This window comes from Lygodium microphyllum, chromosome 12 (genome assembly GCF_053477565.2).
Source record: "Lygodium microphyllum isolate KBCC chromosome 12, Lygodium_microphyllum_v1.1.10, whole genome shotgun sequence".
NCBI classification, from domain to species: Eukaryota; Viridiplantae; Streptophyta; class Polypodiopsida; order Schizaeales; family Lygodiaceae; genus Lygodium; species Lygodium microphyllum.
The window spans coordinates 61,341,443-61,413,531 of NC_141146.1; the positions used below are offsets into that span (position 1 = coordinate 61,341,443).

The following is a 72,089-nucleotide window of genomic DNA, read 5'->3' on the forward strand; positions in this document are numbered from 1 at the left end:
GCATTGGCTGTATCTCATTTTTCCCTTTAATGAGTAGTTCTCAGCAAATCAACCACTAACACAATTGTGCCTATGACCAAAAACTTGTACCGACTCCATATCAAGCAACTTGCTATATATATACCACATGTAAAGCTACTCTTGATGAAGATGTTGGTACAATCTTCTATCATCTTTGTGAATTCACTAAGAACAAGATTCTTTATGGACATGACTTTGCATTTCTCGGTCTAAACATGCTTGAATGCATTAGGTCATAACCTCCCTTGGAAGCCAAGAGCATCTATTTGAATATGATTTAGGCATATGATATATCACATGTACTAGGACATAACCTCCCTTGAAAGCCAAAAGCATCTACTTGAATATATATTTATAAAACAAAAGTTCTACATGGTATACAAAACAATACATTTTTTGATATATTAACTTACAAAGAAACCATGGATTTAAAAGGCTTCTACCCAATTTACACATCTAGGTAGATTTCTTTAAATGTCACAAAATACTTTATCTACAAAAACTATGTGAAATACTTGTCAATGTTCCTATAGCTTTAAAAGAGAATCGTAAGTGGAATATTTCAGCTATATAGCATGAATGTAGCTCATAGCTAAATAGTGCTTGAAAATAATGCTATATACTTGCAAAGGTTACACAAAAGGTAATAGTTATTCCTATTGTACATTTTAAAGTCTTGCTATGCAATGGCCTATCTATGATATATATAGCACAAACAAGTAGCATTAGCACAATTATTACAAAAGATAGCTATATAGCTTGATATTTGTGCTATATTGCAATGAGCCCCAACCTTGGATGTATTATGACACCATCATGACATGAAATAGCTCATCTATAGCACACTATTAGTGCTATATAAGTATCCATTGCACAAAGATAGGAAAGAAAACTATATAGCTTAATGTATGTGCAACATAGCAATAGAAACTAGTAAACGATAGGAATTGTCCTATCAACACATTCAAGTATATATTGTATGGAAAAGAGCAAAATAATTATAGAATGATGGAACAACATAAGCAAAGTCATTACATAATGATGGAATGACATAATAGCTCATTACTAGATTAAAGAAGAGAGGCAATAGAGTTCAACTTGTACAATGGCCCACAAATGAAGCTAGATAGCAAATCGCTATATATGTTAAAATGGATAAAATAGCTCACTTATATATTTAAGAGAGGACACTGGCACAAAGATTACATGTAAACAATACTAGTTACTAATATCTAGTCTTTGTAGGATGCCTATATATAATAGAAAATGAGCAAATTTTAGAGCAACAATTCGCTTGTTTCATGAGTCAAATATGCACAACCAAATTGTGCAAATGCTATCACATGGCCAAACCCTTAAGCCTCTAGTTTCATCAAACTATGCTACTTATTTCCACTTCCTTCGATTGATAGCTCGAAGGAGACCAACATTACACTAGCAAGGATAGGGCCCAGGCAATCCTAGGACGTGAGAAAGGATCACCCTAACCGTAAGTCAATAAAACGCCTCATCGCGACGAGTTCCTACATAACAAGTGTCATGCCCATCTTGGATGTCAGCACATAGGAGTCCCTCACCATGGGCTACCATTAGACCCATAAACTAGTGGTAACTCCTTTTGATGAAGCTAACCGTGTAGTGGTTTCGCAAGACCTAAGCTCTCCAACACATGGTTGTCATGCCTCCGAGGTATTATCATCTCCCTTGGAACAAAGATAATGAGATATTTCATTGCATGAGATTGATCAAGCCTATTGGATGCTCAATGTATTGCTCTATGCCAATATGTTGTTGGCAAGTGCCTTTCGTTTGGAGACGTCCGAGTTTGCTTTATCCAAAAACCTAACAACTATCTCCTTCACTTTATGATCTAGCTTTCTACTTGTGAACTTGTACACAAATCTAATGGCAACATGCTATAAGCTTGGGCATCACTACCAACTCTATGCATAGCAACTTAAAAACTCAAACGGATATAAAGTAAGCTCAATACCTCAATAAGGCTGATGTCTTTATCTTCATTGCCATTGGCATGCATTAACCCATTGACAATCATGGAGTATTGTGGTGTTTTCAGTGTAGAGGCAGGACTACAGGATTGATCATGTAATTTACCTTGTGTGCATTGCGAACTGTGCTTGTGCTTTAGCAATACATACACTATCTTCTTGTTTTCTTTTCCAAAAAACACTCATCTCGAAGATTAATGTATCCAACCTTTTGCTTAGATGAATAAATTCCTTTAAAGAAAGAAGCTTAAATGAAGCTTTGCTATACTTTGGATGTAAACTATCACAGAGCTCGACTCTGTTGAATTATGTGGTGCCTCGTTTTCCTCTTTTCTTAGCTCTGCTTCAAACAATTTACAATTGCCTCCCCAGCACAACATATTATTGATTACATGGAGGCAAAAGCAGAAGAGCCCTTCACTTGATAAGAGCAGTGTGCCTTTTATTCGAGGCTGACAGTAAGACCAGTGTGCTTCTTTGCCACCAATTAGCCGATGAAGCCCAGGCCCATGCATACCTTATTACCATCTTCCAAGGGTTGATGCCTCCAACACTTCCTCTTGAGAATCCTTCATAATATGACAGAGGTGAAGATAATCTTGAGTAAGCTGCCTACAAAAGAACAGACCCACATCCACTAAATCAATCACATAAGTATGACCACCAACAAGCATCGGTGGGACAATGGCTTTGTGACAAGAGTGGAAGATGAAGGAAAAAGAACCTGATGACTTCAGCAGACACTTAGAATCTGTTCAGCTTCCCATATTTCTCCTGGCCCAAGTGTTGCTGGATTCTGTATCTGTACGGTATGTAGCAACACTTCATGGTTAGAGAAGGAATCACAACTCCATGATAGCATTCAAGACACTATCAAGACTAAAATGCCTCTGTAAAATGCTGCATAGGGGAAATGGGCCAACAAGGTGACGTCCCCAGAAGCAAAATGAACCCGACCCTATGTTAGCAACAGTTTTGTAAAAAGATGCATTTTCCAAAGCCACTTAAAGCTACAAATTAGTGTGTTACATATAAGCTTAATGTGAGTCAAATGATTGAGCCATGTAGATTTGTTTATATTTTGGATTTTGTACATCTTTAAAATAGTGCATCCTTGAGTGTCACTCTATTGGCCCCTCATTGTCACTGTTTTATGATCCCTTCATTTATAACTAATACTAGATAAAAATATCAAATTGCCCCAAAAATTTTATTTGAGTGACAAACTATGCCTTTAGTTCAATTATCAAAAAAGTTTAAGTTGCTTGCAAAAATAAAGATATGATGGGTGACCATTAGATGACACTCTATTGACCCCTTTACCCTATCTAGTTTAAGTTATAAAAAAGTTATCTCACAATGCACTGCCACTTGCGCAGTTGGTTCAGCCTCATGTATACGTTAACAAGTCGTGTATGGGCTAGTCTAACAAAAAGATGCATCTGAGATTGGCTAATTGCATGGATTTGTGCAGACTTTCCTTCTAGAACAATAAGTAATGGCCCAAATTTGTTGGGAAATAAACCTTATTAGTTGGTTATCCTAAATAGTTGTGCTCTTATCCAATGTATTCCTTGCTAACTCTATTATAGAAAGTCAACATTGCATTCTATGACTGATAATCCTTTTGTCGATCATGAGAGAGACCAAAAGTGTCAATTGACAACATCCATCGTCATGGAAGTAAAATATCATCACATTTGCTTACTAATGTTAAATTATGAAGCATTGTGAATAGTTAGTTTGGAAGCGAAATTTTCATGAATTTGTGAGCTAACAGTTCCAAGAGAAGGGACAGTAGCTTGGTAATAATAGATATCTATGCAGAAATAAGAAAAATAGCCTTTGCAAGCCCTTCATAGTACCGAAGAGTATGGAGTATCCAAGAGTTGGAAGCTCAAGAAGCTAGGGTTGAATTATGCCAAACCGTTGTGCTTCCTACTCTTAAGAAGATATTGTAGCACTTCTTTTGGTATTGGATGGAGAAAGACATGTATCAGTATGTGGACAGTTTCTGACAGTACAAACCTCAAAACTGGACAACCTTAAGATAAAGGGGAACTACAGTCATTGCCTATACTATTAAGTAGACTTGCCTAGGGCAGAGATTTTGATGGATTTCATGACCACCCTTCAAAAGAGCAAAACCTTCCATAATGATGTTATTTTCACCAAGATGGACAGGTTTAACAATCGAACCTTGAGAATGAGTCCAACAAGGATGTGGCAGAGATTGCAAGGCTCTTTATCCAGGAGATCTTTAGGCTGGATGGATTGCTGAAAGAATCGATCTCGATCAAGATTCAATATTCTAAGTTACACCATTGGATTTTGAAGGCAACGTTCCATGCCCTTGTCACATAGCTAGTGTGTTCCATAGCTTACCACCATCAAACAAATGATCAAATGAAGAATTTCAACTAGACCATATTTATTATGCTTCATGATCATCAAGTGGATGGGAGGGTACCTTCCATTGGTCTATGCAGTGAATTAGCTCATTGTAAAGTGCAGCAATAGCAAAACAGGAAGTTAATAATGTTGGCATGAGTTTATCTTCCAGAAAGCTCAATGGTGCTGCCTCGAAATAAAAGGCAATGGTGAAGCAGTTTGGGGAGTTTTCTCTAATGTTAGCCCTGCAAAAGAAGGGATCTATTGGCACTGTTAAGAAGCTAATGGATGTTACCTATCAGTTGGAATTAACTCTAATTGAAGATGCATCAGTGTTTCATGTCAATGGAATACCTTGGTCCTATTTACCACAACCTACAATCGCAGAGGGAGGGAGATTGGATGTTCACGGGGTTCTAAGGAGGAGTTGGTATCAGAGCAAGTGTTACTTCACATGTATAAAAAGGATGCACAACACAAGGAACTCTAATATTTTCTCAAATTTAAGCATTGCCTCCTTGCATGAGGAAATGGTTAGGTATCAAAGTGATCATCTGACTGCCATGACTAGGGATATATATGTTCATGACATGGTGGATGGACTAATGATGTGGCGGGTGTTCAGCAGCCTAGAAATCACCAAAGATTTATCACATTTAGGCATTTCTCTGAATCTCAAAGCAGTCCCATAAAGTATCAACTCATTAGAGTTTCTAAAACTTTGGCACAACAAGTATCTCAAGAAGTTCTATAAAAGGAAACCATGAAAATCGGTAAAAGGGAATCATGGTCTCTACTACTTTCATCCCCAATTCTTGTGAGAGAAAACAGCCACCTATGGAGGAGAGAGAAACAAGAGTAAACAGTGAACAGTAGACTATGAGCCGAACCAGAGTGTACTTGCCGAACTGAAAAGATAGATGAAAGTACAACTAAGGTTTAGATCTAAGGTTGACCGAACCACACTTCACCAACCAACTAGAGTTAGGTTTACATACTCTAGAGCTTAGTGTCACTGCTTAAATATTCTAAGACACTAGGTGTACATACCATACATTAACACTTTAGTAGGTGTCCATGCCACACAAATTACATGGGGCACCGCCTAGAATTGGCAAATTCTAACACCCCCTCGCAGTGCCAATGTGATGAAGTACAACCAAAGGGTAGCAAGTTCAAAAAGCCTCAAACTTGTCATGCGGTAATGCTTTGGTGAAAATGCCTGCAATATTTTTCTATGTAGAAGCATACATCAAGCTGATCTCTCTTGCATAACATCTTTCTCTGAGATAATGATAGTGAACTTCAATGAGTTTCATGCAAGCATATAAACAAGATTGTGTCCTACTGCAATAGCACTCTTAACTATAAAAAACAAAAAAGGGTATATGACTCTCCGATGAGATATGTAGATCAACCAACAATCTATGCAGCCATACACATTCAATTGTTGCTGTAAAAGCTACCCTGTACTACTCAGCCTCACAAAATGAGGTAGCCACTATAGGTTGTTTCTTGCTAAGCCATGAAATGCATGAACAGCCCAAAAAGAAACATTGACCACTAGTAGACCACAGAGTGTCTAAGTCACTAGCCCAATTTGAATTGTTGTAAGCCTATAGTTACAAGTCTTCCCCTTGGAAAATAGTAATGCATACGTCTAAGTACCTTGCAAATAGCGAAAGATCTGCTTAACAACTTGCCAATTTATTGTTTGTAGGCCGTGTATAAACTTGCTTACCTAAGATACTGTAAACTGTATGTCAAGGCATGTGTTGCAAAGATAAATAAGACAGCCAATAGACTAACTGTAAATTGCAACACCAGACATCTCACTACCATCATGCATGGACAACTTTAGCCCTGGCTCCATCAGAGTGCTCATAGGTTTATAGTCTTGCACATTAAACCTGTGCAAAAGCTTGTCTACATATTGTGACAATGACATGATGATACCATACTGATTTTGGATGAATTGAGTCCCCAAATAATAGTATGAGCAGCCCATATCTAACATAGCAAAAGCATATTTCAAATCAGCCTTAAAATCTGCAATTTTGTCCTCTCTAGGTCCAATGAGCTGCATCATCCACATAGAGAATGATAACCAACAAGTCCCCCCCTTCATTCTTAATGTAGAAAGTGTGAGTAGTTGGACTATTTTTAAACCCAATGCTAGCCAAATAAGCATTGATTTTTGAATATCATGCAAGAGGAGCTTGTTTCAATCCATAAAGAGCCTTATGCAACTTGCAAACCAAGTGCTCTTTTCCTTTCACCACAAACCTTGGAGGTTGTGAAACATAGATATCATCATGAAGGTCACCATTTAAGAATGATATTTTTATGTCTAACTAGTGCACTTTCCTGTTGAGATATTTGCAATTACACCTACTTCAGTACCTTTGTGAGAAGCAGGAGGGCTCAGGACCAAAATCCCATATGCACAGTAGGAGAAAGTACCACCACTCAATTCCTATAAAGCATTGTACTTGCACTCCTTTTCTAATGCAATGATAGTACTCTTTTCTTTCCAGTAAAGTGTCATGTCACTGTCAATACACAAGATTGTGTTTATGAGTCCAAGTCTCAATCTTGGAACCTAATTTACTTGTGTAACAATTTGTCCTTGTCAAGTTCAATGTCTTCATGAGTTCTTTTTTCCTCTTTCAACCTCCATAGCTTCCGCATCTGCCATGCTCTAGATCCCGCGTATTTTAATATGGTATCAGAGCCCAATCGAGCATGGCATTGCTCCTCCAGCTCCATTCTACTCTCATCTAGCTCAGCTTGAGCTCAGTCCAGGTCAAGTTAAGTCTAGGAGCTCGTCTTCTACTCCTCCATTTGACCTTGTGGCAGCCATAGCCACCCAAGACCTATCCTGCTTCAAGCTCTTAGATCTCTTCAATCAAACAAGATCTTGACAAGCTTTCTTCTGGAGAACTGTAGCCCTACTCCTGGAGCTCCTCTCTATCACCTCAGAGCTCAACATTAGGCCATTTCAAGCTCAGCATTGTGATTCTACACAATTGCTGCCCTGTGTGTCTGCCATAGCCAAGCAAACCCTGCCAACTTTGAGGAGCTAGATCTTGCAATAGAGGGCATAACTCTTCATGATGTCTTCTACAAATTTGTTCTCCAACTTCAGGCGCAGCTCGGCGGCACATCAAACCCCAACATTGATGACGATTTGGCTCAGCATTGCGAAAAAACGTGGTGGCTGCCTGAAACAGGTGCAGTTTTGATTGGGTCGTTTTCTCCCTCTATGCACAACGCAATCTTGCCCAACTCCATAGGGCTTTTAAAGCCCATCAATCAAGCTTCAATGTGATGTAAAAAGTTCTTGAAATGATTGAGTATACAATGCACACTATGCAAAAAACCAGGCCTGGGTCAGAAAAATCCTAATTCAGAGGCCATAGCCAAACCTCACTAAAGCTCAAGAATCTCATCACTTTCTCTCTCCCGCTACTTGGATCACCCTATTGACATCCAGATTCACTGATTTAGTCAGTACCACACATCAAGGAGGGGAAGTTCTTGGAGATCTTTGGAGATTTTTGAAGATTGGAAAACCAAGCATTCAACATTAAACTCAAGCTCTTCTCCCACTTCATTTCTCTCACTCCTCTTGACTCAACAAAGCTGTTGCCACTCTAATCTGAGCTCCCAGCTCAGTTTCCAGCAAGGACTCAAGTATCCATCAGCAAGGAGGGGACTCAAGTTGAAGGACAAGACAAGCATCAAGAATCAAAGTTCAAACTAGTATCTTTTGATACTACACTGCCATTGCTTGTGTCTTTTGACACATTAAAAGTAAACTCTACTGCTGAAATCTAGTGCTAATCTGCTATTGCTCCAGCCTTCTAACATGGGAAAAGACTCTCCAACTGCTCACTTCAAAGGAGTCGGGATTCATACCTGGCAGACCCGCATCAAACTCATCCTGATGAAGAAGGGCCTCTGGGCCATTACCACTGGAAAAGAAAAGAAGCCCCGTGATGCAGATCTTGCTGTCACTTGGCAAAAGAACGATGATAAGGCTCAAGCCATTATCAAACTGGAGCTAGATGACAACTATATCCACCATGTGGATAACTGTGAGACCTCACAGGACATAGAAGAGACTTGGAACTTTGTTCAGTGCACAGTCTAAATCATCAAAGTATGGTCTCCTGATAGAGTTTTTCAAGCTTGAAATGAAGTCCAGCACATCACTTGCCACGTATCTAAATTACATGGAAGGACTTCTAACTCAACTTGCAGGAATCAACATTAAAATGGAAGAAGATGTTTGCATCGGTGTTCTACTTAAGTGTTTGTCTCTTGAATATAATAATGTATCAACAATCCTAATTAATATGCCAAACCCTGAACTTGTTGATATCCAAGCATCACTGTTAGAGGAGGAAAAGAAGCTAAAAACTAAAAAAGAACCAAGCACCTCTAGAGATGAACATGCATTATATGTTGGAGACAGGTACAAAGGCAAGAAGGATAAGCTCTTCTGTGACTTCTACAAAAGGACCGAACACACCAAGAAGTTCTGCCACGCCAAAAAGAGGTCCCAAAAGGCCTATCTAGTTGCAGACAAAGAAGAAGAAGAAAACGGAGTGAAGGAAGAAGAAGAAGAAGAAGACCACCAGGAGAAGGACAAACCTCATCAGTCCTTCTATTTAGATAGACTTTTTTAGTTCTATATTTCCTAGCCCTAATGCCTCAAACATAAACTTGTAAACTCCTCAATTATCCTTGTACTACAGCCTCTGTACACTTTGTGAGGCCCCTGCTACAGCCTCTGGATGTCTATCATGTTTATGGTACCCACACTTAGCCTTTTCTGTGACAGCCTCTGGTGCTTTGCCATGTTTATGGTATGCCCACACTTTGCAGGTGTTGCTTTCACTAAAGCCTCTATACGCTTTGTACTTTTGGTTGTGATTAAGGAGGGTGTTGAGATATTTGTAATCACACCTACTTCAGTCCCTTTGTGAGAAGCAGTGAGGGCTCAGGACCAGAATCCCATATGCACAGTAGGAGAAAGTACCACCACTCAATTCCTATAAAGCATTGTACTTGTAATCTTTTTCTAATGCAATGATAGTACTCTTTTCTTTCCAGTAAAGTGTCATGTCATTGTCAATACACAAGATTGTGTTTATGAGTCGAAGTCTCAATCTTGGAACCTAATTCACTTGTGTAACAATTTTTCCTTGTCAAGTTCAATGTCTTCATGAGTTCTTTTTTCCTCTTTCAACCTCCATAGCTTCCGCATCTGCCATGCTCTAGATCCCGCGTATTTTAACATTTCCAACCATAATGCACAGTCATAGTAATAGTACATCTCACTGTACTTATGCGAAACCTAAGAGCAAATGTCTCCTCATAATCAATGCCTTTCTTTTGGCCATAGCCTTTTCCTACTAAACATACTTTATACTTGTCAACGGTGCCATCAGCCTTGTGCTTGAGTTTAAAAACCCATTTGGTACCAATAGCTTTCTTTCCAAGTGCCAATTCAACAAGATCCCAACTACCATTAGTGGCAATAGAGTCCAACTCTTCTTGCATGGCCTACAATCAATGTGCATCTTTTTGGGCTTCATCAAAGGAAGTAGGCTCATCATCATCCAACAATGAAGTCAAAAGCTGCTCGATAGACTTCGGATAGTTACTTGAGTGCCCTTTGGCAACTGCGGAGTCAGGTGGTGCTAAAGGCAATTGCAGTAGCAGCAAACAGTGGTAGGTAGCGTTGCACGACGGAAGGCGGCGTAGGGCACAACCCAAGTAGGGCTGGCGGTGCAATTGTTGGGCAACTGGTGCAACTACTAGAGGCGTGCAAGATAGCGGGTGGCACTGGGCAAGGACTAGGTAGAGATGGATAGGAGATAGGTGGCATTGTAGCCAAGCACAGCTCGTGAAGCTGATTGGGCGACAACATTGGTTGCACATAGGGTGGAAGCAACTGGCACTGCTAGCAACAGGAGTGGCTGGTCGGACTAGGCATTGTACAATCGGTCTTAGGCAACGCACAACTCCTCGAATGTCGGCAACTTCTCCTCCTCCTTTGCAAGATTTGAGCCAAGATGGTGGCAATACAGACCATGAGCAATAACGAGATAGAACCCGCTAAGTGGCTCTAATACCAAATGTGGGAGATGTGTTGTGCTAAGAATTGCTCTTAGCCACTTAAACAGCACCAAAACATGCTTATTTTAGGCTTATTTTAGCCAAAACCCTAGAACGGGGAGCGGATCAAGAGAGTTAAGTGGGAGAGGATCTAGAACCCTAATTTTCTATAAATTGGCAGCCAGCCCTCCACTCTTCCCTGAATCTCGTTTTTGTAGGTTTCAAGAGTTATAGGCTTGCTGCCCACACCCCGTTCGTGGAGAACATCTCAGCCCTTGCTGTCCATCACTGTTCCCTACAGTCTGGCGCCTGTTTCGAGCCCTCCACACGCTGATTGCTGCTATTTCTGGCCTGGCGACTGACTGTTGATTATCTGCAGTGCTGTCATACAACCTGCCACGTCAGCAAATTGCTATGTTTGCAGGCCCCAACTGCCGCCCTGACAGTTTTCTCTCTCCTGCTGCAGTCGCTATAGTTTTTCTCTCTCCTACAGGCTGTCCTACCTGCGTTTTTAGTCTTTCTCTCTCCTACAGGCTGTCCTCCTTGAGTTTTTAGTATTTCTCTCACCTATTGTCTACGTTTTTAGTCTTTCTCTCTCCTCACTGTTGTCTGCATTAGATCCAACTTCTCACTACTATGTTTACTAGTGTTCGACATCCAAAGGTTGCTAGTGTTCGACATCCAAAGGCTGCCTTGCTGCGATTCGAGATCCGTTTGGAGTACGACACACTCTCCAACTCATTACCCCTGCCCTGATCCTTGAGATACAAGAGTTCGAGGTTCAATATTCATTCACTGCATAGTATGTTTGCTACATGAGCATCATATTATTAGTAGTCATATCATTTCATTTATTCACTGTGTTCATTGTCTCGGAGTTACCCTAACCCTAACCCTAACTGTGTTCTTTTATCAGTCTGTGCTTTGTCGTACGGTTTCTGTTTATGCTTCTGTGTTAGAGTATTTTCTTTACAAGAGAAAGTAGCTAGCTATGGAGGAGAGAGAAACAAGAGAGTAGACAATGAACAATAGATTGTGTGAGCTGAACTAGAGTGTACTTGCTTGTTGAACTAAAAAATATACATGAAAGTACAAGGTTTAGGTCTAAGATTTACCTAACCACACTTCCACCAACTAATTAGAGTTAGGTTTATTTACTCTAGAGCTTAATATCACTACTTTAATATCCTAAGGCACTAGGTGTACACACCATACACACTTTAATAAGTGCCCACACAACACAAATTACATTGGGCACCACCCAAAATTGGCAAATTCTAACAGTTCTATCTAAGCAACCTAGAAATTGCCACAAATTTAACACATACTTTGGCAGTTTTGACAGCCCTAAAGAGTATTATTTTATTACAGAAGACTTTTTGGAATTTTGATAGGACATCCTATGAAAGGGATTCTTGGCCTTTAGCAATTTCATCCCCAATGCTATACCTTTTGTTGCACCAACTTTCCATCACTTTATCACATCATCGCCATCATCACTGGTTGCTGCTAGCTTTTATCAACGCCAGGCTCTCCCTCTATCAGCAACACACCCTAACTGCCCTGGAGACATGTTGCTCCTGACATCATCAATCCAACTGAGACAAATTCTTCCCTGCTGCCTAGATTTCCCAGTCATTGTGTTTACAGTCACAACTACTGTGTTTCGACCTGCTGCCCTGCTGTGACAGCATCTAGTGTGTACATGACAGTCTTCCATCAGCATCACACCCTGCTGCCTTGCTACAACTACAGTTAGAATCATCAGGCCAGCCGTTGGATCTGCGTTCTGCTTCTGCCCAGCATCTCCTCTATTTAAGTCACCCTTTTTCACTAACAAGTAGGGTGTTTTGTCTTTTCTACTGCCTATGCAGGTGCTTTCATCTTTTTCTCATCATCTAGCATTGAGAATGGGTGTTTGCTTCACTTATAATTTGTCAGACCTTGTGTACTTGGTTTGATAATTGACTTTCTCATCTCAGTGTTCTTCATTTATTCCCTTTCTTCTTCATTTACATGTTTGACTAAGTTCATTTGTTATCTATGTTTGTACACTCTGTTTTCTCTATAAACCCTAGTGTATTTCACATGGTATCAGAGTCAATGCTCTTGTAAAGAGTAGCCTAAGCTATCATGAGTGCTAGATTTGTTGGGAATAAAGGCCTTGTGCCTTTTAAATGTGCTCGGGTGTGAACACACCCTTAGTACTTGTACTTACAAATATATGTCTATCTAAAAAACCTAAAGGTACACAGTCGTCATTGTACCTAAATACGTGCTCACTCTCTACTCTGCTCTTACTCACTCACTCTGTCTCTCACCGCGTGCAGTGACAATCTCTATCTCAATCTCCGTGCCTAATCGGTCCCTACAAACTAGTATCAGAGCTGTGGTTGAGGCATTCGTGCCTCTCAGAGTTCGAACAGGAAAGGTGAGCAAGAGAGTCACCGACGTGACGTGCAGGCAGTGGGCAGCAGCAAACGGCAGCCAGTCGCAGTAAGATCAAGCAACAGGTTGGAGATCAGGCGACAAGTGCAGAGGCGGTCGGCTGGAGCAGGTGTGGACTAGGTGCGCGACGGGCAGCAGCTAACGAACACCAGCTGACACACAGCGGACAAGACGTCTCCAGCGGGGCGGGACCAGCGGGCGCTGACGAGCGCGACCAGTGGGTGGCAACTTTACAGGCACGACAGGTCACGGACCTGAACGGCCCGTTGACCCACAATTTTCCTTCTTTTTTTTTCCAAAAACATTTGATTTTACTTTTGCCTCCTCTCCTCCGTGCGTTCGCGTGTGCAAGCACAGTGTGCAAATCTGTGCAAAATTGAGCCGGAAATTTGGGGCTTTTCCCGAACTTGGGGATCTCAACACAAAATTGGACTATCTGACTCAGAAATTGCAAAGTCGGTGCGCATTTACCTAGGAATTTTGGGGCTTTTCACATTTTAGTGAAATTCTTTCAATTTCACTAAAATTAGCACACGTAGGACTTGGAAAATTTAGGGATTTGTCCAAATTTGGTGTGACAAGATACAACAGTGATATTTGTCTCAGTAATTGCAAGAATTTGTGACATTTGGGGCTTTTAATATACATGCACAAATTGGGTTAAAATTTACCCAATTTCTCGATATTGATGTACATTGGACCCCGTGCAATTTGGGGCTTTTGCAATTTGGGCAAAATTTGTGTAGCATTTGGTCATTTTATGTACATGCAAGTTGAATTCCACGCAATTTGGACATCAACACTTGGTAAAATTTGGGGGTTTTGCTGAAATTGCTCTATTTTGGCAAAATTGGACTGTCCTATGCATGACAGAGGAAATGCAAATGTGTGTTTGATGCTTTGAGCACAAAAACTTGGGGCTTTTGACTGTTCGTGTCAAATTTTATGCCCGTGGGTACATGTACAATAAAAATTGCAAATGAAATTTTGGGATTCCTCATGTAATGCGATGCATATGCCCTTGCAACAGCTGTAATCAGTTGGATGATGCTGTAGCACATGGTTTGGTGCTTCTGAAAATTTAATTACGGATCTGAAATCTGTGCTTCTGCATGGTCATTTGCTGATTGGTACTTGTTTGTACCTTGGTTACTTTGGTGACAGTTTTGGGCCTGCATTTGCTGGTTTTTTTGTCACATTTGAGCTAAAAATCATGGCTGGCAGCAACGATAGTAGTAATCTAATGCACATAAAGAAGCTTGAAGGCGCACATAATTTTGCAGTTCGGCAAAAGCAGTGCTACAATATCGTGTTACAAAAGAAGCAAGCAAAGCCGATCAAAACTAAAGGGGCAAAGCCCGCGGACATGGATCAGGACGATTGGGATGAGATAAATGAGCTTGCACGCTCAACCATAGAGCTATTGATTTCCGATGCCTTGCTTCAATATTGAAGGTTTGGATTCTGCATATGCTATATGGACTAGACTGGAAGAACTGTATGCACAAAAGAGTGCTGCAAGCAAAGTGTATTGGCTGAAAAAGCTTATGGATTTGCGTATGAAAAAGGATACAACAATGTCTACTCACTTGAGTGAGTTTAACTCCATTTTCAGCCAGTTGGTTGCCTTGAAGTTCATGATTGATGAGGAATTTAAGGCTACTTTCTTACTTTGCACTCTACCAAAGAGTTAGGATGCATTCAGGACTGCTATGAGCAATTCTAATGCAATCCTTTTGTATGCTGATGTAGAGAGTGCTCTACTTATGGAAGAGATGAATTGGCAGAACAATGCCTCCAGTAAGTCTTCTAGTGCTTTGCATACTAGGGGCAGATCACAGCAAAAGGACAAATATGATAGCAAGGGACGCAGTAAATCACGTGGCAAAGATGTTGAATGCCATCATTGTGGCAAGAAGGGTCACTTTAAACATGACTGCTACAAATGGAAAAAAGAGAAAGAAAAATGCAAGAAGACAAATGATAGCAAGAAAGAGAAGAAGGACGGTCAGCCTAAGAAGAACAGTGTAAAAATTGAAGAGGTGAATGTAATCACTCATGACAGTGACAGTGGGAGTGATGTACTCTTTGTCTCTTCACACTTTGGTGCACACGCTTTACTTTCAAATACAGATAATGACATGCATACTTGGATTCTTGATTCAGGTGCTTCCTTTCATGTCACCCCTCATCTTAAGTGATTTTCCGCCTATACGGGGTCAACATGGTGTTGTCCATCTTGGGAACAACTATGCATGTGCGATTGCAAGTATTGGCAGTGTGCAATTACAGTTTCAGCAAGGCTTTTTCTTTACACTTCAGCATGTACAGCATGCACCTCAGCTCAAGAAGAGCTTGATTAGCACAAGGCAGCTAGATGATAATGGTTTTCATACCACCTTTGGTGATGGAAAATGAAAGATCTATAAGGGATCTGGGTTATTTCTAGAGATTGCAAGAGTGATACTTTGTATCCACTTCATGTATCTAGTGTGTGTAACCATGTTGTTACCGTGACCGAGCAGCCAAGCGTTTCTTTGTGGCATGGCCAGTTGGGACGCGTAAGTCAAACAAGAATGAAAGTGCTTTCTCGTTTGGGTTACTTTCCTTGTCTTCGTTATGCTGATTTTGAGCATCGTGATCATTGCATTTATGGCAAACATGCACAGACATCTCACAAAAAGTCTCTTTCTTTGAAATTTTCTCCTCTAGAGTTAGTACATTCGGATGTATATTAAATGCCAGGATTATCTTTAGGGGGAAAGAAATATTTTGTCACCTTTATTGATGATGCTACACGGAAGGTATGGGTTTATCCCATTCGTAGCAAGAATGAAGTGCTTGATAAGTTTAAAAAATTATTGGCATTGGCTGAAAATCAAACAGATAAGACACTTAAGTGTCTTCGCTCAGACAATGGTGGGGAATATGTGTCCAAGGCCTTTCAGGCATTTTGTACCAGCAAAGGGATAAAGAGGGAGCTCACTGCCCCTCATAATCTGCCCCAAAATGGAGTTGCAGAGCGTATGAATCGGACCATATAGGATAAGGTCCGTATGATGCTGTCTCATGCTGCATTACCCCATGGTTTTTGGGCAGAGGCTATTATGATAGCCGTTCACTTAATTAATAGGTCACCAAACAGGTCTTGGGGGAAGTTCCCCAAGAAGCGTGGTCGGGCAAGCCACCTTCATATGCTCATCTTAAAGTGTTTGACTGCGAGGCTTTTGTACACATTCGTAAAGAAAAACGCACCAAACTTGAGCCAAAGTCTTGTAAACGCATTTTCCTAGTATATGGTGACGAGGGTGAAATGGGGTATAGATTGTGGGATCCCGAGAAAAGGAAAGTAGTACGCAGCAATGATGCTATCTTCCAAGAAGATCGCATGGACAAACAGCCCGAAAAGACTGAGGAGGTCCATAGGGTTGTATTCCGGTAAGAGATACCTTTTGGATAGCAAAATGTGCCCGTTGTATAGCAGCAAATACCTGTTGTAAATGAACCTGTAAATGCAGGAAATGATGCTGGAAATGATCAGCCAGCTATTGCCCATGAATATGAGCCATTACATGTGCAGGAACAGCCATAACAGCAAGCTGTTAATACTGCAGGTTGAATTGCTAGGACAGAATGCTAAAAATGAAAATTTGCAAGAACAGCCAGCAAACAATGACCATTGGGTTAGGAGATCATCTAGGGCTACTAGACAACCTAACAGGTTTGTTCCTAATGCAATTAATGTGGCTGATTATGTCATGTTGACAAACTGTGGTGAACCATCTTGCTTCAAGGAAGCAATGGACAGACAGGACAGCAAGAAATTGTATAAATCCATGTTGTCAGAGATGGAATCTCTTGAAAAAAATGGCACTTGGGACTTGGTGTAGTTGCCTAAAGGGCAGAAAACCCTTAAGATCCAAATGGGTTTACAAGATGAAGGTCACTTCTGGTTCATCACCAAAGTAAAAGCAAGATTGGTTGCAAAGGGATACAAGCAGGAGCATGGAATTGACTTTAATGAGATTTTCTCTCATGTAGTCAAGATGACTACATTGAGAACCATTTTGGGCTTGGTTGCAATTGAGGATATGGAGCTCACTTAGATGGATGTAAAGACTGCGTTTTTACATGGTAATCTACATAAAGACATATATGCAACAGCCTGAAGGGTTTGTTGAACAAGGGAAGGAAAAAATGGTATGTAAACTCAAAAGGAGTTTGTATGGGTTGAAACAAGCACCAAGAGAATGGTATCATAAGTTTGATACATTCATGCAGTCCCAAGGCTTTCATAGAAGTCAAGTGGATTACTACATGTACACCAAGAAGGCAGCAGAAGGCAGCAGATGCAAATACTCAGGGATAGATCGAAAGGCTTACTCTATCTATCTTAACAGGAGTATATCTCTAAAGTTTTGCAGCATTTCAATATGGAGGGGGGGAAAACAATTGGGGTTCCATTGCCTCCATATGTGAAACTTAGTGCAGAGGACAGCCCTATATCTGATGATGAGAAGGCTGAAATGGCCAAGATACCATATGCTTCAACTTTTGACAATTTGATGTATGCTATGGTTGCTACACGTCCTGACATTGCCTTTGCAGTGGGAGTAGTTAGCAGATACATGGCAACCCCTGGCAAGAAGCATTGGGATGCAGTGAAAGGTATTATGAGATACCTCAAAGGCACAAAGGAGTTGTGCAGCTACTTTGGAAAGCCGAAGGCATTTATTGTTGGCTTTACGGATGCAGACTATGCTGGTCATGCGGACTGCAGAAAGTCCACTTCTAGATATGTGTTTACTTTCACAGGAGGAGCAGTCTCTTGGATCTCCAGGCTACAAAAGTGTGTTGCATTGTCTACTACAAAGGCAGAGTATGTGGCTGCCACTAAGGCATGCAAGGAGGCTTTATGGCTTTTACATCTGGTGGGAGAGCTTGGCATCACAGAGTTACCTCTTCTCCATTGTGATAGTCAAAGTGCTATTATGCTAGCACGGAATCATATCTTTCATGCAAAGACAAAGCACATACAGGTGAAGTAACACTTCATTAGAGATGTACTTGACAACAAAAGCATTGAGCTTGTCAAGGTGCACACACATGATAACCCTGCAGACCTTCTCACGAAGGGTCTTCCAGCAGAGCGGTTTGCTCATTGCTGATAGATGATGGGAGTTGGATAGATATATGTATTTCAGCTTTGTACATACCTAGACTTAGCTAATTCTTTTCTCCTCTTAAGGCACATTGCCTTTAGGTGGGAGGTTGTTGGGAATAAAGACCTCGTGCCTTTTAAATGTGCTCAGGTGTGAACACACCCTTAGCACTTGTACTTACAAATATATATCTATCTAAAAACCTAAAAGTACACAGTTGTCATTGTACATGAATACATGCTCACTCTCTACTTTGCTCTTACTCACTCTCTTTGTCTCTCACTGCGTGCAACAGCAGTCTCTATCTCAATCTCCGTGCCTAATCGGTCCCTACAAGATTTGCACAAGCAATGTGAATTTATTCATCATGTCTCTATCACCTTCACCTTGAGAGCTCCTAGTTTCTAGGACATGAAGCACTTCCTCCTCTTTGTCATCATTGTAGATAGGCTGACAAACTTGGACCTTAGGAAGTATCTCAAAAGAAAGTATCCTTCTTTGAGGCCCAAGTCTTCTTCTAAACATATTCCTTCTTTGGAAGGTGCACCCTGATGGTGGCAAACAGTTGGCTGAGGATGGCTACCTCTCCGTTGGGGGAGAGCATATCAACATCAAGATAATGGACTAGTGATCCCAGGCCTACATCTCAACCAGGCCTGGTGGCAGGTTTGTATGATCCTTCTGGTTTGGTTCATATAAGCATGAGTCGACTGCCCTACATTCTCAATTCTCACCCATCCTTCCCCATTCTTGCACTCATCTAGGCTCTAGCACATTAGTTTAGAACCTTTCTTTTGTCCCACAATAGGTTACCCCATCTTGTCTCACGTGAGCTTAGGCCTTCAAGATTTTAGGCCATCTTTAGCTCATCTTTATTATTCTCATGTTGTACACTCCGCACCCTGATGCTTCATTGCCGATGATGCCAGCCTATGCACCCCTCATCTTTCCACAAGTTCCTCTCTTACCCTCGGTGCTACTATGTTGGGATTCCCTTCATGCACATTTGCAGTCTGCTTTGTAGTAGCTCATGTGCAAGGATCCCCCTCCAATGCTGATGACCCGTCTAGGGAGTGCATGCCTATAACAATTAGGTTTTGCTCTTACTGCAAGAAATCCAGCCACCTTGATGACAAGCATCTTTCAAGACCAAGGGTACTTTATTGAGATCTAAGACCTCTCCTAATCCAGCCTCAGCTCCATCAAAGCAGTGGTAGTATTACTCCATGGCAATTGAGAGGGAATACTCCAGTGAGAGTGTGCAGTGGAAAAGAACAAGAGCATAGAGTAAGAAGAGAAGATGGAGACAAGATGAACACAGTAGAATTGAAGGAACAAATCAGACTTATCATGAAGGTACAAGGCTGCAATCTGTCAGCCCCTGCAAATAGATTGGGGGGTCAGCGAGGACATCAGATGAAGGTAGGAGGATGGGGACAAAATTGACAAGGGAGGCTGGATAAGAAAATGATAAGATGCTGTTTGGGGGGGGGGGGGGGGGGGGGGGGGGGGTTGGTTTTTTTTGAGATAAACAGCCACATCATGGAAACTTGGCAGGTTGTAGCTGGCCCACCTGCATTTAATGCAAGTTAGACTGCCCAAATGCTGCTGCCAGGCCTGTAAATGGCTGCCCAGTCCGCCCACCCATACTAGGAATGTCTACCCTGCCATGTGGCTCTACTGCCTGCCCAAAACATGGAGAAACAGGCTGCCCAGCTTGGGCAGCATACATGTTGAGAGAGTGCCACTGACAAGAAGGATCTCCCCCTAAAATGTGTAGAGTGAGAAACTAACAAACAAAAACTATATCAGAGCTAGTGTCGTCGTCTGACTTAGACTAAGGCTTAGAGGTAGTAGCTAGTCATACAAGGCCAATGTTTGCTAACAGCCCCTCTTCAATCCTAGATCTGGTAGAGGACTAATAGATCTGAGGGTGGCAGGAAAAGTGCCACAGTCAATGGAGTTCATCAATGATGAAATCCAGCCAAGAAGAATGACCCCCTCTCCAAATGGAAGCCCAATGCAATGAGAGGCCACGTAGGCCATTGGGAGTGAAGAGGCCTTGAACAAATCACTCTATTGATGTCCAATCAAGAATGGGGGAGCCAAGCCTCTCACTTAATCAAGAGAAGATGGCCAAGAGCTATCAAAGGCACCTAAATATACCAGAAATAAACATCTGGCACTAAGGGCCAAATGATGGGCATATTGTTAAGCTATAAAAGGCGCATTACACATTAAACCTCCATTAGCTCATTACACAGCCCAAACCTCAAATGCACTTAAGAGTGTTTCAGTGTCTCTTAAGCAATCTCCCCACTTTTGGTTGATTCTGTCTTTGTAAATAGAGAGAGTGCTAATTTACCTATATCCCTTGTCATCGCTTCTACTCCAATTGCATTCCTTGCATCCTCAGTCTTCCCCTTCAGTGGCTGTCATCTTCAACTAGCTGCTGCCCTCCATCTAAAGCTACTGCCATGGGCATCCTACAACTGCCCTTCATCATCTAGTGGATTATGTTTGTTACAAGCTTGCTAACACCATCAGTTTGCTACTCTTGGAGCCCCCACCTAGTGCCGGCCTGATCTAGTGGAGTTTTTGTGCCATTGTACCTGTGTTTTCTGCACCATCTCCTCCAGCAGCTACCACCCAATCTGCCTCCTCCCAGCTCCAACCCCTATCATCATCAACACCAGCCTATGTTTTTGTTGCTGCAGCTGATGCCTAACTGCTAGTCATCATCAACAGGTCATTTTTGAGTTTTCAGCACATTTCTACACCATCGTCTACTTCAGCCGGTGGTTGCTTCACTTGGGATCCATCTCCATTTACATTGTTGGGTATGGAGGCTGCATGTGTGACCAGCAGACTATGGCCGATGGAACTCCATAGAGGTGAAAGGAGAGAGAGAGAGAGAGAGAGAGAGAGAACTCTTCCAAGTGCACAACCTGCGAGAATGAACTGATAATAAGAAGTGATAATGAAAGTACAGCTAGGGCCTGATTATGTAGGTTGTGTCTACCTAACCCTTTGACCCATATACAGACAAAGTGCGTTCACACACATGGAAAATAACTAATACAACCCCCTTCATATCAAGGGTGATTGAACCCATGACATGAAACATAGAAAACTGAAATGGGAAGGTCTTACCTCCATAGAGGTAATGTCTAATCCCGTGTAATGATTCTGGAAAGGAGATACACAAATGTGAGAGATGCAACAGAAGGATGGTCATGACATGGTCTATAGACAAGCTCAGGGACCCAAAGTAAGATATAGTTTAGAGGTGTGTCTGCATAGCTCACAGGCTAATCAAAAGCCAAGATGACTCAGAGGCACTAAGCACATGACCGAATGCCAAATAGTTAGGTATAGCATTTGGGATCAACTCAAAGGTTATGCATAAAGTGGTTACAATCCCCCCTAAAATATAACTCCTTTCACTCGAAAAGAAATGACATAAAAAGATATACAACTCATTTTGGATTGAAATCCAAGCTGAAAACCCTACAATTCTTTAAAATAATGAGGGAAAGGTCTTAGCACACGTGTGCACATGGTCAATGTCTAATTCCAATCACATTTGATATTTTATACTTTTTAATATTTTTTTATTTTTTTAACATTAGGGAGATTAACATTTCCCCTCGAACTTGTGACAACATTGTCAAGCATTGAATATGTGGCGGATCATTTCCCTCTATGTCAAAGGCAAGGCACCCGGGCAATTTTCAACTTCTTGTTGGAGACTTTAATTTGATGGAGATAGGTGCTAGCATGAAAAGCCCCAAATTTTCAAGGAAGAAAATTGAGAAATTTCAATGAAAAACTGAACTGCCCCAAATTGCATATAAATTGTCCATTAAACAAAGATGTTTTCACTTTAATTAAGGTTTTATCACAAATCTTATCTCTAAAATAATTTTTGGTCGAGGTTAAAGAAGACAAATGGGCACAACATGGATGTGATGTGGCTATGTCAGGTGACAGGAGATGTTCAGGTCAGACACGTGGCGTAGGGAGCAGGCCATAGGATGGTGAAGTAGTCAAGCATCCCTGGAGCAAGCAATTCGATGGCAAGCAGTCAAGGTTCAGAGGGAGCAAGCAGTGGGACTGGTTCAGGTCATCACATGGCAGGAGCTCGATGTCTTCAGGCAAATCTGGCGCAAGTCAAGTAGGTTGGCTGTATAGGTATGCAGGTCTTACGACGAGGCGGACTGCAGGCGTCACCTTCTCCTCCTCCTTCAACTACGACTACTTCTTCTTCTTCATTTGTTGTCGGGCTGAGTTTTGTGCACAGGGCAGAGAACGCAGGCGAGCAGTGGTAGCATTATGGAGGCAGAGCTACCAGGGCTATGCAGGTGTTAGCTAGTGAAGGCAGCGACCACACGTATCTTCCTGCTCTGATACCACAGTTGGGTATGAAACTCGCATGTGTGACCGACAGGCTATGGAGAGTATCAATATAGCTTGCTTTCTTTCTTTCTTTTTCTTTCTTTCTTTCTCATATTGCTTTCAGCTTCCGCATGCGCATCCACACAATCCACCACCTCTCAGCCCACCTCCTCAAGAGAATGGTTGTTGAACAGCCCTCCATCCCTTGAGCATCCATTGTATATCACACAACATATTGGGTTGTTCATTTATGCATTTCAGTATTCTCCATTTATTCCATTTCTTCTTCATTTAGGTGGTTGTTGGAGTTCATCTTTTAGTTGTGTCGGTATAGAGGAGGCCTGTTTTAGAAAAGGCAGCACATGTACTTCCTTGAATCAAAGTGGGGAACTGTGCAGGATTACACACGGGCTGGAGTACAACAAAGATTTTTTTGTCAGCCAGCTGGTTCCCTTGTGCATCATGATTACCGCTTTAATATATATGTTGGAAGGATCGTGTCTGCCTTTGGATTGTCTTACCTCTTTTAGGTTGCGCATTTTTGAACATTAATGCCTTACATAAGTGCATCTAGTGATGGTGGTCAAATCAACGGCAGAAAAACCAAGTTGAACCCATTTAGGCTAGTTTACTAGTCCAACTTCAGCTAGAGGATCTAGTCTGAAGTTTCATCTAGAGGATGCATGCTTATGTCTATCTTATAGGCTTCCCTTAGTGGCTTGTACCCCTATCCATAGCAATAATGTGATGATTGTTGGGTTTTATCTTTAATCTTCATAACAGCCTTCAACTTTCAGATTTTTTGTCTGCTGTTTTGGAAAGAAAGGGAGCTGAGATATTGCACCAAATCAATATCTTAATGCATGAAGTGATATTTCTTTGACGATGATACTTCCTTGGATCTTTTGGCAAAGCCAGTTAATGGGTTTCTAGGATCACCTTCAACTTATCTGCTCTGGTGTGCTGCATAAATTTAAAACGCAATAAACCAGTACTTTCCCAGTATGGATATTGTGTGCATTAATTCATGCAATGTTCAACTCTCATAGAGAGAATTGTTGTATATTCAAATAAGTGCAATGTTCAAACCTTTATTAATGTGCAATAGATTCAAGGCCAATAGTGCAATGGCTTGACTTGGACAGGGTTGTAGTCTGCAAACCCTTCTTTTTCATATCCATACCTGTACACATGTGCTTTCAAAAACGGAAAAACCTAAAGGAGCATCAAAGATAGACTGCAGCTACTTGCAATGTAATAAGTTTGTTTGTTTGCAGATCGCATCCAAGTTAGAATCTTATTGCAAGTAACGATAAATATACTTTTCAAAATAACTTTTGCTTTCTACATTTAGAAATGAAGCCAAAACCACAGCTCAATAAGATGCAACCTTCTTGTTTGTACTGAAGGAAAGCCTCATCGAGGGTTACCTTTGCATTCTCAACACACACAAAGTCCTTGTATGCTGCTGGTGCATTCAAATGAGGATTCCATAAAACTGCATCTGGCCAGCTAAACACAATAGCAAGTATGTACATAAGCATAGGGTCAACTAATTCATGTCCCACAACCAAAAACTCTTTTCGTTAGAACATGGCATTTAATATCAGTATGGCCAATACAAGAAAATTTCAAACCGCACTTTTTGTTGGATATAGAAAGTGTTTCCCCTAGACCATTTGTCAAGAAAAGCTCTTCTGGCGCACTGAGATAGATGCAATCAACAAATCCTGGAAAATTGACAATTTCCCTGAGGAAAAAGAGGAAAGAAAATGTTTAAAGCGGGGAACTGAAATACAAAAAATCGTCTCTTAAATAGTTTGTCAATTTGAGCACACAAAAAGTGGACCAAAGAAGAAGTTGGAATAAATGCAATAAAATTGATTGCAGATACATAAAATCTTCATCACTAAGGTTACCTCTCCTCAATGCCATGGATGGGATTTACTGGATCTGGAACCTTGTTTAAAGTCTCGCATCCTTTTAATCCTTTTACTGCAGCATCAGTGACAGATGCCTATACAAAACATTTACTGCCAACACTATTAAGAAGTACATCTGCTTTTTCTTGCTCATATCTTTCAGCTGTAGTCTACCTAAAGATGTCTAGAAATACCTAGATAATGAAAAGTCAGCCAGTCCATAAGCTCACCCGGAAATATGTATGCAATGCTGTTGTGAAGGAAAAGGGCTTGTCGTCTGTATTTTTTATTACAAGTTTTGTTGACAGTTTTGTTGGAGCAATAGAAACCTGTAGGAGCAAGCATCCTTTAATCAATGGGAAAAATGTTGCATGAAGAGACCAAATAAAACTTTTTAAAATTAAAATAAGTTTTCAAAATACCTGATAGGTTGCAAGAAAACCATGGTCCCAAATTCCCCTGGTATACTCGTTGTCCTTCAGCTCAAAGGTTACAGATGGACTTCCAGCAACATTTTCAGAACCAACAATAGACCATGGCAAATTGCGAGCAAATCCATGCTGAAAGATGGCAACATTTTTCCTGAGAGTTGGTAAACGGAACACAAAAGAACTCCTCTATGAAATAAATGAATGCACATTAAAAAGTCCACATAAACTTATGCAGGTGCAGGTGTCATACGTACTGCCAGTATTTTCTTTGTGCACATGTACACACCTGTGTAGGTGTTGTGGAAATCAGCTAGTTCACAATGACGGGCCAAAGACCCTGAGAAGTCAATGGTGGGTGCCAACGGCAAAAGTTGTAATAAGTTACATTGGTCGGGTACTAGGTGGTTCCTCGCAACAAGTTTTGGCCTAGGGTGTTCTATTAGCATGTAATGTCAATGGTGACCTTAGGAACTAGGTATTAATAAAAAAATCAATACTAGTACAGGCACTAATAAATACACAGGATTGCTTGGATGACAAAAAGGCCTAGCCAATGTAATTGTCAATAACAAAATTATTTTTCTGCCCACAAATTAATAATTAAATTAAGTTCATTTTCAGAATTTTAATTCAGGTAATTAATTTAATTGGCCTGAAAATTTCTGGAAAATGGGTAAGGAAGGCTGCCACTTGGCAAAACTTGCCATGCAAAGGGTGGAACGGCTGTTTGGGCCTAGAAAAGAGAGAGGAAGGCTGATTTTGCAACTGTGACCAGCTGAGTGAGAGGGTTGGACTGCTGCCGACTTCTATTTGGGGCAAAATCTCTGCTGAAAAGCATGATTTTTCTGCCAAGGACGGCATTTGGAGGGTCTAGGGAACTCGATGACTACTATTCTTGGACTATCACAACATTTTAGACCCCTACAAGGGCTGACGACAGCAAATTGAGCTCCCTAATGAACTTGGCTCTTGGTTGACAGACATTTACAGCAAGGCAGCAGCTCATTTGATCAGATTTTGGCGACAACTTACAAGACTCTGAATTTTCTCTCTTCAGCTCCATCTCTATTCCTATCAGTGAATTGATAGCTTTTCTCAAGAGATCTAAGCCACATTCAGTCCTCCCACGAGGGTGCAATTGAAGAATTTCTGCTGCAAACCCCTAGTTTACAACACAAATTAGGGTTTACCAGCCACCCTACAAAGAGTGCTCAAAAATTGGAGGCCAAATACACCACATTTGTATATTGCACCCAGGGCCGCATGGAGAGAGAGAGAGAGAGAGAGAGAGACTCCCAAATCTAGGTAGGAGAAGAAAATCGAGAGAGAACTTTAAACCCTAATTTTTGCTCTACAGATTAGGGTTTACAGCAAAGAAATCTAAAATTTCTCAACCTCTGGTGATCTCAATGCTATAATCTTTGAAGCAAGGCTGTAGAAAGACTAGAGGATGAGAGAGAATGCTAAGGAGAGAGAAAATTCAGACTTTCTTCGCGAAGAACTAAAGAAAATATGTCATTTATTGTTACTGCATTGTCTCAACAACTTGTAGATGCAAAGAACAGAAGAAAATCAGTCATTTACTCCTACTGCCCTATCTTAGTAGCTTGTAGATGCTATCACCTACTGTTGATCGGTCTTCTCTTGCCCCTAGCTGCCTCAAAAGGTCCTCCAATGGCTGCAAATCAAACCAGCAACATCTCCTCCCTCTCTCTTGCAGGCTGAATCCACTCAAATGCCTCTCTCCAACCTCTAAAGACGTTTTTCAATCTTGCATGGGCATTTTTGACAAGTGGCAACCTTCGCAAATGGTTATTCCAGCATTATCCATAATTAAATAGTAATTTTCAGTCTTTAAATACTAAAAATTAATCTAATAATTATTTCAGTATCCTAAAAAATAATCTAACTAGCCAATAATTAAATTGGCTAGGCAACTTCCATTCGCGAGTGTCTTTATGCTATATTTGACCATCAGATTGGCATTAGGTACTCTTAAATGCCACTTCTCTAATATCACCAAAACTGACGCCCTGAAATAATTAAATTGGCTAGGCAACTTCCATTCCCGAGTGTCTTTGTGCCATCTTTGACCATCAGATTGGTGCTAGGTACCATTAAATGCCACTTCTCCAGTGTCACCAACTGATACTTATGGTTAAATCAATGACCTAGGCCAACAACTAGCACCAGATACCACCAAGTATGTATGCGGTATAACTTACAACAACTTTCACATTTGACATCCCGCGATTTCCTCACGTCCCGAGCTCGTAAATTTACTCTAATCCCAATTACACCTCACATGTACAATATTTACTTAACCATGTGGTTAAAATTTAATCCACACGTTAAGTGAGGTTTCAAAAATACAAGTCCTCATGATAGCTTCCGTCTCTATAGTTGTGTATATTATGAATAGGACCACCACTGCTGCAGTGCATGATGTAACACTAAAGGAGAAGTTTACTAGCAAGAAACCAAATTTGTCACATGTTTAAGCATTTGGATACATTTTATATGTACATGTTCTTGATGAGCTAAGAAAGAAGTTGGATTTAAAGGCTGAAAAGTGTGTATTTGTTGGTTATTCCCTTGAGTAAAAGGATTACATATTATAATCCAGTTATACACAAGTTATAGATGAGCACAGATGTCGTATTTGATGAGATGAGCAGTTGGTATGATACTCAAAAACATATTATTGGAGATGATGAAACAACAATGGTAATTGCAGAAAATGTGGGTCCACAGTCACAAACATTGAGTAGGAGACCAGAAGAGTCCTCTTCTAGTAAGCCTATTGACCATGGAGTAGAAGGTTGCATGGGAATAATACTCCTACAAGTGCAGAAAATGTATCACACAAGGAAAAAGAAAAAATGGTTGAGTCACTTGATGTACCAAATGTTTCTCAAGCTATTCACATGTAGATGGTGAGTCTAATGGCTTAGATAAAAGTATGGATAAAGAGTCTGGTATTCCAATTGTTTGTACACCCAATGTAAGAAAAACCAAGGCTGATGTAAAGGGATCACAAAGTGCTCCACAAGTACGCACGTCAACGAGAGTAAGTTATCCTATAAACAGGTTGACATATGATGGTTATGGTGCTCGCCATCATGCGTATATGGCGAAGGTTATAAGATCAATTGAGCCCACTTGTTTTGAGGAAACTATTGGTCATGCGCATTAGGAGAAAGCCATGGATGAAAAAATGATTACATTGGATGTAAATCAAACCTGGTATTTGATACCATTGCTTGAGGAAAAGAAAGCTATAGATTGCAAGTGATTTACAAGGTAAAACATGGTACAGATGGTAGAGTGAGCAAGTATAAGGCAAGATTGGTTACCAAAGGTTAGACTTAGACTTATGGGATTGATTGTGAGGAGACATTTGCTCCAGTGGCAAAGATTGCAACTGTAAGAGTTATCATTGCAATGGCTGCAAATAAAGGTTGGATTTTGCATCAAATGGATGTAAAGAATGCATTCTTACATGGTGAGTTGCAAGGAGTGCATGTGGAGCAACCACAAATTTATGAGAGGATGATTCACCTTGAATATGTGTGTAGGCTGCGCAAAGCCTTGTATGTGCTGAACCAAGTACCAAGAGCATGGCATGACAAGATAGCACAACACTTGTCTCTATTGGTTTTCATATTGAAAATGCAAATCACTCGCTTTATGGACATCAAAGTAATAGGGGCATTGTTGCGATTACTTTGTATGTGGATGATTTGATTGTTGGGGGTGATAATGTGCAAGAGATGGAGCATGTGAAGAGTCTTCTCAAGCAAAAATTTGACATGAAAGATTTGGGAGAGATTTAGTTTTTTCTTAGCATTGAGATGATAATAGCATCTAAGGAAATATAGCTCTCACAAAGATAGTACATCTTGGATATGTTGAAGAAGTATGGTATGGCTAATTGTAAGCCAATCTCAGTGCCATTGGATCAAAATACGACACTAAGTGTTGATGTAGGAGAGATGTTGGAGGATCCCACAATATAATAGTCAGATTAGAGAGTCACTTTATACAAGTGCCTCGTAAGCCTCATTTGAACAATGTGAGACATACCTTGCAATACCTTAAGGCCACATTGGATTATGGTATCTTTTATGAAGCTAACTCGATGGTGTAGTTATTTGGTTATACCAATGCAAACTAGGTAGGCAATGTGTCTAACAGGAAGTCCGCCAATGGCTATGTATTTTCTTTTAGGAGTGGGACTATGACTTGGAGCAATAAGAAATAGCCCATTGTTACATTATCGATAATAGAGGCAAAGTACAGGGATGCCACTATGGCAGCATGTGAGGTACCTTGGATGCAAAAGCTACTTGATTTGGAAATACAGATAGACAAGAGAGTTGTCATTTATCGTGACAATATGAGTAGTATACAGTTGGCTAGGAACCCAGTGTTTCATGCACGCACAAAACACATTGAGGTTCATTACCATTTCATCAGAAAGAGGGTCTTGGCAGGTGACATTAATCTGATATATGTGAGCACAAAGCAGTAGGTTGCAGATATTTTCACCAAGGCCCTAGGAGCAGAAAAGCTTCAGCATTTTCAAAGCTTACTTGGAGTACATGTCATGGAGTCGAGCTTAAGGAGGAGTGTTGAGATGTCAAGCTCAACACGAGTTGACAATTGCGTACTTGGATGAATGTTTGTGCATTCATATCACTCATGTGATTGGTACTTGTATCGAGATATCATTCCAGTGATACTTTACAACCGGACATCAATTAGTCCACCTACCCGAGTTGCAGGATATCTATCTAGTCACCTTTCTACTTAGTGTGTCTACACTAAGGACCGCTTGTATATTATGTGTGTTGTACTCTCTCTTATTTGTAGTAGACTCATATAGTGAAGAAGAAGAAAAAGAAAAAAAAAAAGGCCTAGAGTTTCAGCTTTCTATCTTGTGTGCATTCTCTCTGTGTGCTTTGTGTCTTGCAAGAGCTCAAGCTCCCTTCATCTTTTCAAACTATCTTCTCAAATAGTCAAAGTGCTATTGCTCTTGCAAAGAATCTTATATATCATACTAAGGCAAAGCACATTGATGTTGCTTACCATTTTACTCGAGAGTAGGTATGAGTTGGAGTAATCAATTTGCACTTTTAGAGACAATCTTGCTGATATGTTTGCCAAAGCCTTGAATGGGGAACAATTAAGGGGCATTAGTCAAAGCATCGGTATTGGTTCTTCCAATTGGATCTAAAGAGGTGTTGGAGTGTCAACTCCAATGTGAGGCCCCTAAAGATGGATTCTCACAAAATAAACTTTTTGATTGTAATGATAACTCTTAAAATATCCTAAATAGCAAAAATAAAAATATTAGGGTTCCTGCTGCGACATGGCGATCAACCCTCCCTTCTGGCTTTACGTCAAATTCTAAGAGCAGGAGTGAGAATTTTAAGGATCTTTGTTATCCATGCAAATTATGGCACCTGGCTCTGCATGAATTGCATGGGGACACTTTTCGCCCACTTTGCATGTGCGTGGTGCAGTTTTCACCCACTTTAAATACATGAAAAGGCTGAAGGTCATTTTGCCCTCTTTTTCTTATAAAAAGGACACATTGAGAGCCTCTCTATACATTGTTTTGGCTCTACTTGACCAAGACGCTTCTTGCAACAAAAGGGAAGCTGTTGCTGCTGTTCTAAAGCCATTTCTGCAGGTTTGCAGCTGATTATTTACCTTACTTTACCGTTAAGTTGGTACTTAAACAGACTTTACTGTGTGCACCACTTATCTCTTGTATTTTCAGTATATAATCAAGTCTTTACACTGCTGAAACAGCTTTCAATTGTGCACAGTTTGTGCATGATTCTCTCCCTGATTTGTGGTGCATTTGTCTTTATCTTTATCAGCTGTAATCTCAGTCTAATATCAATTTAATCTCTGCAGTATCTTGCTGTAATCCAACCTTTTAATCTTTGTGCTACCTTGCTATAATTCAACCTTGTGTGAATAATCTGAAGTTTGGTTCTTGTTCCAAGCACCATCTATTAGCATGCTTTAGTAACTTTGGCAATGCAAATATCAGATTGCTAGCACACTTGGCCTGCTTATGTTCTGTATAGAAGGTTTTATAACTTGATTGGTTAATTTGCACTCTCTTAAGGTGAATGCTCATGAAAGGAGAATTGTTTGTGCAAGATGACAACGAGGATAGGCATGAAAGTTCATGGTATAACATGGTCATGTATGAACTGAACAAAGAACTATGATAAGACTACTCATGATGAGAAGTGCAAATTTTGCAGCACTGCCTCCTGATTCAGTTCACACATTGTGCTCCTGGTTGCATGTCTTTACACATTAATGTTAGTATCATTTCAGGAGACCCAAATTGAAGTGCCCAACTTGAGGGCATGTGCTGCACACTTGCCATTGTTATTTACACACAAGGAACCATGAATTTCCTGATGGCCCCTATTTCAAGTATTACACACATGTTGCCTAGTTACATTGATAATCAATGAATGAGACATGCATAGTAATATACAAAGCAGGAGATACCTGCTGAATTGGGCCTGGCCCAAACTGAGGAAAGCAATGAGGTATACCTCCACTGGACACATACATCCCAAATTTAGTGTCTGAGCACACAAAAAACAGGTAACACACCATTGCTAGAACATATAAATAATTCTAATTGCTCTTGTGCTAATACTTAAAGCTTTAAGAAAGGGGTTGACTCCTAAGCTTGGATTTGAGCATAACAAAAGATATACATCTAGAAACAAAGATTGCCACCAAAAGAGCAAATACACAAAAATGAGAAGCAGATCAACATTAACTGGTACTTATGATTAATATGCAGGTCGAAAATCAATGCAACCTTTTCTTGGGCAGAAAAAGAACCAACGCAACAGGCCCATCCACTTTTCTCCTATAGGATTTCCATAAGCATAATCATATAACTAGTCCGAAAGGCCTCAAATTGTGAATTGTGTGTAACATGCCAACCTTATTGGCTTCTGTCCATTGAATACAGCATCTGGTCGTACAAAGAGCAGGTCTTTTGAGTTGGCCAGCTTCCATGATGTCACACAGGCTCCAAATATGTAGATCTCAGCCTGACTATTGTAAGATAAGAATTCATAATTGATGAGCTGAACAAACGAGGCTTTTGCAGCAGGAAGAAAGAAAATAAAAGACATTTCCACACCTGCCACTGGAGTCTAGAATAACAACCTTGGGAAGCGCTCCTTCTCCTTCTTCAACTGTAACTCCCGCACAGCTCACTTCACTTTGTAGCTTTCCAACTTGTCTATGGGAGATACAAAAGTAAATTAATCAATGCACAAGAAAGCCTTTTGACCCTCAGCATATGTTCATTACCTCTACAGATCATTTTGGCTTGTGCATATTGTAAGGGGCTATATATAGCAATAAAATCCACTTCATAGTAGAATTAGCATCAACTATTTATGATACAGGACATATGTTGCCATGTTGCTAGTGCATATACACACATGTCTGTGTCAATGTGTGGTGGATCACACGAATGCAGTGTGCATGCATGCAAGGCAGATCCCTCACTTATTGCTGATTGTAAAGAGTAATACAAAATACACATTGGTTTTCTAAACTCTGCATGGAGTAGAAGGTTTCTAGTTTTATTGGCAGTTGAAGAATCTCAAGAAAGTTATTTCTTTGTCAACAAAAACTATTGGATTTCTACTCGATAAGACGTTTTCATGTACAGAAAGGGTCTCACAATTTCCCCAAGTGCGGAAGATGTGCATGCATAATAGGCCTCTACCTATAGCAATTAAATACACAGGTCAAATGCATCTCTATTATCGTTTTACATCATCCACAACAGAATATACCGGACGAATCTGGACGTGTTAAAAGAATGAGCCAGGGTGCTCTAGTACTGTCTCAATTTTAGACGACCAGAATTTCTGAGTGATTTTTTTAAACCTTAGTCTCCTAGACATCCAAAGAAGGCTTGGAACAGTATTAGACAGCAAAATGGTCGTAATGACACTTGCTAAAAACTGTGAAAAAGTAAGTTACAAAAACAATTACTGATATGCATTGTCTGTGTTCATGCATGGACCAATGGCACAATGCAACATTTGTTGTCGCACCGAAGTGATACTCGAGACTGGCTAGGATTTTGAGCTTTATTGATACGTATGATTTATGGCATTAAGTAGTTTCTCAATTGACATCTAGGGTTGAACCTTTTTAGTATGGTTGCCATTGAATTCAGCAGATTAAATTTGCCATTGTCTTTATCTTCATTGAAACATAGAAAGCTCTTCCATACATGAAACTGAGAAAAGAAACATTGGTTCTGCCCTAAAAGGTGAGGAATGAAACAATTGTTTGTGCTAATCAGTTTTGCAACAAGTTGAATCCATGTGCATTGCCACTAACAGGAAAAGGCCAAAATCATCCTTGTCCCTCTCTCTCTCTCTCTCTCTCTCTCCAGAGAAGATCACTAAAACTTTGGATGATCAATCTTGATGATAAAATTTGTGCACCTACTAGATAGTGGTTCCATCCTGTTAATGCATATACCACAGCAAGCAGCTTCTGTCACAAACGCCATAATTTTGTGCGTGTGTGTGCGTGTGTGTGTGCATACCCTGTAGAGGAGAGTGATGCGCAAGTGGAAGACATCCTCAGGAACCTGCTCTTCTGAGCTGCTGGAAGAAGAAGCTCCGATGGTGGCAATAATTTGGATCTGAAAACGGAAGAGCGAAGGGGTGTGGATCCGCGACAGCTAGAGAACGAAAGAGGCTGATGAGAAAGAGAGGCCCAAGAGAGAGAAGAACTGGGCATCGTCATCATCAAGTATAAGAAGAACCCAGTTTTGGCTCACCACACAAAGCTAGCAGTTGACATGCAAAATAAAAATGTTAGGAGCACAGTGTGATTGATGATTTCAGAATCTTTCAAACATATTCCTTAGATTCCTCACTCCTCTGAAAAGGGCAAGTATCTATCATTTTTTTGCCAATGAGCCAATGCCCACTTGGTAGAGGTGGGTGTGTGAGTTCCAACTAGTCCCAAGATCATATTCCTCCCAGATGTTGCACACGATCTCGAGTGGATGTGCGAGTTTTTGCACTGACCATCCTTCATGATAGTGTTCTAGCAAATCCCATCAAATTATACAGCCATTAGGTGAAAAAGTGCATTACAAAAAAAAGTGTCTATCTTTTTTCTCTCAGAATGATAATCTTTAGTATATTAGCATAGGTGTAAAACGATGTACAACAATTCCATGTTAGAGTGCCTTTGCACACACACTATGCCTTCAGTTAATGTTTTCTTGTTTGCACATTCTTGAAGCAAGCTATGTCTTGATCTTTCAAACTTTTCCTCATTTGGCACAATTGCAAATGCAGGACCTAGTTTCTATATTCACTCTAAACCTACAAACTATACGGCATGTGAAACTCTTCTTAATTGTATCTTCTCCTCAAGACTTTAGCTTCCTTACAACCATTGACTGACACTAACCCTTGCTTATATCCTCAACTACTAGTTGACATAAACATTAGCAAAAAATTAGCAAAATCCCTAGTAGTTTCTAATTCTTATGGGAATTTCATTAAGAAATCGACCTACAATTTATAAACATTTGCCTAATGTTTGTTTCAAGTGCTTGGAAAGAGGACATTTCATAAGGAGTTGTCTTCAACTAACAACAACCAAACCTACCCCTCAAAAATAAGAAAATCCCCAAAAAAAGGCAAGCATACCCACAAATGATGGATTCAAGATGGGACATAACAAAAACCAAAAGCCATCAGTCAATCAAAACAGTAACAGAGGGGGAAATGCCAATAAATATGCCCCCTTGTGGAAGGACCTAACAAAAGCCTTTAGTAACACAACACACAAAAGGGAGTCTAGCAATCAACATCTCTTATCTCATTGAAATCTAATGAGGATGAGATGATACTTTAAGAAACTCAGGTAGGAGGGAATGGGAAAAGCTCTCAAAAAATGGTGAAAACATGAACTTGGACTTAAATGAGAAAACTAAAGATCTAGACCTTACATTAGCACAAGAGGAGGAACAACCGCGAGGCTACATTCAACTCAAGAGACTTTTTTGTTCAAATAGGCCAAGAAAAGAAACTTACTAGCTCCCAAAACTCCAAAAGGAGATACTCAAAGTTGAGGTAGCATGAAAAGAATACATTCAAACAAAGGAAGGAATCTCAACAAAAAGGGAAAACCAGTAAAAAGAATTAACAATGATAAACAAATTGAAAGTAATCTATCTAAAATCTACATACCTATATCTATATCTATTCTATCTGTATACATTATAATGTATGGATCTACGTGGCCTAACTCGTACCCTATGTGGCACTAAAATGTTGACTCCAAGCCTACTATATTTTGTAAATTTCTTTTAATAAAAACTATTTGTCTTCCTAAGTCCCCTCTCTTTTTGGGGTGCATGCATTGTGAATATAAATCTCACATTTTGTATCTGTATCTCATGGTGGCATGCATTGAATGGGCAGGTGAGTGCGTATACTTCTCTTTTTTCAATTCTTGTGGGTAGGCTCCTTGGTGGGTATATCCTTACACACAAGCATGTTGGATATGCTTGGGGTTCGTGGGTCTAAAGTCCTCTTCAATGTTTGTACTATCATTATGGACACAATGTTCAAGTAAATTTTTATCTAATACTAATGAATATGGTAGAAGTATCCCTAATATTTTGTTAAACACTAATGAATATGGTAGAAGTATCCTTGATATTTTTTCTAGAACATAGTTAAAGAACGTTAGACTTTCTATTGGGGAACTTGTGATATTTTGTCTAAAGTTAAAGTAATGTGGGGCTTTCTATGAGGAAGCAAGTTCGAAGTGCTATGAACCTTGTAGTTATGATGAGAAGTAGTACATGCATATCTAATGTCTCATTGGTAGAATGAAATAAAGGTCCTATTCTAATATTAGTATTTAAGAAATTATAATACACACTATAGAAAGATACAATGTACATATGGAGATGTACATGTAGAGGGCCCGAAAGTTGTAGCTTTAATTTCAAGGTATGTGCAGCTGAATTGATTATCTTTTGATTTTGGATCTAATGGGCATTCTAAACCTTTAACCTTTCTATGAGATAAGTTATTGCGATAAACCTCCCACATTGCCTCAATGTCATTAATACGATTGTCGCTCATGTCATCTGACTATTGTAATCAACATTGGTGAGGATATGGTAATCTCTTTACTTCTCCAAGTGCTTAAGATCAAATTTTGGTCATAGAGAGTTGTACTTTTCTCCAAGAAAAGTTGGTTGCAATTATGAGAATGCCAATCTTTGATGTAGAGACCATTGTTAGTCTTTAAATTGGGGGAGAAATGAAGCACACTAAGGATTTTAAGATTATTTGTTATCCCTATAGCTACATTCTTTGCCAACCCTTTTGTAAAGGGAGTGTAGCTAGATAGAATCTTGTAATGATGAATGTGAGGTGCCTATGGATTGCATAATAGCTATGGTAGAGCTGTGTGTGTGTGTGTGTGTGTGTGTGTGTGTGTGTGTGTGTGTGTGTGTGTGTGTGTGTGTGTGTGTGTGTGTGTGTGTGTGTGTGTGTGTGTGTGTGTGTGTGTGTGTGTGTGTGTGTGTGTGTGTGTGTGTGTGTGTGTGTGTGTGTGTGTGTGTGTGTGTGTGTGTGTGTGTGTGTGTGTGTGTGTGTGTGTGTGTGTGTGTGTGTGTGTGTGTGTGTGTGTGTGTGTGTGTGTGTGTGTGTGTGTGTGTGTGTGTGTGTGTGTGTGTGTGTGTGTGTGTGTGTGTGTGTGTGTGTGTGTGTGTGTGTGTGTGTGTGTGTGTGTGTGTGTGTGTGTGTGTGTGTGTGTGTGTGTGTGTGTGTGTGTGTGTGTGTGTGGCATTACCACCAATGGTGAGAAGTCCCATGTTAGTGACCCTCTAGATCCTCATGGGGTCATTACTAATGGGATTGTATTTTCATAACAAGTTTCTTATTTAGTAGGTGAAAAGATGAACTACATTTGGGATCATGTGTTCACACCAAATTAAGACCAAACAAGAATGCATTTTAAAATCATTTTACTAATGTGAAAATGCACAAGTCTCCAAATTCTTTATCGTGTGTATGGGATGGATAGTAAAATATGTGAATACACATCCATTACACTTCCCTTGAGGTTATCTCTATATCTTCTTTATCTCACCAACCTTTCCTTAGTGATGAATTCTAATAGGTCCTTTACATATAAATAGATCTTGAGGACAATTTATCTAGTCATTGTTGCATTGTTAGTGTCTAATATGTTTGAAGTAAATTGATGATTCATAAAACTCAAAGTTGCAATAGTACTTGCAATGCATGGGAGTGAGTTGAAATCAATCTAAGAAAGACATTAATTTAATTAGAGTCACTATGTAGAACTTAATGGATTTTCTTGAGTCTATGTCTCTTTTACTACATTCTTAGCCTCACTTGGGAATGCAACCACATTCACTCCTACTCAAGCTATTGTTGAGCTTAGTTAGACACTTTGCAAAGCATTGTATTGAAAGAATCCTTTGAAGGCCACTATAAGTTGCTTAATGACCAATAAAAGCGTGATCCTTTATTGCCTATCAAGCACCTTAGTACATGCTCTTTATTGATCGAACATAGATGATTAGAACTATGTTAAAACTAGACTTTGAATCCCAAAAAATTCAACCAATAGCAATAAAACACATGCATATGTGCTCCTCTTTCTTTTACTCTTCATAGTTATTAAACTACTCTATATTGTAGCTCTTGCTACCTAGGATTAAGTAGTCATTCCACATGTTTTGCTTAAGGCTTTGATTCCTTAGCTTATTTATGTGTTCAAGCTCTTTAATAACTTAGGTAGTGTATGCACAATATATCTTTGTGCCTTCATTTTTCATTGTGCATCTTTAATTGTGGATGTTCATTTTAAGGTTTTATAATGGCCAAGTTTGACTCTAGCTTACATTATAGCACACTCCATTCCTTTGAAATATTATTAGTCATACATGTGGTTGCCAAATACAAAAGAAAAATAGCAATCTATTGGTCAATGTCTCTTGGACTAAATAAATAGTCTACTCAAGCTATCATTGAGTTTAGTTGTAAACTTAGCAACGTCTCTCAAATTTACATTTGATTTGTGATGCAAGTGGAGCGAGGGTAGTAAGTGCATAGTCTCTATGTTTGTTTTGCATCATTAGAATTTTATTTTGCATTAGTCACTTAGCTCATTGCTAACTAACATTAAGGCATGTTTTGAGTGACATTCCTATCTCCAATGCCATGGTTCTTGATGCAATGGTGTTGCTAAATGATAAAGCTCATGCACTTATAGGTGTTCTTTTCCATTGCATCTCTTTAGTTTTAACATTTGGCTTTCGATGGTTATAAAACAAATACATTGTCATGTGTATACTTCTTTCTCAAAGTTACATCATGAATCCTAGAAGATGTGTTTCTCACTGAGAAAGTGAATCCTAGAAGTTACATCATGAATCCTAGAATATGTTTTTCTCACTAAAAAAGTGACTTTTTAAACATGAATTTGAGTTTTTACAAGTATAGTTATTCATTGTAATTATTGGGGGTTTCATACATCATTAGGAGTGAAGCATGCTATTTGTTACACATGAAGCATGCCATCCATTGTGGTTTTCCCATTTAGTCACAAAAACATAAAGTGAGCAACGTGAAGTCTTACAAGCTTTACAATGAGTCCAACCATGCATAAAGCATAAATAGAGAGCATTTGCACATAGTGCTTCATATTGCAATATTATTGTGCTAAAAGTCAACATCAAGTGACAAAAAATTCATTTATGGTATTGTATGTACAATCATTCAACATTAATTGCATTGTTATTCCTTGAATGATGTGTATTTTTCCCATTGAGATATATTAGTCCTTATTAAATAATTTGAGTATCAAAAAGTGAGCTTGATCACCTCTTGTGATTGTTTGGTTTCCCACATCATTGTATCCATCTTATATGCACATTTCATCAGTATTTCATCATGGATCCTTAGAACATGTGAATTTTTTTCAGGTTAAGAAACAAATATTTGCATAGTATCAATTATAGAGTTTTCAAACATAAAAGCTACCAAGGCACAACTAACTTCACAATCGTGCATTCCCACATAAACAATGATTGATAATATGTGAGTAATATTGTGACACTAAGGGATGCAGGGCTCAAAAGTTTTGTAATTATGAATATAAAGCCTACATTAGCTATCTAACAATTTGTATCATAGCTTTAAGTAGACTAAAACAATATATTATTAAGCAAGGAGTGTGTCATTTTATTGCATGTGAATCGATCACACAGTTGCTTCCATTTTCTCACAAAAATATGGAGTGAGCCATAGCCTCGCAAGCTCTGTAATGATGCCAACCATGCGAAGTGTAGATAGGGGAACACTGGTCCAACTAGACAGTATACATTAATGAAAGGTTTCAAGGGGCTACCATAAGGCAAGTTTTGAGAGCTACGATGTGGCCTCCATGTGGTGTGCGTATAGGCCCTATAGAGACGAGCTCACACTCAACCGCTAAGACCCACAGACCACTTATTGTTTCAAGTGAGCACTAATGGCTACCTCTCACATAGTCGACGTGCTATTCCTCTCTACTAGTGTAGTGAGCTTACCTTGATGCCCGATTGAGTTGCTTCCTCTCTCAAGCACTCCAATAGATCCATGATTCGTGATGCAAGTTTAGGCATCCTCAAGCCTCTTCCTCCAAGCTCCATCCTCCATAGTCACTCGCGAGATGAGAGAAGAGAAGAGAGGAGAAAGAGGAGGGCTTCTCCTCCAAGATCCCTCACCCTCACACACTCACTCCCTCACTCACTCACACTCCCTCCCTCAAGCGCTCACAAGCAAGCAAGAGAAGAGAAGAACAGAAGAAGAAGAGTCCACTTTGCCACACAACAAAGAATGAACTCTCATTCACTTTTTGAACTTTATATACAAAACCCTAAATCCCTTTTGGGCAGTTATCCCCTTATCCCATTTTTCTTACATGGCCGGCTGTGGCCTAGTCCCTTTTTCCCATTGTCCTCCTTTCTTTCTAGCTTAGTCCTACCGCCCGTGGCCTAGGCACTTTTTTCCATTTTCCTCCTTTCTTTCTAGCTTAGTCCTACTACCCATTCATTGTTACAAATTGCACAGAAGGGACCCTAGTACTCTTTTACAGAGGTTTTGGCTGCGCCTTTATACTTAAAGGTGCAACTTCCTGCTTTTGGTTTCTTGCAACTTCCATGGTTGCGTCTTATACTTTTGGTGAGCCCACTCTCTTGTGGGGCACCTTTTCCTTTTTTCTATCTTGCACTTTTCCTCTTGATGCCTTGTTTTCTGCTTCCTTCACTTTGTAGTAAACATTACCCCCTTCTAATTGAGTGCTAGTCCCATGGCACTGCTGGGCAATCAGTCGGACATTGTTGCAGGGGTAGCCACGTGGCTTTTTGAGTTTGTATACAAGCCGAGTTGGAAGGTGTATTGGAGGGATTTATGGATCTGGAAGGCCCTTAAGTTGGGTATGAGCTCTAGTGTTGGAGAGATTTACGAATCTGGAAGGCCCTATCATTGGATATGATCCCTACTTGTGTTGGAGGGATTTATGGAATTGGAAGGCCCTTGCGTTGGATATAATCCCTGGTGTTGGAGGGATTTATGGAACTGGAAGGCCCTTGAGTCTAGAATGAGCCTTGGTATTGGAGGGATTTATGGACTTGAAAGGCCCTGATACTAGCCCTGGTGGAAGGTGTGCCAGAGGGATTTATGCCTTTGAAATTGAAGATGAAATTGGACGAATCCTTGCATGGAAAGAGGATGATGGGTGGATCCATCTTTTAAAATTGGCAATCGTGTTGGATGGATCCTAGTGTGGAGAGAGGCTAATGGGTGGATCCATCTTTAAAATTGACGATGGTGTTGGATGGATCTTGGTGTGGAGAGAGGCTGATAGGCAGATCTATCTTTAAAATTGAATTTGGCATTAGATGGATCCGTCTCCTGGCCCTCCGCAATTGCCTTCTCTTGCGATGTTCCAAATGAAATTCTTCATTCACTTTTTGATTGGGGTTGCCTCAATGTGCCCTTGCTTTGTTTCACCTGCATGGTGACATTGTTGCATAAGATGGGGATTGCATTTCATGGATGATCCTAGTGGTTGGAGCCTTTGTCTGTACCTAAAAAGAAAAGAAGGTGCACTACTAGGGGGTGTGCTCCATCGTCGTGTAGTGCATTGTGCTCGTGCTAGTGGGACTAGGAGCCAGCTTGGGCATTGTTCCTCACTTAAGGACTTAGTTTGTGCATAAGGGAGGTGCCTCGTGTGTAGCTTAGGGTGACAGGTCTAAGCATAGGTGAGTGTTACCTCCCTAGGTGTGTCCTGCCCTTAATGTGCCCTAAGCGTGAAGTGGGGAATCAAAATGAGGTTAGGGGATTAGGGACGAAGCCGGCTGACTGAAGCCACCAAACGCACCTAACTTGAGGACCCCTAAGTGCAGTGTTTATGATCGATGTGCAACTTGTGGTGGCTACATGTGATTTCTTTTTCTTTCTTTTCTTTTTTTTTTCTTCTTTTTTTAAAACGTAAAGTTACATAGTCATGATAGAAGTTTAATCTTTGTCATCGGAGTGAGGTAGAGAAGGGGGCTTAATAGATTTGTTAAGTAACTGGAGGCTTTGGAGATACCCCTTGAGGTTTAGGTGGACCTGAAGGGTGGAGGTGGAGAGGAATGGATGATTGCAGTAGGTGAAGCAGCTATCATTCATGTCCTCTAGAAGGGCTAAGCAAAATGAAGGTAATACAATAGCTCGCATCATTAGTTGGGCCATCGCACAACTATCTATAGCATTAGGATCAAAATGGAGTACTGGGAGGCAGTGCTCCTGCGGGGTGGGGTCTCACCTAAGGAGTATCCTAAGCAGTCTAAGGTAATTGCAAGTACTAATGAAGGCAGGGTCAGGGCATGAAGAGAATTCGTTAGTGAATTGGATTAGAGTATCATATAAGTTCTCCAATGTGAAGACGATGGCCTCTTCATATGTAGTACAATGAGGATTATAGATTATAGGGAAGTCGTAGCGACCATGGACACTGGAGTCAAAATCCACTCCCACCCTTCGAGGGTAAGGCATAAAGCTTGGGTCATTCCACTCGAAGGGTTGAGTGTTGCAAAAGGCCATTCAAGTGTCCAGGTTGGAGTCATAGACCCTTCTCCTCCATTTAGGTTGACATTCGTAATCGGCCACAGGCCTTAGTACTTCAAAAACCTTATCTTGCCAAAACTCGGCATCTTCAAGGGCCCATAAGGTGGGACTTTGCTCTCTCTCCTCTAGCCATTTTTGTCCAAGCCTGCTGTCGATGTTATTTACCTCCTCCACAACCTTGACGGGCAAGACCCTATGTAAGGTGGTGGAGAACTGGAAGTTAAAATCGAAGGGGCTCTTGGACATTTCTTGCCTTTCCCAGATTACAAGATCGGTGTGGAAGCTCACTAGGGCATCATCCTCATATGGTGGGATAGGTGCCTAGGGTGCCCTCACTCCCTTGGCATTCCATTTTCTCCTTGTGTCCTCCCCCATTTGTTTTCTTCTTTCCCTCAGTGTTGCCTTTCTTTCTACAGAGGTGTCTGCGTGTTGTTACTCTTCAATCCGCAGGGAAGGAGGCGGTGGGACAAGCTCTTCTTCATGTGATCCCACTTTAAAGTTCACATCCATCTCCCTCTCCTAGCTTGGTTCTTGTTGCTCCTATTCGAGGAACCCAAGTGCATCCACTTCCTACGAGGTTAGGCATGCCAATAGGAGATAATGGCATTGCTCTTCCAAGCTTGGGCCAACTCCACTAGGTTGTGGTGGCATCTGCAGTCCTGCCTTCAGTGCCCTACGAGCCATTCCTAGTTTCTTTTTCATTGTCTCTATGGACTCTCCCTCCTCTGCATGGGTGACGTCTAATAGGGTATCTAGGAAGGCGCGTTGTTGGGTGTGGAAGCTCACTAGGGCAGCTTTTGCTCTACTTTCAGCAAGTATCTTTTGCTTTTCAACTTGAGCAAGACAACGTGCCAAGACTTTGACCCTTTTTTGGTTCAGATTGGCTCACTCTTCTGCCCTCTTGTTCATATTTTCGAGGCTTTCCCCCTGCCTCTAGGCTAGCACTGTCAGCCTTCATTCTTGATCTTCCATTTCTACCCTTAGCTTTTGCTGCTCTTCATGTGCTGAGGCAACCTCTTGGGTTAGTTTCTCCACTTCTCTTTCGTACCTGCAAGCTCTCTTCTCCCTCAGCTCCTCCAGCTCTTCTGTGGCTTTAGTGATTTTCACCATTTCAACTTGTAGATATTCATAGCATGCCACAGTTTCTCCATTGTGCCATTGTAGGCATTGTATGGCTTCGGTATCTTCATTCATTCGTGCCTGCCATTCCGCTTCTATCTCTTGCTTAGCTTGTAGTTGCTCCTTCAGCTCATGAACTTCCCTTTGGGCCATGGCTATTTGGCTTGTTTTCTCCACTTGGGATGCAGCCATGGCCTCTTTTTTGGCTTCTAGCTCTACCACCAGGATTGTCTTCTCCTCCTTGGCTTTCTCTAATTGAGAGAGGAGCTCCTTGACATACTCGTCGTAGTCTTCAGGTGGCCTCTCTGACGGAGGTCATGGAGCCTACCATCTTCTGCTTCTTTGGGTCTTGCCTCAACTCGGTGTTTGTTGCAACGGCCTTTTGGTTCCTATCAAGGGCATTCCTTCTCTTTCTCCTTGGCCCATTTCTTTATTCACAAAGTATTGGACCCAAGCCATTAGGTTGCTGGCGTCCACTTGGGTCGTAGACCTGGGAGTGGAGATGGCGGTGGTGGTGGCGGGCATCAAGAGAGTGGGAATGGGGGTGATTGGGGCCTTTCCCTTGCCTTCTTGCATTGCAAGTGACACAAATTTTGGCACTTGGGCACTTGAGCTCGGTTCTTTATTTCTAATTGGGCTTGTGGTGCCTGGACTGCTACTCAATGGACCTACACATGGCGAGGGCTGTGTCTTCCTCCTCTTTTCTCTTTCTCCTCCTCTTTCTACTTTCTCCTTTTCAAACTCTCTATGGGCCTTTTGCAAGTCTGTCTTTTCTTGTTTCCTTCTCTTCTCTTCTTGATGTTCTTGTGCAATCTTCTTCTTCATCTTCTTAGCCTTTCCTCGGCTAGTTTTCTCTTGTTGTTCCCTGTCTTTTTCTTCCTCACTCAGTGTCCTTTCACTGGACTACGCCTCCTGTTCTTGGTGAGGTGGCGACCTTCTTGGCGTTTCGTCTACTCCTTCTCCTGATTCTTCCTGCCCTTGTCATAAGGCTTCATTGATGATCGCAGTGAGGACCCCGCTAAATCCAATGGTTGCAACCTTTGAAGATGAAGCTTTCCTTTTAGCCTTGCTGGAAGGAGATTTGTTGTCCTCTCGTTGCCAAAGCCTTGGTGGTAGGAGATTCATTGTCCTCCCATTGCCAAAGCCTTTGTGAGGTCTCAATGGTCTTTCTAACAAAACCATTGAGGTTCACCTCATCCAATGACCTTGCTGCAATGTTCTCTAGCATGGGGACATTGATGTGGCTCATGATGGTGTTGTACCTCTGACTAGAGAACAACATGTGCACCATCTTGGCTTGGAGTTGGATTTTGGGGTTAGGAATATCTGCCAAGCTAATGCCATCGTTGGTGTGGACCTTTACCTTGTCCATTCCTAGCAATGTATATACATCTCTTTTTGGCTTCCTCTCTATTTTGTTTGCCAAGCCCAATGCCTTTTCCACCAACTCCAGGGTCAATTCAATTTGCACCTGATGAGTTTCCTCTCCCTCATGCATAGTTACGGTGCCATGGTTCCTGTGGAAAGTCCTTAGGAACTCTGCACAGTGGAAATAGTCCACCCCCTAGCTTACTACTTCCACGTATTTCTGCAAATTGCATTGCTCAATGATCTGCCTTACGCCCCGCTCTTCAATGGCCACATCTTTTAGGTTGAAGATATGCTAGAACTTGAATTGGTTGAAGGCTCCTATTTCCACCAAAAGCCCATATTTTGCTTGTTCTTTCTTTGAAAAAGGTAATTTTCCAGCTTGCCATGATGGGTGCCTGTCATGAAGCCATATTCACCATTAGTGTTTTTTAGAATAGTTACAAGCAATAGGAAACGACTACATACTTGTTGAATTGAAATGCTTGAGTGCAGAAGTAGACTTTTTCCTCTTAGTAGTCTATTGATTTCAAATTTTATTGACCTTTTTCTCAATCACAAGTTATTGAATTCTACCTTGCAATGTGTGCTTTTCCTTTATTGTTTTCCTTATGTGTTTGGTTTGATTCACCTTACTCCCACCTTACCCCCTTCCCCTTCTAAAATAAGAAGAATCCTTCCTAGGATTAAAGGGTTAGAGGATGAAGGGCCTTTAACGCACACTCTTAGTGTTTTAGTTTTACATGAGCCAGGCATAGAAATTCGGATTATATTCTAACTTAGAATAGCTATCCATATCGACAGGGCAGATGCCTACATGTATAATGTAAGTGAGGACATCAAGTAAGAAGTCACTAGAGTTCACTCGGCTAGCAACATGCAACTCCTCCTCAGTGAGGATGCGATCTAAATAAGGATGTCCATTAATGTGTTCTTCGAGGGGTCGACTATGGAGGGTAGTCAACACCCTATAGGAAGTTGGAGCGACATAGGTTGGGTCATATTCAAATGCCTTGATTGTGCATCGCTGTTCAATGTTGGTCATTATTTGGCATCCCTCTTGCTCCCATTGCAATTGTAGAGCATATCATTTCGGCAAGAAGAAGGAGTTGTTGTTAGCAAGCTAATGCAAATTCTTGATTTCCTGGTTTGTGGCCATGATCATGTTCTTGCTATAAGACATAATGAGATGCTACTAATTGCTTGTTCCTTGGATACCTCGGTTATAATTAACTCGTCAGCTGCTTTGGAAGCTTTAAATAATATGAATTCTGACTCCTCCCAAGATCAAGGGAGTGTTCGTACTTCAGTCGCTATAGGTTCTTCCAAGAGGCCTAAGTCTAGTCAATCGTAGCATTTAGCCAATGTCATGAAAGTAGTGTCCAAGCATTGGAGGCAAGCAACCAAGTCGTCCCTAGTATTTTTAGCTAAATCCGTGGCCAATGTTAGAATTGATCACCGTTCATAAGAGGGTCTAAGCTCAGTAGGTGGTTGAGGTTTGACAAAACTAGAGAGTTCGGTAGCTATTGATCACAACTTGGTTTGCTCCTTAGGTTATAGCTAGACCTCAAGCGCGATGGGTTTGGTTGTGGTTGCAGATGTCGTACTAGTAGATGTGTCAGATATTTGAGGGGGACAGTTAGGGCTAGATTTGGGAGGTTTGTCAGTAGCAAGCTTTGCGGTTTTGGGTGATAGGTTGGTTCAAGCCTTGTTGAGCTAGGCATTGGATGTTCAATGGACTTAGCGGCTTGATTTTCTTGTGTTTTGAGTATCTTCGGCATGATGTTTTTGTGTGGTACAAGCTTGAGGGTGGCGTTTGAGTAGGGTCTTTGGTTGTTTTGGCTTTAGGCAGCCAAATCCAAGTGTTACCCGCATAGTAGCCTTATGCTTGCAATAAGGCCTTGGGGACCCATCACGGCTTGACCATACGTCGATGTTTATAGTTTCATCTTGGCTTCCTAGATTTTCTCCTTAGGTTGTAGCTGGGTGTTGTGCTAGTAGATGTGTTGGAGATTTGAGGGGGACCGCGAGGCTAGATTTGGGCGGTTTGTCAGTAGTAGGCCACAGTTTTGGGCGATAGATTGGTTCAGGCCCTATTGAGCTAGGCTTTGGATGTTCTATGGACTTAACGGCCTGATTTTCTTGTGGTTTGAGTGTCTTCGGCATGATGTTTCATGTGGTAAAGCTTGAGGGTGGTGTTTGAGTAGGGTCTTTGGTTGTTTTTGCAGTCAAATCTAGGTGTTACCCGCATACTACCCTTGTGCTTGCAATCAGGCCTTGGGGAACCATCGCAGCTTGACCGTACGTCGATGTTTATGGTTTTGTCTTGGCTTCCCAGGTTTTGGGCGAGGATCATTAGCCTTGCAAGGCCGTGGGTTTCTATTCCTAGGTGTGCTCTCTATTTAAATACCCATTTGAACTGGGGTTCATGGGCTTCAATGTTGCTTCTAGCGGGTTGTTGGCATCGAGGCTTGGTAGGTTGTGACAAGTCATGACCCCCCCCCCCCCCCCCCCCCCCCCCTAGTCTTCATGGTGGGTTTCTCTATACTGGTGGCTTTGCACACTTGGAAGGAATCACACCGCCCTTGCTGAAAGCTCAGGTGTGCTTAACAGTAACCGTCATGCTTAGGTAAGCTGGTTCCACTGCTTCCTCATCCTCACTGTCCATCTCAATGATAGTGGCTACTTGTACGTGCATAGGGGGTGCTAGCATTGGGGGTTCATGCAATGGGTGCGTGGGAGGGAAATACTTCTTTATGCGGCTACCATTGAAGAAGCCTATGCCCTCGCCCTCTAGGGTTTCGATTCTGCGTTGCTAGTTTGGTTAATGGTTCAAACCTTAAAAGGTCCTAGCCCCTAAAACTTCAGTTTTTGCTTATGTCCTTTGACTGAGTACAACAGTACTAAGTCACCCTATTCGAATTTGCGTTGCTTGACATGCTTGTCAAACCAACTTTTGCGTCTTGCCTTCTCGCATATTAGCCCATGTGTGGCTAGAAGCCAAGTTTTCAATAAGCGTTTGAGTTCAATCAAGTGTTCCGTCCATGCCTCCTTCCCATCCCATCATTCTTGAATGGCTAACCTAAGGCTTGGTACGAAGAATTCCAAGGGTAGAATTGCTTTAGTACCATATGTCAATCAAAAGGGTGTTTGTCCTACAGCTATCTTGTAAGTCGTACGATATGCCCACAAGGCTGCCATGAGCTTGTTATCCCAATCACTACGAGAAGCAGAGATGACTTTGGTCAAGACTTATACTAAGATTTTATTTGTGGATTTGTCCTAACCATTTGCTTGAGGGTAATAGGGCGAAGATTTCCGATGGATGATTACGAAGGAGGACAAGAGGTGAGCAATTACTTTGTTGATGAAGTGTGCGCCTTGGTCACTGACTAGTTCAATGGGGCAACCAAATCGTGAGATCACCTATTCACATAGGAGCTTAGCAATGGTCCTAACATCATTCTTTCTCGTAGCTCGTGCTTTAGTCCATTTTCTTAGATAGTCAGTGGGGCCACAATGATGTATTTAGCTTGTGAATATTGTGTCACGGGACTAATGGGTCCGATGAAGTCAATCCCCCATTTCTTGAAAGGTTGTCGTGCGATAATTGGGGTTAGCTCCATGAGATCTTTACAAATAGGGACTTTAGTTCGTTGGCACTCATCACAATGCTTCACAAATCGTGTCACATCTTGAAAGAGGGTAGGCCACCACAACTAGGACTATAGCACTTTACGAGATGTTGCGTCTCCACTGAAATGTCCTCCTGCAATTTTGCCATGTGCCTCTGTCTCAGTATGTCATGCATCTCATGCTCACACTCATATTTGCGCAGTAACCCGTCTTGTCCCAACTTGTAGAGTTGGCCTACTATCAAACTGATAGGGTTGGATCTTCAAGATGAGCCGCCCAAGTCGGGCCTTTTCTATTCGTCGTTTCAATAGTTTGTGCTCAAGCACTTGGACTATGTCATCTGCCCAATACGGCATCATGTCAGCTCTAAACAAATCCTTTTTTTTGGATAAGCGGAATAGATGCATGTCTGGCAGTTCATCCACAATGCCTTGTCCAGCCACTTCTCTCGTGGGGATACGAGACAGATGGTTAGCCATGTAATGCTGCTTCCCTTTATGCACCACCATGGAGAAGTCAAAATCTAAAAGTAGAAGAAGCCATCTAGAGATGCGTCTTGTAGCGCATGGTTTGTTAACAAGATACAACAAGGCTTGATGGTCAACAAAGAAAGTAAAAGGCATAGCCAAAAGGTAATGTTGAAATTTCTTTACAGTAAACACCATGGCCCAAGCCCTCTCTCTCCGTTGTTGAGTAATTTATTTCGGTCTCAGTGAGTTGTATGCTAGCAAAGCTCACTAGGTAATCCAAGGTATGTTCACTAGGTTGGCACAATATAGCTCCTACGACGAATTTCAAAGCGTCGATGTATGTACACATGAAATGTGAGTGTCCAATCTAGGGCTCATAGACTTGGTGCTGTGGTTAGATCCCTTTTCAGTTCCTCATACAAGCATTGGCATTCCTTGGTCCATTTGAATATGATCAGTAGCTTGTCTCGTAGCTTGTATAGAGGTCTAGCAATCAATACATAGTTCAACATGAACCATCGATAATACCCTGTATGTCCTAAGAAGCACTGAACACCCTTGGAATCAATTGGGGGTGGAAGATCGACAATGGCCTTGATCTTTGAGAAATCTGTGGCAATGCCATTCTTTGATACCATGTGTCCTAGGATACATCCATGCTTCACCCAAAATTAGCACTTCAAGGGGTTCAACAAGAGACGGTACAATTGACATCTTTCAAAGACCGTTTGGAGTTTCTTTAAATGTTCTTGCCAAGTAGAGTGAACACACAAGTCATCCACAAAGACCTCTAACTCCTTCCTCAACATGTCTTTGAATATTGTACACATCAATTATTGAAAGGTGACTAGTCCATTAGTCAACCCAAAGGGCATGACTATGTAGGCAAAAATGCCCTACTCAGTGGTGAATGCAGTTTTATGCCTATCGTTAAGATGCACTTGCACCTGATTGTATCTAGAGAAGCTGTCTAGAAAACTATAGGTCTCTTTGCCAGCCACTCTCTTGAGCATATGCTCGGTGTACGATAGTGGGTAGTTATCTCTCTTTGTAGCTGTGTTTACCTTCTTGTAATTGACACACACTTTAATCTTTACATTCTTCTTTAATACAATGACTATGGTGGAAACCCAGTTAGTGTGTTCAATTTCGTAGATGAATCCTGCTCTCATTAGCTTTTCAATTTCTTTCTTGACAGCATGGGTATACTTTGAATTCATGGGATATGGTCGCTGCTTGACTGATGTTGCCTCAGGTATCATGGGTATGTTGTGAGTCGCCACACTCGAGTCTACCCCTTTGAGCTCTTTTAGGGACCAAGCAAAGACGTCTATATACTCTTGCAAGAGAGTAATGAGACTTTCTTCATCTTGCTCTGCCAAGTCATCGGCTATGAAGACAAGTCGTGGGGTTCCCTCTTCCCTAGCTAAATTGACCTCTTTGACCTTGGCAGGTTCCTCGATTGGTTCGCTTGCTTGCCCCTGTCATTTCGCTCCTAGCAAGATCACTACCATATCCTCATTTTTGAACTTCATGAATCATTTTGGCAGGTCTTGTAGTTTTCACTGCTCTTCTATCTACGTTTCTTTCGGTAGCTTTCGTCATTCCTCCCTTAACTGTCAGTGTCTTAGGTGGACAGGTAGGTCCCTTTGGTGCATCTAGTTTTGGGAGGTCGAGGTATTTCAAGGTCACTATCTGACTGACCTCTAATTCAGAATCGAACTCTCCGTCTTCGCTAGAAGAGGGGCTCTCTCCTAGCATTCGTAGCTCGAAAGGGTGCGTCAGTTGGCTAGGCTAGGCCTGCCTGCTCGTAGTCGATTGCACCTATGTGCTCCAACCAAGTTCGATTGCAATCTTTGTGTCGGACTCCTTTTGCTACTCTAAGGGCACTCTACTTGCGTGGTCTGGGGTCTACTCGTATCTGTTCGATCATACGTTCCCCAGTGTCGTACTCTAGGGTATCGATTTCCCTATTGCTCTCAACATTAAAGGAACAACAGTCCTCATATTCGTCATCAAAGCTATCTTTATCTGATTGACCATCATTCTCTAGGTTCTGACATATCTCTTTTTGGACCATTGCCATTTAGGCTCATTTAAGAGATCTCGGAGTGGCTTAAGGTTCATTGCTGGATTTCTAGCCAACTTGTCGATCAAGTGCCCCAGGATCTCTAGGAGCTCTCGTCTATTATTTGGGACTTAGAATGCAACAGGGTTGCGTCTTCCACGTAGGCTCCCAGTCATCATGCAGATTGGCATTGAAGGTGTGTCCTTGAGCTTGCCAAATGCCTTGATGTCTTGTTTATACTCCTCAGTGTCTGAAAACGGTAGGTCAATGGTAGCAAGAACATGCATCCAGTCTCGCTCATCCTCAGGGCATGGGATATACGTGGTAAGGGTCCCATAGGAACCCCTAGTCTGTCCGTTGCCCTTCAGCATGGTGGAGATGGCATCTAGGTCGACTAGTGTAGTCTTCGAAGTGTCCATCTCTACTCTTATAACCTCCGTTCGGTTTCCTAAGAAAATAAGACTGTTGCCCCAATCTTCTACGACTCTCACATTGCACATCTAGGGTCATCCTAGTAGGATGTCGTAGTCCACTCCCTACATAACTATGAAGTCAACAGAGAATTGGAATCCTGCGATCTTCACTGGTCAAATTTTCAACACTTCGAACGATTTTACATTCATTCTGTTAGCTAGTGTGACGTTGAGCCTAGCAGTCTCAACTGGTGGGTTATCCTAAGTTTGGAGCACTGCATGGCTTAGCACACTCACTCCTACCCCTATGTCTACAATTCCCTTTCTTGTGACATCCCCTAGAGCTAGGACTGGTAGGACAGCATGCATTTTTGTGCCTTTCCAAAAAGCATTGACGGTGCAAGGACTTAGGCATGGAGTGGAGCGTCAGACTTGGTATTTGAGTTTCTGCATCGTGCTCAAGTAAGTCTGTGGTAATTGGCTCATTTGGTTCTTCAACCGACTGCTTCAGCTCTCTAGCCATAGTGTTGGATGTTGCCTAAGCAGGTCGTCTAAACTTAGAGTTACAAGGGTGGTCACCAGTGTATTGAGGAGGTTGCTAGCCACCTGCCTTTCTCCTAATTCTACAATTCTTGGCCAATAGTCCTGACTGGTTTGCTGGGCTGGAGCATTTAGACTGTCTAGGTGGTCCTGTTGCGGTGTCATTGCCTCTCATGATTTTGGTCGTGGGAGAGAGATTGGTGTGCTTATGCTTGAGAGATCATCAATTTCGTCTTCTAGTATGGGCTCAACATTCTTTAGGTGCTCCTGAGCCTCCTTAACCCATTCTTTTACCTTATTGATGGCTTCAACTTGGCGCTTTGGATTGGGGTACTCCCTGACCTTAGCACTTCCCTTTTCAGTCGTCCGTGGCTTCCTCTACGTCATTGACTTTCCCTTCAACTAGCACTATTGTAGCACTTTCGATTTTGAGGGTGACCTTAGCGTCTAGTATTTTCTTCCTTTGTCTCCGGCTCTTCTTTCCAACTTAGGTTGTGTCAAGGTTGCTGGGCCCTAGCAATGATATGTCGTCTTGTTTCACCTGTGTGCAGGTCATGACATGCAATGGGATAGTTGCGGCCTCCCCATTGAGTGTCTCGACACCGAACAGCCCCAATGGAGCTGATGGCTCATTTGTTGAACTAGAGCATGGCCTCTGCCTAGGGAAATTGGCAAAGAGGTGAGTGATTCCACACTCAGCGCATCTCAGGTCAGCCTTATCTCTATTTGTTTGCTCCCTCTTGGGGCAGCGTGAAGAAATGTGTCTTGTGGGTGATTGCAAGTCTGGCTCTTGGGTCTTTGCCCCTAGGCCTGTGCCTCTCCCCCTACCTAATGACATCATAGGTACTGGTCGATAGTCCATAGGGACTACTTTCCTTCCTCATTTTACGACATGTATGGGTTTACATAAGGCTCATTGCTGCTAGACTCATCCACATAGTGGACTAGAGTATCACTCGATGGGTGGGTTACGTAGGGTCCAGGTGGTCTAGGGATATCTATAGGATTTATTTCCATCCTAGGGATGGGGTGCTTAGCATCATTAGATGCAAGTAGAGCTAGTGGGGCTCCCCTTCCCAGGAATTTCAGTGGCCTGTTCTCAAGGTAGGGTTGGCAGTAAGGTTGCTGGTATGAGAGTCTCCAAGGTAGTCTACAATGAATGGCATCATGGCCGAACCTACCACAATTAGCACAAGGTCGTGACCTAGGGTCCTGGAATTTGATTGGCAAGTGGTTCCCACCACAATGCATGCATTGGATATGTGGGTGCATTGGTCATCTCATCATCTCCTATAGTTTGGTTATGTCCATCCTAATCTTTGGTAGCTCTTGTCTCAAGTCAGTGCCCTTCCCTTTGTCCAGTGTGCTTGGGTTTGCTCTCTCACTCGACGTTGAGGCCCTCTCGAAACCCTTGGTATTGGACTCAATTCGTCTCACTGCAAGCTCGAGTTGCTAGCCAAGGCTTTATAGAGATCTTCACTTTGTATTCCGATGATGAATACCGTGGATACCGCTCTTTCGGTTGGTCTCTCACCCATTGGGATTCTCTTAAAGAGGCTCCTCACCTAGGTCACACAATCTCGAATATCTCTTTCTCTCTCTACTTGACGTTCATGAGTCACACTAGTAGGTTGTCGGATTACCCAGGTTTGAAAAATCTCTTGATGAAGAGATTTTTTAAGCCATTGAAATTTGCACTCTCTACAGCATCGAATTTCATGTACCAAGTCCGCCCTTGTCACCTAAGCACAATTTGAAAGCTTGGGAGTGTTGAGTAGGATTGGTAAGGCCATTGGCCTTGTAGACCTACTTGAACTGTTCCACAAAGCTGTACGGATTGTCATTTGCTTGGTATTTGTCTAGTTGCTTTGCTACCATAGGGATTTTCGATTGGCTCTTAGAGCCTTGGTTAACCCCTAACCCTGCTAGCAGTGATGTTGCTAGTGCTACAACACTTTGCTCTACTGCTATGTTATCTAGCAATCACTTTGTTAGGAGCTTGCTCATTGTGAGGTCTCCCTCTAGCGCTCTCTTGCTCTTCGATCGATTTCTACCTGCTAGGGCTAGCACTCTTTGGATCTCTTGCTCTCCGATCAATTTCTACCTGCTAGGGCTAGCACTCTCTAGATCTCTTGCATTTCAAAACTCTAACGCAAGCTTCTAGTTTACTGGTCCTAGCTATATGTAGTTAGGCCTTGCAAAGCCCTACGAGCTAGCTTCCTCTCTTTCTCAAGGTCTGCTATGACATCCTCTATAGATCTCCCACGGTGTTCTAGCTGGGTTTGAACATTGTATTTGTGCAGTAACTATTGGACGGCCTTAGGAAAATCTAGGTCCAGCTCTTTGTTGCTTCTATAGCTTGAGTTGCCCTCTTCCATGTCCAAAACTTCCTATTTAGCCAAGTTGTCGATCAAGTTGATAAGGCCAAGTAGATGCACTTCCACGATAGTGCCTGTCCTTGCTACGCCCGGTTTTTTGAATGTGTTCTTTGCTTGGGCCTACCTTTTGGGGATTCAATCACCCTTCTATGTCTTTGGGTCTTCTCTTATCAGTGGGTTCCTTCAAAGTTTTATGTTTGAGTGAGTCCCTTGTTAATTGCAACTAGTTCTCAACTTACCCTCATTCTGTGAGTGTGTGCGTGTGTGTGTTCTTTTTCGTGCACTCTACAAAATCAAGCTTTTAGCTCTTTTCAAGTGTGCTTCGAGTGATGGAAATCAGAGTGAGTGAGAAAACAAAGTGTGTGCAGCTTTGGCACTCTTGTCTATGGGTTGGCTTGATACGGTCGTGTGTTTGGTTTCTAGTTGTTCTCGCTGACTTCTCGGATTTGTTTGTTGCGCTATCCCATTTGGCTCATTCAAGGTTGAGTTGGGGTCTTGCAATCAGCCCACAACACCAGACACTATTCCAGACTGTTCGGCTACGATTTCTAGGTTTGTAACTACTTGTGAGGCATTCGGTGCGTTCTTCTAGAGTGGATCACGCTTCTCATTAGATGGGGTTTGTCAAGTTTCTGATTTTTTTCTTCCTCAGACTGTGTTTGATTTACTAGTGTCTAATTTTGAAAATCGGACGTCTGATTTACCAATGTTCGATTCTAAGAATTGGACAGGCTCAGGTCTGATTGTCACAATTAGACAAGGTGTGTACGATCGAACACCTCGAGTTGGTCCAACTAGGCCACGTTCGATTCTCAAAATCGGATGGGGGTGCTTGGTCTGATTGAATGTATGTCCAATTAGATAGGGTACTAGGTCCGATTGTCACGATTTGGATGGGATCGGATGAGGTAGTGTGTCCGATTGTCGCTATCGGACGGATTAAGTGTCCAATCGGATGGGGTTGTGTGTCCGATTTGGAGTTGGTCCAATTTTCAAAATCGGACGGGTATGTCCTATCGGACCAAACATGTTTGTCTAAGTCCACGATTCTGGGAATCAAACATTGTGGGGAATGTCCGATTTCACCAGTCGAAAACACGCCGATTGTGTTTTGCCCAAAAATCCACACTTAAATGTTGCTAGCACCTATAAGGACTTCCAAGAATCATGGAGGGGTGTAGGCCAAGGGCATTCTATACCTGAATCTCACTAAAAGCCCCAACACGCTCCGATCGATTCAACGTAGTCTCGTGACCTGTAAGCTCACACACACACATACACACACACACAAAGCCAAGACTACAAATAAGGTTTTCCCTGGTCATCCAGGACCTTAAACCCTTGTTGGCTAGCACCTTAGCCTTCATATCACTCCACCTGCAACTCTGAGACATCTGAGCCCTCTCTTTTTTCCATTTTGTCCTATTATTGCCCTGTGTAGGACTATTTTACAGTAGTGAACTATAAGCTTCCCATTCCAATTTCTCCTTCCTATCCTACTCTAAATTTGACAAAAATCAAAAGCAAAGTATTGAATTGATTTCTCCTACTCAACTAATAATCAAGAACCAAAAATACTTACTTGTAGCATAGATTAAAACCCAAAATCTCCTATCTATCTCAAGCTCCAGTTTGGGGATGAAACCCTTACTTCGATGCTTGATTTGAAGTGCACAAGCTTGAATCTGTTTGTCCTAGCAACGGAACCAAAATGTAGAGGCGAGCTCATGCTTCAACCGCCAAGACCCACGGACCGCTGATTGTTTCAAGCATTTCAAGCGAGCGTTGATGGCTACCTCTCACATAGTCGATGTGCTATCCCTCTCTACAAGTATAATGAGCTTACCTTAATGCTTGATTGAGTTGCTTCCTCTCTCAAGCACTCCAATAGCTCCACGATTCATGATGCAAGCTTAAGCATCCTCAAGCCTCTTCCTCCAAGCTCCATCCTCCATAGCCACATGCAAGACAAGAGAAGGGAAGAGAAGAAGAGAAGAGAGGAGAAGGAGGAGGGCTTCTCCTCCAAGATCCCTCACCCTCACACACTCACTCACACTCCCTCCCTCAAGCACTCACAAGCAAGCAAGAGAAGAGGAGAAGAAGAGTCCACTTTGCCACACACCAAAGAATGAGATCTCGTTCACTTTTTGAACTTTATATACAAAACCCTAAATCCCTTTTGGATGGTCATCCCCTTATCCCCTTTTTCTTACATGGCTGACCGTGGCCTATGCCCTTTTTCCCATTATCCTCCTTTCTTTCTAGTTTAGTCCTACCGCCCATTCATTGTTACAAATTACACAGAAGGAAGCCTGGAGCTCTTTTACAAAGGTTTTGGCTACACCTTTATATTTAAAGGTGCACCTTCCTGCTTTTGACTTCTTGTGGCTTCCATGGTTGCATCTTGTACTCCTGGTGGGCCCACTCTCTGTAGGGCGCCTTGTCCTTTTTGCCACCTTGCGCTTTTCCTCTTAATGCCTCATTTTCTGCTTTGTTCACTTTGCAGTAAACAGGCCCCTTAGAACCTCTTAGCACCAACCGTCTCATGCATGTTTTCTCTAACCAATAAATTGATTTACCTTAATAACCATTACATTCAATAAATTATATATGGATTTCTAATAGCTTCATTAGAATATTGCATCACCCTTGTGTGTTTTCTCTCCCTTGTGAGTCAATTTAACATTAATAACAATAACATTGAATTAGATATATATTGATTTATAACACATCAATTAATATGTCACTATAGTTAACTATAAACCATATTTAGCACTTTAAATTAGTTAAGTATAATAATAAATGTTAACAATTTATTCACATTAATAATGTTAGTAATAAATAACATTATTCGATATATGGATGAGATGGTAATTATTATAATTAGTATTAATAAAGTGATATACATATTATTGATTTAAAGATAATAGTTAATTAGGTATTGATTTTGTAATTAGCTATTATCTTTAAATCAATAATATGTATATCACTATAGTTATAACATATTGTTTACTAACTTTATATATATATATATATATATATATATATATATATATATATATATATATATATATATATATATGATACATTAATGGTTAACACATTGGTACATTTGATAATTATTATGAAAAAGTTAGTAAAATTTGCGGTAGGGTGCCATGTGGCGTACATCTACATGCCGTCAAAATTCTTAATTAAACATTTTGAGGGGGGTTCACATGTCAACCAAATGCAAGTCCCCATCTTGCAAGCCGCACATGCTCGACCCAACTGCTCGCCCATTGCCACCCACTTGTGTGTTTAGCCACACATGCCCCTTGCATGTGTCCACCTGTATGCTTTGCCACTCACATGTTGCTGAACTCCCTAGTTGCCTATGTGAACCTGCTGAACGCTCAATGTGAAGCACCAATCTAGTGCTACTCTTTTTGTAGCCTAAGCATGGAGCCCCTAGTCTCCTTTAATACCAAAGGGTTGGTTGACCTTGAAAGGGCAAAAATCAGCAGTAGGGATTGAATAGTGAATAATTATCTTTCAATATCACAAGCTTATGGTACTCAAACATGTTTTCTTATTCATAAGCAAAACATGTTATGAACTTCAAAATAATGTATACCCATCATACTTTTAATTGATGTTCAATTCATGCTTTGATAGGGAAAAAGGCATGATAATTTCAATTAGTATAAATCAAGTGAGCCTAGTCAATTACCTAAGATTAATCTTAAATCATTGATTATTTACTCTACTTAAAAATCATGATAATACTACTCCCCACTAGAAAAGGTTGTGTGTTTATTTTTGTGTGCTCATTGAGGAGCACTAGAATCTCAGCATTGAATGGCACTATAGGGACACAAAATACCTAGGGTTGGGTTAGATAATATAGTAGGCACAAATAAACTCATGATTTTGATATGCTTTATAGATGATGACCTTACTTTAAGGTAGTTTTTCATGAGATTTTACTCCATGATAGTATTGCACATCAATCTTCGCACTTGTTGGTAGAGCTTAGCTATCAATATTTAGATGGATAGGATCAAGGATTGAAGGTTGAAGCTAGTTAGCATCTCTCATAGTGTCACAATGATATTGATTATGCCCTACTTTGTAGCAATGACTAGTGTGTAAATCTTTGCTAGCCCTAAAGGTAATCTCCTCGGATTTATGACCCATTTCCAATTCTTAGAGCTAACTAACTTGATTGCATATCATTTGTTATGACCATTCGCATGTGTTTGATTGTAGGATGGTAGTATAAATAGTATAGATTTAGTGTAAAGGGACTAATAGAGTGTCATCTACTAATAGTCCCCCATATATATATATATATATATATCCCACATGAGTTACATAACATTTTTTAAATAGTCAAACTAGTTATAAATGAAGGGTTCCAAAGAGTGTCAATGAGGGGCCAATAGAGTGATACTCAAGAATGTAGTCTTTTAAGGTTTTCAAAATCCCAAATATGAAAAAGTTTGCCTTACCTTACACACGCTCTTTAGTTTTTACAACTCTTTTTCAACTTGTTGGGCCGAGATTTTTACACTCATGCCTCACTCAATATATTATTACAATTTGGGGGAAAGGCAAAAAGTGAGTTTTTTTGGGCAACCCCGCTATTCTTATTCCACATATTCCACTTATTCCACTCTTAAATATATCCATCTCCACTTCCATTTCTATCACCACCACCACCACCACCAATACTTTTGTGTGTGTGTGTGTCTCCCCCCTCACACGCGCATGCATATTCTCAAAATCTCTCTCTCTCTCTCTCCATTCACTCTCTCTCCCTCAACATTAGCAAGTTAGTATGAACTTGGAAAAGAAGGCTAGAGAGTAGTAACATAACTTATGGAGAGATAAGAGAGGAGGAAAAAGTGATTAGGAATAATTATTGATAGCTTAGGAAGGATTAGTGATAGATTATTGACAAATTAAGAAGGAGATAGATAGACAGAGAGAGATGGACGTGGGTTGGATAAAGGAGAGAGACAGATACACAGATTAGTGACAAGGTTGAAGGAGAGAGACAGATGGAGAGAACATGTGTAGGTTGGAAGGAGAGAGATAGACATATAGGTTAGTGACAAGGTTGGAAGGAGAGAGATAAACATATAGGTTAGTGACCAGGTTGGAGAAAGGAGAGCAATGGACATAGGTAGACAATGTTAGAGGAGTGAAGCTTCGATTCAAATTTGAAGAAGAAGGGAGAGAGAGAGATTGGCGGATGAAAACAAGGTTCATCCTACCTAAAAATAGATTTTGACCCTCAAAGAGTTCTTTTAACCAACCAACAAACTTAAGAGCCTCAAAGAGAAGTGTGACCATACCTTGGGAAAACTTGATAACCATTCTCTAGAAATTGCCATGAATTCGTGACCATTGTCTGAGGCTCAACCTAAAGTTCAAGCTGTGAATTGTGGCTACCTTGAAGCCATAACTCTCCTACGAGTGTCAAACTAAGGTTCAAGCCTTGAATGCAAATTTTGGCCAACAATCTATGCAATTTGATTATGAAACCTTGCATTGAGATACAATGCTACAATCAATATGTTACAATGGAAATTTAGCACATGCAATTCTATTAATGAGCTTCACTCATTTCTCTTTGGTTTTTGTAGGGATTGGAGGGTCTAAAACAAGGTGTTTCTTGTTGATGGTTGTTTAAGAAAAGCACTTGGGGTTGTTTATTCTCTTTATCCATCTCAGAGGTGTAGAATTCAATTGATAAGTGCAACATCTGTGGCCATACATTTTCTTGAAAGCTTTGATAATATATTCTTGATTCCATTTATGACAATGGATGCAAGAAATATGTCTCAAGCCATTGGAAATATTATCAAATGGCCATTGAATAACATTGTCATTGAAAAAGAGAAAGTTGGTACAAGTGATAACATTTTTGAGAGAACAAACGTTGAGCAAGAGGATGGCTTCATAGATAGAGAAAGTTGGAAAGAAAAAAGAGTCATCCTATGGGGATGACAATAGATTCACAAAACTTGGTGAAGGTGTGGTTTTGTTGGTCGACCCATATGAGTCCATAAAGTGTAGTGAGCTAGGGGAGAGTAATTTGGGTGTCATTGTTGAAGGATCATTAGATCCATCAAAATTAAGTGAAATGGATGTGTTAAGTTTGAATTAAGTTAGATGGCCAATTAGTCAAATCACTTTTGAGAATGGTGACCCCTTGAGAGATAGGAAACCATGTTCTATTATTCATGACATTGAAGATAAAAGGATGGAAGAAAATATTGATATCTTTGAGAACCTAGATAGTTTTAGAAACGAAGATGAAGATGATGTCATTTTTCATAAACAATGACAATATTATTGAAGTTGGGAGTGATAGTACTGGAGTAGGTTTTTTTATTCAGAATGAGGATACCAGAGGAGAGGATGTCATGATTTGTGACTAGGATAGCATAGATAGGAGAATAAAGAAGTGAAGTTATGTGCATAGAGTAAGGGTTCAAAAAGTAAACAGGAACCTTGCATTTGGTAAAAGATGTGATATTGCAAATATCCATCAAGTTGCAACAATTGATTGTTGTGAACAAAGATGTTGCCAAATTGGAGATAGATCCAAAATCATTTAAGTGAGGTTAGACTTCCACTACAACATATAGACCCAATAGCGATGTTTAAATTAAGCGACGAAATTATTCATGGAAAAAATTACCCCCGTCATCGCTATTTGCATCGCTATTAGCGACGCGATCAATTCGTCGCTATTTGCGTCGCTATTAGCATCGCTATTTGCGTCGCTAATATAGGGACACAAATAGCGACGCAAATAGCGACAGTTGTAGAGTAAATTTGCGATGCAAATAGCGACGGTTACAGAGGGCATAATTCATTTGTCAATGTCAACTACATCTAATGTCTAAAAATTGTGTATCAGATTATTTAAAAAAAACTGAATCCTTTGATTGCAAAAGCAAGATATAATTAATTCGAAAATGTATTTCTCAAGGAGCTTTTTCATCACTTGCTTAGGCCCGAGAAGAAAAAGAGATTGTGATTACAAAAGTTAGATATAATCAATTCAAAAAAGTATTACTCAATGAGCTTTTTTATCACTTGTTAGGCCCAAGAAGAAGAGCTTCACTTCAAGCTTTCATTATAGTCAGAACCTTGAGGTATGAATAAGTCCCATTGATATTCTGCTCACTCCAGCTTATTCCAACATTATTCAAGTCTTTTTGGGGGAGCATTTGGACATCTGTAAGAGTTATACCATGTTGTTGGAGCCAGAAACCCTTATATAGAGAGTGGTAGTGTCTCTAAGCTCTACTTCTTCCTTTTTGTTTTTACCTACATCTAAGTCATCTTCTATCTCTTCTTTCTTGTCTTCACCCTCAATCTCAATGGATGGAGGTGTTTTAAGATCAAAAGAATCAAGCTCATCCTCCCCCTTCTCAAACTCCATTTCTTGAGCTCATATTAGTTACTTACTCCAAGTAGATCCATGAAACAAACAAATTTCTCTTTACCAAGTGATTTGGTAAAGATATCGGCTACCTGGTCTTGTGTCTTCACATGAAGTAGATCAATCTGTCCTACAAGTACCATTTCTTTGATGAAATCGTAATGAAGATTTATGTGTTTGGATCTAGCATGATAGACGGGGTTGCTAGCTAGTATCCATATACACCTCAGGTTGTATACATAACCCTCATGCTACTCCATATATACCTCTTCAAGCAAGTCACCATTCATGAATGCATTTTTGACATCCACTTTTCATAATTTTCAGCCCTTAGAAGCCACTAATGCAATGACTATTCTCACCATTTCCATCTTGGCAACCGAGCTGAAAGTCTCCTCATAATCTAGGCTGTATTGATGTGCATATCCCTTTGTAACGAGCCGGGATTTATACCTTTCCAACAAACCATCTGGCTTGCATTTCTCTTTATAAACCCATTTGCTTAAAGACATCGAGTACCTCATCCTTGTATTTCCGAATGTATAGCCATGTGTATCAGTTGAAATCATCTATCCAACTGACACTAGATTCTTGCAAATTTTGTTCTGCCATCTGTCCAATCGACAATAGATTCTTGGTAATAGAAGGTACATGTAGTACATCATGTAGGCTCTTCTTTCTATCGCCGTCATAGCTGCAGTAGTCTACCTTCCTACTACTGGTGGGCTATCTCGCACTCGTGCCAGGTTTCTATCTCCTCTTCTTCTCTGGTGGTCGTTGTGCTTTATGGGGAATAATTGTTGCTGTACTAGAGGAAGCTCCACCTTGTACTACAGGTGGCGGGCTTTGGCATGAGGCCTCTCCATGGTTGAGAAATGGGGACATGCTTGGTTGGTGCCTGCCATGCAAGCTCGAGGAGGGCAAGATGGAGAAGAGACAGATGTTGGCTTCTCCTTTGTAGTTGTCCCCTCTCTTTTAGTGGATGTGGTGGCAATGGTAGTGGCAATGGCAGCTTCTCTCTCTCTCTCTCTCTCCCTCTCTCTCAATCTCCCTTGTGTTGATCTGTCTCCCTTCTTCTCTATACATCTCTTCATCAACAAAAATAAAAAGAGAAGTAAATAAAAAAGAAAAACAAAGAGAGAAGATATAATACATTTACCTCAAAGCTTGAAGAAGAATCCTTTTGCGCTTCTCTCCTTCTTCTTCTTCTCCTTCACAGGTTCCCTCATTCTTCTTTGCAGTTGTCCCCTCTATTTTTGTGGTGGATTGGCGGTGGCAGTGACCTCTCTCTCTCTCTCTCTCTCAATCTCCCTTGCACACGTTGATCTCTCTCACTTCTTCTCTCTATACACTCTTCATCAACAAAAAGAAAGAGAGAAGTAAAGAAAAGAGAAAAAAAAGAGAGAATAGATAATGCACTTACCTCAAAGCTTGAAGAAGAATCCCTTCGCGCTACTCTCCTTCTTCTTCTTCTCCTTCACAGGTTCCCTCCTTCTTCTTTGTAGTTGTCCCCTCTCTTTTTGTGGTGGATTGGCGGTGGTAGTGACCTCTCTCTCTCTCTCTCTCTCTCTCTCTCTCTCTCTCTCTCTCTCTCTCAATCTCCCTTGCACACGTTGATCTCTCTCACTTCTTCTCTCTATACACTCTTCATCAACAAAAAGAAAGAGAGAAGTAAAGAAAAGAGAAAAACAAAGAGAGAAGAGGTAATGCACTTACCTCAAAGCTTGAAGAAGAATCCCTTCGCACTTCTCTCCTTCCTTTTCTTCTCCTTCACGAGCGCCCTCCTTCTTCTTTGCAGTTGTCCCCTCTCTTTTTGTGGTGGATTGGCGGTGGCAGCGACCTCTCTCTCTCTCTCTCTCAATCTCCCTTACACATGTTGATCTCTCTCACTTCTTCTCTCAATACACTCTTCATCAACAAAAAGAAAGAGAGAAGTAAAGAAAAGAGAAAAACAAAGAGAGAAGAGATAATGCACTTACCTCAAAGCTTGAAGAAGAATCCCTTCGTACTTCTCTCATTTTTTTCTCCTTCGGGAGTTCCTTCCTTCTCCTTTACACTTGTCTCCTCCCTCTTCATGGATGGTGGTAGTGGCAACGGCCTCTCTCTCTCTCTCTTACTTGTTTACAAATCTGTAAAATGCCATGCTCGGGTTTTGACAAATTTTTATAAAGCCCCTCTCTCTCATGTTTTTTATTTTTCTTCCTTCCTCTCCCTTCTTCTCTCTATTTCTCTTCCTCCTTCCCTCCCCACTCTCACTCAACTTATCTCATTGCAAAGACAATTAAAGATAGAAAATAAAAAGCTTAACAAACAAAGATATTGAAAGAAATATCACCCCACCTCTCTTTATCTCTCTCTCCCCCCTCTCCCTTTACTTTTCTTTATTAACCTTCTCTCTCATTCTCTCATTGTTTTCCTATTTCTCTCTCCCTCTCTATTTTTTCTCTCTATCTCTCTTTCTCCCTCCCTCTCTCTCTCTCTTCTTTTCACTCTCCTTCCTCTCTTTACCTCACCCTTCTTTTCTATGTCCTCCTCCTCTCTTCCTTCCCTTTCCCTCTCTCTATTTCTCTCCCCCTCCCCTCTCTCTCTCTCTATTTCTCTCCCCCTCTCTTTATCTCTCTATTTCCCTTTCTTTGTTTACTCTCTCTTTGTTTTTGCCCCCTCTCTCTCTCTCTCGTTGTTTCTCTCGCTCATTCTCTCTCCCTCTCTCCCTCTCTCATTTCTCTCTTCCTCTTTCTTTTATTTCCTTTCTCTACCTTTTTCTCTCTTTCTCTCCCTTCATTCTTCTCCCTTCTTTCCTCCCTCCCTCTCTTTCCATGTATCTCTTTGCAAAGAAAAACAAAAAAAGAAAACAAGATAACACAAAAATAAAGCAAGAAGAGGCAATGTACCTACCTCAAAGGCCTGAAGATGAAACCCTTTGTACCTTCTCTTTGCACCTTCCCTCCCTTCTCCGTTGCACACTTCTCTTTCTTCTTCATGTATAGCGGCGGCGGCATGGTGATGAGCTCTCTCTCTCTCTCATTCTCTCTCTCTCTCTCTCTCTCTCTCTCTCTCTCTCTCTCTCTCTCTCTCTCTCAAAGCTTTAAGCTCTCTCGCTCTCTCTTTCATTCTTTCTCGCAAATGTTTTCTTGGCAAATGTTACGGTTGGGTTTTCGAAACTTTTTCCCCAGACCGGCGTCGTTATTTGCGTCACTATTAGCGTCTCTATTTGCGTCGCTATATGGGTCGCTATTAGCGTCTCTATTTGCGTCTCTATTTGCGTCGCTACATGGGTCGCTATTTGCGTTGCTAATATTAGCGAGTCGCTATATGGGTCGCTATTTGCGTCGCTAATATTAGCGACACAAATAGCGACCCATATAGCGACGCAAATAGCGACGCTTTTAGCGACACCACTTTTTTGCGTCGCAAATGGTCGTCGCTATTGCCCCATTCCCTTGTAGTGTTCTAGGGATAGAGCTATTCTAGTCTATGCATATGTACACTAGATTATATGAGCATGGACTATGACCATCACCAAGACAAGGACCACTTTGAGTTCACATTTGGTGGAGAAAAGGTTTGTAATAAAGCATGGTATGTAATGCATGGCATAAGGAAACCAACATTCTACATGCTCAAAAAAAAAAAAATCATAGATGGTGTAAGGAACACGTATCATGGGAACATTGGAATAATTAGGAAGGGTATGACACGTGTGGAAATGGAAAAATCGCTCATATAGGGTTTCATTGACAATATTGCAAATCAAATGCGACACAAGTCAAATGTCTATGCATGGGAGTCATGAAATGCAATGGATGCTACCATCAATGGACAAACATGTTGATATTTTGCGTGAAGTGAATGACACTTTGGTCACACTCAACTACAAAACACTATCACAACCAACATTCTCAAGGTTGTGGAATATAGTCTTCAAGACATTCTTTATCAAAAAATAGTGTATTCTCTAAATGTGACATTTGTACGACAATAAAAGTCAAAAAGTTGGAGTCAACTAGGAATCAAGAGGAGCGTGCCACATACTTTGCACAAAGGAGAGCACACATGTTGCAACAAATGAGCTATAGAAATATATACTATATGTGGAGAAGCTTGTCGTAAAAAATGTACCCATACAAGTTCATGTGCATTATACATGATAAAATGGACCAATGTAAGATTGCTATACCACAAATCAAGCCAGTTTCCAAATCACTAAATGGTGTTGAGAGGCTTCCAATATCCTTGACATGAATGCTTACACATGGGCATGGACAAACTGCTTATGGTCACTTTGCATTGGGGTTATGGCCAAGCGATCTCAACTTCACAATTGCATCTCTCAAAATGCCTGAGAAATTTGGAAAGAAGAGAGAGACACATGTATGGTGACTTGAGTGTAGAAAACTTAGATGTTTCATCTCAAACAAGTCTTTTTGATTGTGTTTTGTCTACTACGACACTTTATTAGCACATGAAAGTCACAAAGGAGGAAAACAAGTATTGCAATGTATAGAGTGTAGCCAATGATGCCATTATGGATGTAAGTAGAAATGAGAACATACAAAATAATTTGTTTGGATAGGAAAATATATGCCCCCATGCATAGTCAAGCTTGGTTACTAATGTAGATGTACAAGAAAGAGAGCCCTTTGAATCAAGGATAGATAACAACATGACTTTGCATGAAGGTTTCACATCATTAGATCCAAGTATTAGAGTGGAGTGGTGTGAAAGCGTATGACCAAGACTGAGAGATAAAAGATGAGAATGATTGAAGCTTGCTTTGAAGAGCTATGGCAGGAGAGCAAGAGCAAGAAAGAGAGAGACACAAAATGGGAACTCCAATAGTCACAATGTGTGACCGGGCCTTCCTTTATTCAAAGTATCACTAAAAGAATAAAGAATAAAGTGACAGTGTGATGGATGCCCACCACCTGCAGTGTAGCGGCGGGTACTGTCAGTGTAGTAATACACGAGCAGCTAGGTAGAGGCACCTTTACTTTACCCCTAACAACCTCCCACTTAAAGGCATTTGCCCCAGTGAGGAGTGAAAATAAAAAAGAAAAGACAATACAATGTAAACATGTACAACATGATGAGGAAAAACGTCATCTCATCCAATGCCCATCAATCTCCTGAGGAAGGCAAAGTGCTCAGTAGTGAGGCTTTTCGTGAGCAAATTTGTAGGATTTTCTTTAGTGGAGATCTTGACAAGGTCAACAGACCTGTCCTCCACAACCCCATGTATGAAGTGATACCTCACCTCAATGTGTTTTGTCTTTGTATGGAAAATCAGATTCTTGGCTAGCTAAATAGAACTCATAGAATCCGAATGCAGTGTAGGTATAGCATTAATCCCAAGGTCATGAACCAAATGGCCTCCTTGTAGGCCTCGGTGGCTGTAACATACTCGGCCTTAGTGGTAGATAGAGCTGTACACTTCTTAACCCTAAACATCCAAGAGACAGCACCTCCAACACAGGTGAATGCATAGCTAGAAGTGGACTTCCTACTATTTGGATGTCCTGTATAATCGGAGTCTGTGTACCCCACAACTCCTGTATCATGGCTGCCATAGCAAATACACATATCTGTTGTTCCCTTCAGGTATCTCATGATACCCTTGACGACATCCCAATGCTTCTTGCCGGGTGTAGCCATATAGCGTGCCACAACACCAACTGCAAAGGCAATATCTGTATGAGTGGCCATCATGGCATACATTAAACTGTCCATGGCTAATGAACAGCTGATACATAAGGGATCTTGGCCATCTCACCTCTGTGCTCATCTATGTGGGGACAATCGGTCTATGAGACCTTCACATAAGAAGGTAATGGATAGTTAATAGGCTTCACGTCCTGCAATGCAGAAACTCTCAAGGACTTTATGAATGTACTCCCTCTGTGAGAGCTAGAGTAGTCCCTTATGCCTATCACGCTTAATGCGCATACCAAGAATGTGAGAGGCATGTCCCAAATTCTTCACCTCAAAGCTCTTCTTCAACTGAGATTTAAGAGCATCCTGCTCATCATGAGCTTTCCCTGCTATCAGTATATCATCCACATAAAGTACCAAAATAAGCTATGAGCCATTACAGGCTTTCTTCATGTAAAGACACGGATCTATAGCACTCCTGCTGTAGCCCTGTGACTACATAAAGGCATCAAAATTATGATACCACTCCCTAGGTGCATGCTTCAAGCCATAAATACTTTTCTTCAACTTGCACACTAAGTGCTCTTTGCCAGGTTCTGCAAATCCCTTAGGTTGCTCCATGTACATCTCATCATGCAAATCCCCATGCAAGAATGCAGTCTTGACATCCATCTGGTATAAATCCAAATCAACTTATGCAACTGAGGCCAAAAACCAAGCGTATGGTGGCCATCTTGACCACATGAGAAGATACTTCATCAAAGTCAACTCCATGCTCTTGTTTAAAACCCTTAGTAACAAGTCTTGCCTTATAGACCGGCTTAGGGTTTCCAAGGGTACTTTTTAGCTTGTATACCCATTTGCATGGCAAAACCTTCTTGCCCTTAGGCAATACAACCAAATCCCAAGTCATATTCTTATGCAGGGAGTCCATCTTAGACTGCATAGCCCTCTCCTAGGAGTGTCTATCACCTTTGCACATAGCCTCATCATAGGTGAGAGACTCTCTTGCATCTGTAACCAAGACATAATGCATCAAGGGATTAATTTTATTAGGCGGGCGTCTATCTCTAGTAGACCGTCTCACTGCGGGCTTTGCTGCCTGTCCAACACCCTGGCCATGTGTACCAACTGATGCTGCAGGGCTGTCCAACTGGTTGTGCAAGCTATCTTGGAGCACTTGGCTCCTCTTGAAATATAATATTGCATATCTCTATCAGCTTCTCAGGCTACCTATGCATCTTTTCTTCATGGAAGACTACATCATGGCTGTAGATGACTTTCTGCGCTTGCGAATCCCAAAGTCGATAACCCATCTCGCCTATATCTCCATAGCCAAGGAAAATGTATTTAACACTTAGGATCCAGCTTACTACGCTTGTCCTTGGACACATGGCAGAATGCCTCACATCTAAAGACACGCAGATGTGCATAAGATGGAGGTTTCCTAGTCCATACCTCCTCTACAACCTAGAAATCCAAACCACTGTAAGGTGATGTATTTATGTTATGCACAGTTATACTGACTGCCTAAGCCCAAAAAGTGGTAGGCCTGCATGGCTAAGCATATTGTGTACACGCTCTTGGATGGTTCTATTCATTCATTCAACCAAACCATTCTAGGATGGGGTATAGGGGACAGTCAACTGATGCTTAATACCCCTCTCATCACATAGCTGCTCAAAGGCACGTGACACATATGAGATACATGTGGGATGGAACCCACTGACAAAACATGGTCAACAAAGGACCCATCAACTACAAGAGGATAGAGACTGCCAGCCTTGGCACCTCTAGCAAGCACAAGTCTACCACACATAATTTTCCAAGCAGAATCCCCAAATGAAACATGAAACCCAGCATCATCAAGCTGCCCTGCAGACATAAGACTGCATGTAAGCGTAGGTACATGATGTACATCCTATAACAGAAAGGTACTACCAGTAGAGAACTGCAATTGTACATCCCCAATGCCAACAATAGTAAGTGACATATCATCACCCAAGTGAATTGAACTAGAGACAATGTGGTAGGAGTGAAACCACTCACAGCATGGTGTAACATGAAATGAAGCACCAAAATCCAAAAACCAGCACTGCGCATACATAGAGCGAACCTCAATCAACTGTGTAGCATCACAAGAACTAGCTGCAAGGATGTACTCCCCATCGGAGTCCTCAGTCTGCATGACATTTATCTCCTCGATTTTCACACTAGATTTCGCAGGCACAATGCTGTAATAAGAGGAATTTTCTTGTACTTTGTCTTTCCCCTTCTCTTTGCGCTTCTCATTGCACAAATCATGACATTGTGGGCGTATATGACCCTTCTTGCTGCAATGGTGATATGTCACATTAGCATTTCTCCCACCAAACTTACTGCGTGACTTGCCACACGATTTAGACCTAGACTTCTGCGGGTCTCTGCCACGGTCATTCCCACAGTCATTCTTTTCATTACCATCTCTGCCTCTAACAGTCAAAGCATGCAACACACGAGAGGCATCCAAGTTCTTATGGTTGATCTCTTTCTACAGCGCAGAAGAGCACTCTCTACATCAAGCAAGTTCAAAGTGGTAGCAGAAGCAAATAAAGCAGTGCTGAATACATCCCATGACTCACTCAGAGTCCCAAGCAAAAACAATGGAGTAACCTCATCATTGAAAGTAATGTCTTGGAAAGTCAAGTTCTTGAGAATAGCATGGAACTGGCTCAAATGAGCAGACATTGTCACATTCTCCATCATGCGCAGGTCCATAAGATGCTTCTGCTGGACTTTTCTTGTCATAGAGGTTCTTAATCTTATCCCAAAGCTGCCAAGCACTCTGTGCTTCCTCAACCACATTATAATGCACTTGTTCAGTGAGAGACAAGATGAGGGTGGACTTGCATAACTCATCAAGCCCGATCTAATTGTCATTAGTCATAGTTTCAGGCTACTCTCCACTCAACCTTAGTGGCTTTATCTACGATTTCTGCACCAATAACTACCAAACTTGGCTCTTCCAATAGGCATAATTTGTACCATTAAGCTTAGTGATGTTGAAGATAGTGCTATTAGTGGAAGGAGATGCTACACTGCAGTGTCCAAAATTGTGCAGACAGTTCAAAACTGCTTGTTGTTTTCTACTGTAAACAGCCAAAATACCACAAAAAAACCAAGGCAAAATGACCACAAACTGATAGCTAATGGTGTTGCCCACCAAGTACCATCAAAAGTATATAAAATTAGGATGATTCAGCATGAAAAATACATCACATTCCATGCATAACTACTTGCTATAATAAATTACAGCGAGGTACAATCAGAGCAAACTGTAGGCAAAATGAATGCACCAAGTCAACCACTAACTGTCAAAGCATAACCAGCATCAAGCGGGCATAAATAAGCATGTGATAGTCATGGACATTGAGCAAACACCCAATCATGTCAAATGATTCCGTTAGTAAGCTGGCACACCCCTTGTGTAATAGGGCAAAGTGTACACAACACTGGCAAGACCTGGCACAAATAGGTGTATGCTCAGGAAGTGCAAAGCCCAAATTACCCCAAGTACATCTGTGAGGACCACGACAAATCAACCATGCAACATCCAAGTGAAGATCCTAGTCTCAAGTATCCGAATGCTCAAGTAGCATACATTGCCTATTCAATGTCTGTCAAGCATCCAAAGACACTCCCATTGGCACAAAAGCCGTAAATATCAAGCATAGAAGCTCAAAAAGGGCATATGATAGCACCAGTGAGATAGAAGATCCAAGATCAAGCATCAATAAGACATCATGAGCATATAGGCCATGTAGCATCCATACATAGTATCCATAGACATCAAGTACATCCAAAGTGTAACTCTGGCAAGCCAAGAAATAGCCAAACTAAGCTCTAGATTGCCAAGCTAAAGCAAGGCTTAGTAGCATCCAACTGCAGACAATGTAACGGGCATGTAGTAGTGGCATAGGCCAAGCATGTCAAGACTGGTCAGACATAAGCAAAGTACATGCCATAAGTGTATGAAAGATGGAGATCCAAATGCTACCTGAAGTGAGGTCAAGCTCAACTAATGATCCGAGAGCAAATCCAATCTCTATGTTGATCCTTGAGAGTCACTACATCAATGTATACATCCAAGACAGCCTGAATCCAATAAGCATATCCAAACATAAGCAAATGAGCTTCAGCCTGCCTATGTATAATAGTGATTCACTGCTAAAAACCACAAAATTTCAGCCCAAAGGTCAGGCCAAAATCATGGCAAAATTATAGCATGACATCCATCAAGATTATGAGCATCAAAGTATCTCATACGGGCATCAATGAAGGTCGATATGAGCTTCAAGTAATGAGAGGATGACCATCACAGACTTGTTACAGTAGGTCTGCTATTGATGACAACAAAAAGGAGCTCAAAATGTGGTGCCCCAAAGCTCAAGGCAAGCACAAATGATGCCAAACATAACGCCTAAATGATTATGTGATGCCAAAGAGGTAGGTTAGGCCAAGTTCATGCTTTGTTGTGCTGCCCAAGGGCCTGTAGGTCTGGCGCAAACTGATGTTGATTGTATGGACCTACCAATCATGTTTTGGTGCTGAATCAGGGTGGTAGAAGGCTTTAGTGGTTGCCAGGGAAGGCTCACATCAAGCCTTGAGAGCCCCACAAAGGCCTATGTCAAGATATGGAGCCATCAAAATACAATGGCACTGCTCCCTTCTTCTTCTCAGATCTATAACCAGCATGAAACCTAGAAGAACATGATTGAATATCTTAGTTTGAATGCCCTGAGGAGAGTGCCCAAAGGGGCTGGGAAGGTGCTTGGGAAGTCGAGGAGTGACGAGAGTTCGAG

The 72,089-nt window shown here is 41.2% G+C and overlaps 1 protein-coding gene across 3 annotated transcripts; it reads right to left on the reverse strand.

Moving 5' to 3' along the window:
- Positions 1-2,217: 2,217 nt before the first annotated feature.
- LOC148027818 (Galactose mutarotase-like superfamily protein) lies at positions 2,218-33,804 on the reverse strand. Of its 3 annotated transcripts, none has more exons than XM_087689524.1 (11): positions 33,541-33,804; positions 32,107-32,208; positions 31,905-32,018; positions 31,455-31,506; positions 24,903-25,040; positions 24,711-24,809; positions 24,478-24,575; positions 24,201-24,308; positions 23,989-24,070; positions 2,755-2,832; positions 2,218-2,599 (listed from the first exon to the last, which is right to left on the reverse strand). In XM_087689524.1, the coding sequence occupies exons 1-10, from the start codon at positions 33,744-33,746 to the stop codon at positions 2,764-2,766; spliced, it is 1,068 nt and encodes a 355-aa protein (XP_087545650.1). In that variant the 5' UTR covers positions 33,747-33,804; the 3' UTR covers positions 2,218-2,599; positions 2,755-2,763. The 3 variants fall into 3 exon arrangements, with proteins under 3 accessions (XP_087545650.1, XP_087545649.1, XP_087545648.1); XM_087689523.1 differs by having other exon boundaries at positions 2,218-2,638; XM_087689522.1 differs by having other exon boundaries at positions 2,218-2,642; positions 33,541-33,803.
- Between the last annotated feature and the right edge of the window lie 38,285 nt (positions 33,805-72,089).

Excerpts from the sequence above, each read along its gene's own strand:
- LOC148027818 (XM_087689524.1), bottom strand. The coding sequence starts at position 33,746 with ATGATGACGATGCCCAGTTCTTCTCTCTCTTGGGCCTCTCTTTCTCAT. Across the intron at positions 32,019-32,106 it reads ATTCTAGACTCCAGTGGCAG|TCAGGCTGAGATCTACATAT; the intron begins GTGTGGAAATGT and ends ATCTTACAATAG. Across the intron at positions 31,507-31,904 it reads AATGGACAGAAGCCAATAAG|TGGAGGTATACCTCATTGCT; the intron begins GTTGGCATGTTA and ends GTATGTGTCCAG.